Source organism: Helianthus annuus, chromosome 15 (assembly GCF_002127325.2).
Source record: "Helianthus annuus cultivar XRQ/B chromosome 15, HanXRQr2.0-SUNRISE, whole genome shotgun sequence".
Taxonomy (NCBI): domain Eukaryota; kingdom Viridiplantae; phylum Streptophyta; class Magnoliopsida; order Asterales; family Asteraceae; genus Helianthus; species Helianthus annuus.
The window spans coordinates 2,047,872-2,119,960 of NC_035447.2; the positions used below are offsets into that span (position 1 = coordinate 2,047,872).

The following is a 72,089-nucleotide window of genomic DNA, read 5'->3' on the forward strand; positions in this document are numbered from 1 at the left end:
TTGACAGGACCAAAACGCAGCCAAAACTCGGCGTTTTGGTCCGGTCAACAGATCCGTCAGACACCCGTCAGTGTTTGTCTGATTGACCGGACCAAAACGCCACGCTTTGGCCACAGCTCAACACTGCAGGGTGTGCACATAGAAAAAAAAACACTTTTTTGGGTGATTATCTACACATCAAGTGTCTAGATAGTTTGAGCCTTTATTTATTAAACTATTGACGGAGCGGTGTGTATAAAAGATGCAGTGAAAGTTGCAAACCACATGCTTTCACGTTTGCAAAACTTTGATGCACTCACATATTTCTACTGTTCTACATTTAGAACTTTCTATTACGTGTTGTACATTGTACACTTATAGCAATCGTGTACCGATGATGTTTAAAATAAAAAAAGTTCTATATGTATGCAAAAACTACTTTCCTCCGACAAATATTTTTTAAAATACGCCCTATTAAATTTATTCGTGCACATTATCAATGGAAACAACACGTACATTCAATAACCGTTTCATCAAACAACAATTTGTCACTTGCCATTTTCCGCATATCCCTTTATCACTCTTGGCGAAATTTCGATCGTGACGTCCAATTCCTGGCCGTAAATGGTTCTGAGTGCAGAATATTGCGATGTTTGACGTTACAGGAGATCCGGCGTTTTCAATCATGTCGCAAGTTTGACGATTATTTTATTGAGAACAAGAGTCTTTTACTGTCTATATTGTTTATGTTTTTTATGTGAGTGATTTTGGTGTTAATTTGCTTGCACAATCCAATTTCATGGTTGTTTGTTATCTTATGTGCTATTGTGTGCTTACTTGCTAAATACCTACATACGCACGTACATTCATTAACTGTATAAGCCGAGCCATAGTACATGATAGATCTATTGGCCTAACACTCCATTCCCAATCCTTGGCCTTTTTAGGGGGAGTTCTTCTGGCAATGATAGAAACTGATTTTTATACAAGCCAACAAAGGTTTGAATGTACAAACTTATTTGCTTGTTTGAGTTATACAATTGCATCATTACGATACTTACTATACCATGAATTGTGATTTTCTTACCTACTATATGTATTTACCCTATGTGCTCACCAACTTTTCATAGTTGACTTTTATTTTACGCGTGTGACAGGTAATAATGCTTAGGGATGCTTTACAAGATTGATGATCACTTAGGATGCTTCTGGACTTAGATAACTTTTGATATGGATTAGTTGTTTTGTTAGAATTATTTGTTTTATTTCAAAGTAATGGATAATAACTTTAAAATTAATAATATTTGAATTTTTGTTTCCGTGTGCTTTAAAACAATCTAGCAAAGTGATGCCCCGATGTTTCTGCCATCGGTTGGGATGTTACATGATAAACCAGAAGGAATGCCGACATTTTCATCACCGTCTCCAAGGAAGAGAAAACTCTCATTCTTTATAAACCGTAGTAACCGGCGAGTGAAATATAGGGGTGTAGATTTCCATCACGTTTCAGATCTTGTACGTGTCGTGCAGAGCGATTTTAACGACAAACGTGGAAAAAATCTCACATACGATGGAGAACTACGAGAAGTCGAGGAAGACTACAACGCCACTTTGTTGGTTGCAACACATGAAGATTGTGTTTAGGTTGATGATGAAATGAATAGTGAAACCGAGAACGGTTTTATGAATGTTAATCTTGAAAGTTCTTTGTTTAAGTGGTTTAATTAGTATAGGAAGTTACGAATAAGGTTAAAAAATAGATTTCTACATTAATTAAGTAGTCATTTATGTATATATATTCTGTGAAAACTATTTATGATATTATGAAATACAAGTTACAAATAAAAGTGTACAAACACCCATTAGTTCAACATACTTAACATACTTGATGATACGGTCCATAATTTTTATAATGTATAATATAATACTACTCATACATTTGAATTTATTTCATCACTACATGTGTTTTAAGCCGTTGGATATACAGGGGAAGGTTATGGTGATGTCCACGATTGTTGGTGATAAGGTCCACATGGCGATTTGGTCAGAAAATTTCTCTTGATCTAATGAGTCTGATTTGGAGTGGATCCTCTCCGCATCGGTGTGGTAAAGTGGCTACGATGCATGAGAGAGTTGTGTGATCACCTACCGCAACGGTGTATCATCATGACTAAGCTTTACCGGGGACGGTTCTTTCGTCTTTTTGGCCGCCAGAACTTTTAAACATCAACACTTAGCACTAGCATACAGCAAAGAGAAAGATCAAAGCAAGAAGAGTTCCTTTGGAGATGATGATTGAGTACAGAATTCGTGTTGCACAAGAGATGAACCAAAGGTGAAGTTGTTTATAATGTCATTTTCTCATTTACATGCATCAGCATATACAATCTTTAACTCAAAGTTAAGAAGTTAATTACTAAACTGTAAGTTTTAGTAGTTAAAGAGAGTACCAGACGTTGGTTCCGTTGACACCAACCAAGCCTTTGACTTAACAGAGTCATAGCACATAAGAATGTTGACTTGAAACACAAAACTAAATCTCAATTGCTGAGCTGAGACGTGGATTTTTTCCCTTAAGTTTTGTTAAAAAAGTTATGTATTTATTTGTTATCATAAAACAGTACGATAATCAACTAAACCGTTTTAATGGTTTGGTTTTCTAAACAACATACTTTATTTTCAAATCACGTTTGTTTTACATTTTCACTTGTTCAGTTTCGCCGCAACGCGCGACGCCGAAAAAAACTAGTTATATACAACTACAAAAAGCAACTTGCAACTTGAGGTTCGTACCTTTTCACTAAAAGTCAGGCCGGTTTTTAACTTGAGGTTCAATTACTTTAAAATACCACTTTAAAAATTATTATATACGAACCGGTACATCTTTCCCAAAGGGATGCATCATTTCTTCTTAATAAACTGAAATGTTAAAATTAGTAATGTCATGTCGGTGCGTAAATTGATGCGTCTATTTATTATGGGTGTACCTATGGGCACACCAATGTGTCTATATGCACGCTAAAAAGTGTTTTTTTTTGTCCTATATGCACACCTTGTAGTGTCGAGCTGTGGCCAAATCACGGCGTGTTGGTCCGGTCAACCAGACAAAGACTGACGGGTCTGTTGACCAGACCAAAACGCCGAGCTTTGGTCGCGTTTTCGTCCTGTCAACCAGACAAAAGACTGACTGTGGCCAAAGCGCGCCGTGTTGGTCCAGTCAACCAGACAAAGACTGACGGGTGTCTGACGGGTCCGTTGACCAGACCAAAACGCCGAGCTTTGGTCGCGTTTTGGTCCTGTCAACCAGACAAAAGACTGACACCCGGTCAGTCTTTTGTCTGGTTGACAGGACCAAAACGCAGCCAAAGCTTGGCGTTTTGGTTCGGTCAACGGACTCTCAGACACCCGTTAGTCTTTGTCTGGTTGATCGGACCAAAACGTCACGCTTTGGCCATAACTCGACACTGCAGGATATGCATATAGGACAAAAAAAACACTTTTTGGGGTGGCTATCTACACACCAAGTGTCTAGATAGTTTGAGCCTTTATTTATTAAACTATTCACGGAGCGGTGTGTATAAAAGATGCAGTCAAAGTTGCAAACCACATGCTTTCACATTTGTAAAAGTTGGATGCACTCACATATTTCTACTGTTCTACATTTAGAACTTTCTATTACGTGTTGTACATTGTACACTTATAGCAATCGTGTATCGATGATGTTTAAAATAAATAAAGTTCTATATGTATGCAAAAACTACTTTCCTCCCACAAATATTTTTTAAAATATACCCTATTAAATTTATTCGTGCACATTATCAATGGAAACAACACGTACATTCAATAACCGTTTCATCAAACACCAAATTGTCACTTGCCATTTTTCACATATCCCTTTATCACCCCTGGCGAAATTTCGATCGTGACGTCCATTCATGGCCGTAAACGGTTGTCTGAGTGCAGAATATTGCGATGTTTGACGTTACAGGAGATCCGGCGTTTTCAATCATGTCGCAGATTTGATGATTATTTTATTGAGAACAAGAGTCTTTTACTGTCTATATTGTTTATGTTTTTTATGCGAGTGATTTTGGTGTTAATTTGGTTGCACAATCCAATTTCATGGTTGTTTGTTATCTTATGTGCTATTGTGTGCTTACTTTCTAAATACCTACATACAAACGTACATTCATTAACTGTATAAGCCGAACTGTAGTACATGATAGATCTATTGGCCTGACACCTCATTCCCAATCCTTGGCCTTTTTAGGGGGAGTTCCTCTGGGAATGATAGAAACCGATTTTTATACAAGTCAACAAAGGTTTTAATGTACAAACTTATTTGCTTGTTTGAATTGTACACTTGCATTATGATACTTACTATACCATGAATTGTGTTTTTCTTACCTACTATATGTATTTACCTTATGTGCTCACCAACTTTTCATAGTTGACCTTTATTTTGCGCGTGTGACAGGTAATAATGCTTAGAGATGCTTTACATGATTGCTGATAACTTAGGATGCTTCTGGACTTAGATAACTTTTGATATGGATTAGTTGTTTTGTTTGAATTATTTGTTTTATTTCAATGTAATGGATAATAACTTTAAAATTAATAATATTTGAATTTTAGTTTCCATGTGCTTTTAAACAATCTACCAGAGTGATGCCTCGATGTTTCCGTCATCGGTTGGGGTGTTACATAATGAACCAGAAGAAATGTCGACATTTTCATCACCGTCTCCAAGCAAGAGAAAACTCTCATTCTTTATAAACCATAGTAACCGGCGAGTGAAATGGGGCGTAGATTTCCATCACGTTTCAGATCTTGTACGTGTCGTGCGGAGCGATTACCGACAAACGTGGAAAAAATCTCACATACGACGGAGAACTGCGAGAAGTCGAGGAAGACGACAGCGCCACTTTGTTGGTTGCAACACATGAAAATTGTGTTTGGGTTGATGATGAAATGAATAGTGAAACGGAGAACGGTTTTATGAATGTTAATCGTGAAAGTTCTTTGTTTAAGCGGTTTAATTAGTATAGGAAGTTACGAATAAGGTTAAAAAATGGATTTCTACATTAATTAAGTAGTCATTTGTGTATATATATTCTATGAAAACTATTTATGATATTATGAAATACAAGTTACAAATAAAAGTGTACAAACACCCTTTAGAACATACTTAACATACTTGATGACACGATCCATAATTTTTATAGTGTATAATATAATACTACTCATACATTTGAATTTATTTCATCACTACATGGGTTTTAAGCCGTTAGACATACGGGGGAAGGTTATGGTGATGTCCACGAGTGTTGGTGATAAGGTCCACATGGCGATTTGGTCAGAAAATTTCTCTTGATCTGACGAGTCTGATTTGGAGTGGATCCTCTCCGCATCGATGTGATAAAGTGGCTACGATGCATGAGAGAGTTGTGTGATCACCTACCGCAACGGTGTATCATCATGACTAAGCTTTACCGGGGACGGTTCTTTCGTCTTTTTGGCCGCTAGAACTTTGTCGCGGTTATTTTGACAAAGTATTATAGGTTTAGACATATTGATGTTTAAACTGTAACATGTTGGCATATAATTAACATCCTGCTGCAACGCGCGGATAAGCGTCAACTCATTACTACACAAATAGGAAAACCAAATCAAGAAAACAGGGTGAAAAGATCGAATAACGTGAAACAATCCAACCAAGAAGCAACAACAGCAATCGAAAGAAAGAATTAGAAGCCTACTACCTTTAATATTCCATGAAGCAGGCTCGGTCCGCCATCGTCGTCTTCTCCCACAACAGCATCCTCCGAGTTCTTTCGTCTGGCCCTGACAGACCTGATCATGTTAATTTAATTTGTTGTCTTGACTGCGTCCCATCGGTAATTGTTTCAGCCCAGGTCCATTACTGAGGAATCACACATAGATGAAGGTGTTTTTCATGTAGAAGTTGTCTCTTGTGAACTGAATATGACTGATATGTCACAAGATTGGGAATTTAGAGAACAACAGACATCAAGGCAATTTAGCATGTATGATATGAGCATTATCAAATGTTTTTGTCTTTCTAGTTTATAATAGACATGAAACTAAATGCATTATTTAACACCTTAAAAACCATGGTTGGAGGCATATGATTAAGCAGGAAGAGAATTACAGCATATTTATATTTTTATGCATGCATAAACAGTAAGGGATCCACAATATACTAGACATATTAATATTAGTAGTGGCAATAAATGGCATAACACTTTGTAACAAGATACAAACATGCCAACCAAATTTTATAACAATTTCAAATTGCTTTAATATTTGTAACCATTGCACTTGATTCTAACTTTCAGAAGAAAACCATGACGCTTGCAAATTAAAACAAAAAAACTTCAGTTTTCCGACAACTTTCAAGATTGCTACAAGTAAATAGTTAACTTAATCTGTATATTATTGTACAAGAAACTGAAGAGAACTTGAACCCGAGTTACTAGCAAACAAGAAAGATGAATTTGTAGGGTTAATCCTAACGGATCAAAAGGATTGCAGAGTTTTAGTTAATTAGTCACATGTTTTATGTTTGTTATTTGCTGAAAGTAGTAGAGGATGTGGCTCGCCTAAATTAGTCACCTGCAAGATCACCGGAGTTGACATCCACCGTATTGGGGAGAATTAACCCTAGATTCCATTAGCCTATCTGATCTCATCCTCCACGATGCACCCAACTATAAAACCCCCAAATCATCTCTTAGTGAAATTGTCAGTAAGCTAAGTTCGTCAAACCGCCATGGCGCCGGAGAATTTCAACCGTGGTTTCTGATTGGTATATAATTAATTTTATCAGTTTATGTCAATTGACTACGTATCTTTCTTTCGATTTCAGTTGATTTTTACTTTGGTCATGTGCCAACAGTTTACAGAATCAAGCTGAACAAAAGAAAGAAAGTCAGTGAGTCAGCTCATAATAGTTCCATAACCCTCAACAATCTCTATTCAAGTAGGTATCCCTAACTAATTTATTCAATTAATTGGAAAAATCAAATCTAGGATTAAAGAGTTTTGCTTTAATCCGCATCAAAACAATAGAAATTATCCAACAAACCTTTTGAAAGGATGTAAAGAAAGTAGTGTAAAGTGCAATTATGAAAAGTAACCCTAATTATAATGTGTTCAATTACTACATCAATAGGATAATAAAATGAAGAAAAGAGGGGGAAACGATCGTATAACACGAAACAAACCAACCACGAAGCAATTGAAAGAAAGGATTAGAAACATACCTCTGATAATATCTTAGGTGTGACATAATTCTGATATCTGACCTAGGATCAAATCCATTAAGCATTTTCGGTTCGGTTCTCGGTCTTAATTTTGGGGCGAATCAGGTTTGGTTCAGTCCAACTATAAATGAAATATGAAACGTCATAGTATAAAAAAATTTACATATGGTCCCACCGGCCCAACAAGAGACTGACCCAACCAGAAAAGACCGAGAATGACACAACCTATGTCGGCTTTGATTTTCCAGAAATTTTGGGTTCGGGTTCGGGTTCGGTCTGGTTTCAACCCGACATACACCCTAAAAATAAGTATATTAAATATTTTGAGATAAATGAATTGTTATAAACCATTTTTTGTTCAATTTAAAATGTTGTATGTACTATTTTTGCATTCCTCGAGTTAAGCCCCATGTTGCGCGTGTGTCTAGGTCGCTCCTTTGCGTGTTTGATGTGGAAATTTATTTCAACAACTCTAATACCAGTTGATATGGATACAAAGAATATTGGGAAAAAGGATGAAAGATATGAAGATTTTTATAGGCTTACGATTCAAATTAAAATAACACCGAAAAATACACAACAACACCTACTAATGACCCATTAGTAACAACTAACAATTGAAAATAAATACAACAACATACATATTACCGTCTTATTCCAGTGCCTTATATGACTCCAAACATTTCATTGTGAAAAAAGGTTCACCTTCTGGATCTTTGAGAAAACCACTTGTAATACTTTGTGCTTAGATAATCCCCACAAACGAGTCCAATCACTAGCCCAGTCACAGCACCGATAAGTATCACGACCCAATCAATTCCATTTGGAAAGTCAGACTCGGTATCTTCTTCGGAGGAAGCTTTTGGAGGCTTTGATGCTTCTAAATCACCACATTTCTTTGATAAAGGGAATCCACACAATGCATTTCCCATGTAAGAATCGTTCGAAAAGGTATTGAATTGTTTACCTTATGGTATGGGTCCGGTGAGATTGTTGTTGGAAACGTTTAAGAATGCAAGGAAATTCAGTTGTACCAAGTCTTGAGGTATCATTCCAGAGAGCTTGTTACTAGAAAGATCCAGTGCTTCAAGGCGTATAAGATTTCCCATGGATGGTGGGATGACGCCGGAAAGTTCATTATTCGAAAGGTTGAGCAATTGAAGACCAGTGAGAGTTTTAACAGACTCTGGAATCTTCCCACTAAACATGTTACTTGAGAAATCAACTGCAAAAAATGCGTTTAGAATTTTCACATATTCCAACTTTACACCTTTGCTAGTCATTTGAAGCGAGAACGAAATAGGTCTGTATATTTCAGCCACATCAACATATGTTTCCATATAGTTTGCATTCGCCTTGGTCTCCGTCATTGCTAACCACTCGAGGAAATACTGATGTGGCAAATCACCATAAAATGAATTGTATGAGAGGTCAATGATTCCCAATGCTGGGAAGTTGACTTTGATTTTACTTGGTATTCTTATAATACCATGAAATTTGTTGAACCTGAGAATGAATACTTGTAACTCTAATAGTACTCCCAACCAGGAGGGGAACAAGTCTTCTATAAAGTTATATCCAAGATCTAGGAACCGGAGTGATTTACAATCCTCCAATGATCTTGGTACCTGCCCCTCGAGTATGTTTTCACTTAAATCAATAAACTGAAGCATACTTCCATTGGCGAATATGTTGGGAATGGTTCCGTGCAAAGTGTTGCCTCTTAGATTCAACACTGTCAAACTTGAATTGCTTAATTTCTCCAAGCATGGAGGAATGGAGCCAATAATGTTGTTGAATGACAAATCAAGCAACTGGAGAGACAACAAGTCGCATATGGATGGTGGAATTCCTCCGGTCAGATTATTGTTTGAGACAGAAAAGTACTCGGTTGTTGGTGGTGGCATCAGAATCTCTCCATGCAGCATGTTGTGACTCAATTCCAGTGTTTGTAACCTAACCCAAGGAGCAACCAGTGAATGTTGCTCAAAACCCATTAGGAGATTATGAGAAAGCGTAAGTTCAGTCTGTGTTTCCGTGCTAATGTTCCACATCCATCCGGGTATCAGGCCCTCAATATTATTGTAATCAAGGATCAACTTCTCCAGTTGATGTTGAAACCGTAGAAATTCGGGAAAGACTTTCAAGTTACAGGATTCCAACCGTATAAATATGAATTGTGGCTGAGTTCCATTTTTGTGGCTATCTATGACTATGACTGAAAGTGTGATATTGTTTCCACTTAAATCCAGAGTTTTAAGCTTCTTAAGAGAAAGAAATAGGTAAAGGTTTGCTGTGACATTGTTATCATCCAAATAAAATGATTCTAAGTTTTGGAAATTCAGCCATGAGCTTGAAAGTTCTCCTTTTAATTGATTTATGGAAAGATCTAAACTTTCAACTTGGGTTAGATTGAAAAAAGATGATGGAATTTCTCCATACAGGTTGACATCATAGAGATCCAATTGAGTGATCTTGTTTAGCTTACCAAACCAATCAGGCAGCTTCCATCTATCAAAATTATTTCCCCCAAGGGACAAATGTGTGAGTTGTGTCAGGTTGCTTGCTTACTGATGCAGGTAGAGTCCCTGTGAAACCGCAGCCATCTAAATCCAAGATGTTCAAGTGTGTGAGATTCCCGATTGAAGCTGGTAGCTCAGAATTAATGTTGACGCTTGAGAGAAAGAGTTCTCTTAGAGTCTCATATGAATTTTGAACTAGATTTTGAATGTCAGAACGTTGCATCTTTAGCCTGTACGTGCTTGAGAGATCCAAGGAAACCAAATTTCTGAGCTGTGAGATTTGTTTTGGGACCTCCCCACTTAAGCCAGAATATGACAAATCCAGATTCGCTAACTGCGAGAGGCGTCCTATTTCAGATGGAATTTGAGAGGAATCGAAATCGTTATCGGCAAGGTTTAGTGTACGAAGATGAATGAGGTTAAACAGACTATTGTTGGAGTAGATGGGGCCGTAGAGAAAGCTGCTGCTCAAGTCAAGCCCAATCACATGACCGAACCTGCACTCAACCCCATCCCATAAGCAACAACTTTTCTCACCATCTGAGTTGTTGAGGTTCCATGAAGAAACCTTTGGATAAGCACGAGAATCACCGGATGCAGACTTGTTAATAGACATGCTCTCTTTGAACTGGAATAACAGAGAGCACTCATCAGCATGGCTGAACAAAGAAAACTTATTGGCTAAGGCAGATTCAAGAACATGAAGTACGAGTATTAGAAAGAAGACATGAATAGATCTGGGCATGATGTTTAAAAACAAACTTAAGTTTATGTAGATGAAGAATATACGTTCATCATATATATAAATAACTTCTATGAATACTCAGGATATATAGCAATTGAATTGGTAGGATTTAATTAAGGCTGGTTTTGATATTCCAACCTCTATGATTACATCTTGTTGATGTTACATGAAAAAAAGTACGTAATGGTCTTGGTCAACATGAAACTGCAACATTACTTTACTCGCCACATGCAAAGATGCTGCCAAGAGCATTGGAGGTAGTTAGTGTTGGTCAACATGGAAAATATAACTAATGATGTCGAATTTCGTATTTTTTATGCCTTTTAGTACATGGAGTCGTTTTTTACTCAAATTTCTTGAAAGGCTTTTGATAAATTTGTTGTTTATCCAAAATATTATTTTTATTCTATGTAAACGGAGTTATTCTATAAAAAGACATGAAGAAGCTAATAGTCTTGGTCACTCTTAAGTTTAATTATAAGTCTAATAGGCATCCACCGTATTCCTTCCTGCGTGTGGGGAGAATTAGTCCAAGATTCTACTAGTCGACCGTATCTCATCATCCGACACGATGCTTCCATCTATAAAACCCCCCAAATCATCCCTCAATGGAATTATCTATAATAAGCTGAGCTCATCAAATAGCCATAGAGCCGGAGAATTTCGACCCTTTGTTTTCTGACTGGTATATAGTTAATTTCAACAAGGGTTTATCGGTTTAAGTCTTTTGACTATCTATCAGTTGATTTTAATTTGGTCATGTATTAACAGTTTACTCATTCGAGCTGAACAAATTATGAAGATTGCTTTATTTTTAGAATTTGTGAAATACAGAGCTAAAGACAAATACAAGTTTGACTACATGTAATCCTACTATAGTACTATTCCGATTGCGCAGTGCTTCATTACCTGAACGATTTTATGCAAAAATCTGCTGCTAGTTCATTGTTTTTGCCATTCTAGTTTTAACTTTTGCTTAGTTATAACTTGGGATGTTAATTAAGTGCTAACAATTTAAATCATATTATTTAAAATGTGTTTACTGACAGTCGTATTTATATCATTTCAAAGTTAAAATGTAGGATAACCAGACACACATATACATATATATTGTACTTGGTTTATAGCTAGTCAGGCATAAAGGAAAAAAAGGAGGTGTTCAGTTAAGCCGGTTTGCGTTTTTATCAACCCTAAGGTACCTGACTCTCTTTAGTAATCATGTTTTGACTTCAGGCCTTTATATTTCCATGTGATTGATTTGTAAGCTTAAGAACGCTTTTAGGCAGAAAAGTTATACTCTTGTCATGTATGTTGTTTTTATCAAGATTTTAGAAAGAACGATGTCAAGAAAACTGAGAACAAAACCACCAGTAGATCATCAATCTTGGAATTTGTCCTTTTTATGCTTTTAAATCAATTTAGTTTTCTTGGACTTTGACCCAGTCGTTAAATCAAGATAAGAAATGGATTGCGGGGTTTAATATGGGACACCGTGCTCTGGATCGACCAATAGCGGTGAGATATGGCTTGTCTCCGTTGTTAGTGTTGCCGCTATTACCCGTTATTCTTGTGGTGGTAATTAAAGAATATAAACCACAAATTTAGTAAACCCAGAAGCCAAACGAACCATTTTCATACACAATCAGAATGGTAAAACGACTCACGAAGTGGCTTAAACTCATTATCAAATAACAAACCGTCATCGATCTTGTCATCTGCATTGTGCAACCAACTCGTGTTCTTTGATCTTTGAATAGGTTCACCTCGGTTTCAAAGATATTTGTTATTGGTCAAGTCATCAATGGACCCTAGTGCACTTGAGATTCTTATATCTAGTCGAGAAAAATAATGCAACTGAGTATTTAAAATAAAGTAGGGCTGAGCAAAATTTGGTCGGACCAAGTAATCCTGATATCTGACCTACGATCAAATCCATTAAGCATTTTCGGTTCGATTCTCGGTCTTAATTTTGGGGCAAATCAGGTTTGGTTCAGTCCAACTAAAATTGAAATATGAAACATCATAGTATAAAAATTTACATATGGTCCCACCGGCTCAACAAGAGACCAACCCAACGAGAAAAGATCGTGACCGACACACCCTATGTCGGTTTTGATTCTCCAGAAATAAATTTTGGGTTCGGGTTCGGTCTAGTTTCAACCCGACATACACCCTAAAATTAAGTATATTAAAGATTTTGAGATAAATGAATTGTTATAAACCACTTTTTGTTCAATTTAATATGTTGTACGTACTATTTTTGCATTTCCTCGAGTTAAGCCTCATGTTGCGCTTGTGTCTAGGTCGCTCCTTTGCGCGTTCGGCGTGGAAATTTATTTCGACAAGTCTAATACTAGTTGATATGGATACAAAGAATATTGGGAAAAAGGATGAAAGATATGAAGATTTTTATAGGCTTACGATTCAAATTAAAATAACAATGAAAAATACACACCAACTCCTACTAATTGATGACCCATTAGTAACAACTAACAACTGAAAATAAATAGAGCAACATACATATTACCTTCTCATCACCACTTCCAATGCCCTATATGACTCCAAACATTTCATTGTGAAAAGAGTTCACCTTCTGGATCTTTGAGAAAACCACCTGTAATACTTTGTGCTTAGATAATCCCCACAAACGAGTCCAATCACTAGCCCAGTCACAGCACCAATAAGTATCACAACCCAATCACTTCCATTTGGAAAGTAAGACTCGGTATCTTCTTCGAATGAAACTTTTGGAGGCTTTGATGCTTCTGAATCCCCACATTTCATGGATAAAGGGAATCCACACAATGCATTTCCCATGTAAGAATCGTTCGAAAAGGTATTGAATTGTTTACCTTGTGGTATGGGTCCAGTGAGATTGTTGTTGGAAACATTTAAGAATGCAAGGAAATTCAGTTGTACCAGGTCTTGAGGTATCATTCCAGAGAGCTTGTTACCAGAAATATCCAGTGCTTCAAGGCGTATGAGATTTCCCATGGATGGTGGGATGGCGCCGGAAAGTTCATTATTAGAAAGGTTGAGCAACAGAATACCACTGAGGGTTTTAATTGACTCTGGAATCTTTCCTCTAAACATGTTACTTGAGAGATCAACTGCAGAAAAGGTGTTCATAATTTTTTTGTAGTCCATCTTTTCACCTTTGTTAGTCATGTGAATTGAGAACCAATAAGTCTTAAAGATACTATCATCCTCAATATATGTTTCCATATATGTTGTGTTTGCCTTGGTCTCCTTCATTGTTGACCACTCTTGGAAATACTGATGTGGCAGATCACCAGAAAATGAATTATATGAGAGGTCAATAATGTGCAATTTTGGGAAGTTAACTTTGATACGAGCTGGCATTCTTATAATGCCATGAAAATTGTTAAACTTTAGAATAAGAACCTGTAGCTCTGAAAGTGCTCCCAACCAGACAGGAAACATGTCTTCTAGAAAGTTATATCCAAGATCTAGCAACCGGAGTGAGTCACAGTTCTCCAATGATCTAGGAACCTGACCCTCCAATTTATTTTCACTCAAATCAATCATCTCAAGCTTGCTTTCAGTACTAAATATATTGGGAATTGTTCCTTGCAAAATGTTGCTTCTAAGATTCAACACTGTCAAACTTGAATTGCTTAATTTCTCCAAGCATGGTGGAATCGAGCCAGTAATGTTGTTGAATGACAAATCAAGCAAATGGAGAGACGTCAAGTCACATATCGATGGTGGAATTTCTCCCGTCAGGTTATTGTTTGACACAGAAAAGAACTCGATGGTTGGTGGTGGCACTGGGATTGATTCATGCAGCATATTGTTACTCAGGTCTAGTAATTGTAAACTAACCCAAGAATCAAGTGGTGAATGCTGCTCAAAACCCATTAGGAGATTATTAATAAGTGTAAGTTCAAGCAGTGTATCCTTGCTAATGTTCCACATCCATCCAGGTACCAGGCCCTCCATATTATTGTTATCAAGGTACAAATGCTCCAATTGATTTTGAAACCGTAGAAATTCAGGAAAGACTTTCAAGTTACAGGATGCCAACGATATATATTTGAACTTGGGTTGAGTTTCATTTCTGTGGCTATCTATGACTGAAAGTGTGATATTGTTTCCACTTAGATCCAAATATTTAAGTTTCCTAAGAGAAAAAATAAGATTAAAGTCCACTGTGAGGTTGTTTCCATACAGGTATAACTCTTCAACTTGAGTCAGATTGAAAAAAGACGATGGAATTTCACCATACAGGTTGGCATCAGAAATACCAAAATAAGTGATCTTGTTTAGCTTACCAAACCAATCAGGCAGCTTCCATCTATCAAAATTATTGTAGGAGAGGGACAAAGATGTGAGGTTTGAAAAGCTTTCTAAAGAGGGAAGACTACTTGTTAACATATTCTCAGAAAGATCCAGGGCAGTAAGGTGTGTTAGATTCGTAAATGATGACGGTATTTGACCAATCATGCCAATACTCCTGAGGTAAAGTTCTCTAAGTTGTGTCTGGTTTCCAATAGATGATGGAATCTCACAATTTAGACTAGTGTACGAAAGGTCTAAATAAAAGAGGTTTGGAAACTTACCAAGCCAGTCACAACTATTATTTCTATCAAATATAGCATCTCCGAGTTTTAAATATTTGAGTTTTGATAGGCTGGCCAAATGTGGAATAGGTATTAGCAACTCTTGATTAACAGAAAGATCCAGAAATGTAAGTTGTGTCAGGTTGCTTACAGATGCAGGTAAAGTCCCCGTGAAACCGCACCAACTTAAATCCAAGATGTTCAAGTGTGTGAGATTTCCGATTGAAGCTGGTAGCTCGGAATCAATGTTGACCCTTGAGAGAAAGAGTTCTCTTAGAGTCTCACTTGAATTTTGAACTAGATTTTGGAAGTCGGAACTTTGCAGTTCTAACTGATACAGGTTATATACAATGTACAAGTTTCCTGTTAGATCCAAGGAAACCAAATTCCTGAGGTGTGAGATTTGTTTTGGGACTTTCCCACTGAAAAAAGAAGATGACAGATTAAGATTTGCTAACTGCGAGAGTCTACCTATTCCAGAAGGAATCTGAGAGGAATGGAAATTGTTATCAGCAAGGTTTAGTGTACGAAGGTGAATGAGGTCGAAGAGACTGTTGTTGGAAGAGATGGTGCCATAGAGAAAGCTGCTGCTCAAGTCGAGCCCGATCACATGACCGAACCTGCACTCAACCCCATCCCACAAGCAGCAATTTCCCGCACCATCTGATCCGTTAAGGTTCCATGAAGCAACCTTTGGATAAGCACGAGGATCATAGGATCCAGACTTGTTAATAGTCATGCTCTGTTTTAATTGGAATAACAGAGAGCACTCATCAGCAAGGCTCAATGAAGAAAGTTTATTGGCCAAGGCTGATTCAAGAACATGTAGCAGCAATATCAGAAAGAAGACATGAATAGATCTGGCCATGATGTTTAAAAACGAACTTAAGTTAATGTAGATGAAGAATATACGATCATCATATAAATAACTTCTATGAATAGCAATTGGTAGGATATTCCAACCTCTATGATTGCATCTTGTTGATGTTACATGAAAAAAGTAATGATCTTGGTCAACAAGAAAAAATGTACAAAAAAACAAGGAAGAATTAATGGAGTGGAAAATATTACCAATAATGCAGAGAAACGTAATCAATTAAAAGACATAAGGATGTAAGGAGTGGTTAAACATTTTGGAGTGGCAAACCAAAAAACTGACCAATCAGAATGCGCCATGTCAATCAGTCAAAAGTGTTTAAACTTTGGTGAAAAGTGTTGGCAATGGTTTAGACACTTGGTGAAGTGGTAAACTATTTAAAAAAATGAAAAAGTTGTGATTGGTTGAGATAGGAATGGACCCCACCCACAATACCCCCTCTCTCTCTCAATCACCTTCCCCGCATCGGCAAGCCATCCCCGCACCATATGCTTCACCGCGTCGGCAAAACCTCGGCGGCGGTGTTTGCCGCTCGGCAAAGAGGTTTGCCGACGTTTGCCGCATCCCGCTCCGCACACCCTAATGAGTAAAGAAACGTAATTTGATTTAGTCATTTTTGACCATTAAGTTTAAAATTGTACTCTTCTAACCCTTTCTATTACCATGGTTTCATTTTTAACTATTACTATGACCAAATAACTTTGCTTATTAAAAAATATTAAATAAATGAATTCATAAATTATTTACTAAAAGTAATAAAAAAATAATAAATCATATCAAATACATAACCAAGGTATCCAAATTAAACTTAAGATTGTAAGAAACCAAGAAATCAAATCCTCAATAGACATGCTGATGAACATGACTCCCAAATAGATGCTTACAAATTAATTCATAAATTATTTGCAATGGACACAAGTTTGTGGTTATGGGTTAGTTTGGTCCCATACATCAACCACATAAAATACTGGGTAAAAGAGCATAATGATTTAAATCGAGACTTATGCTAATTGAAAGATGGGTTTAAATCGCAAAAATAGTTAAAATACATAAAATCAGGGGCCGCCCATGGGCCAATGAACTAAAGCTAGAGCTTTAGGCCCCAATTTGATAGGACCTCCAGAAAAAATATATATAAAGGGTATATCGTTTTTGGGCTTAAATAATAAATTGGGTTTAGAATTCGTGTTCATTGTATAATCAACTTCTATGGTTAAAAAAAATAAAGCAAAACAAAAACGTACTTCCAGTCAAAAAGTAGAAAAAATAAATCAAGGATAAACGTTAAACATATGTTGCACGGCACTCGGTAAAAATTGAAAAAATACACAAAAACTTAGTGTTGATGGGAAAACGATCGCATAAAGCTGAAAAATAAAATTAAAGCCAAAAACTGTGTAAGTTGCATTATTTTTTAGAAAATTCACGGAAACTTGGTAGAAATGAATGTGTGGACATGAATATTCTGATCAAATGGTAAGAGGACAAGAAATAATGAATTATTCACTTTTTGAGTCATGAAACAAATAATTCAAAAAAAACTGTTTATAAAAGATGCCTAAGTACGACCATAAATTCAATAAACGACCAAAACAATCTATAGAAATAATAATATAACATTTAGTTATAAACTAACAAAAAAGCACTCTTATTAGACCATCTGTAGTGGTTAAGAAAAATAATGCCCCCATCATGGGGCATTATTCGACACGTGACAGTCCAGTCAGCATGGGACGTTATTGCAAAAGTGGCGTAGTGAGAATAATGCCCCTTCCAATCATTAAAAAGGATTAAAAAAAACAAACAAACAAACAATTTATCATTGGCCAGACAAACCTTTGTCCACTCCCATTGGCCACATACATTTCTCAATTGGATGTATTCAGCGTTATGAAAAAAAACGCCACTTGCAATTTTTTGAATTTTTTTGTTAAAAAACGCCCCATGTAATGAAGGGGGGGGGGGGGGGGTTAGCGTTTTTTTCAAAATTTTTTTAAAAATAACGCCCCACTACGGGTGGTCTTAAACAGCTGAGTTATGTTTATATAATTCCCAACTTATCATTTGATGTTTTATATTAACTTGAATAGGGAATAAAATAGCGTTCATTAACTCTGTCATAGTAAAAAAGGACGATTTGGATGAATATATGCATTCTTAAAAAACAATGTTTTATAAAATAATATTCTATAAATAATTTTAGGGTCTACATATTCGCACACACAAAGGCCTATTTTCACACCCTTTAAGACGCCTCGTATAGGTCTAGACGGGGCGTCTAGGGCTTTTGTCTCTGACCAGATACAGAACCTCGTACCAGGTCAAATCAATCACATCGGACGGGGGTCTAGGTCTAGACTATAGAGGAATACAATAGAGGAAGACGAATCGTCTAAGCCTAGACGGGGCATCTTGAAGGCTGATTTGAGACTGATTTGACTACTTTTCTGGCATGTGATTAAAGTAATACGATGCGTATAGATCTGTACGAGGCATACATATTGGAATTAGACGGAGACATGCAGAGCATTTTTCAACCATTGATGTCTCTGCTTCTTCTTGGCTTCTTCTTTACCTTCTATTTTATATCCTTCAAATGTGCTGCAATGTCGTCATATCGGGACGGCAACTATTTCTTTGGGTCGTATTCTGGCGAGTCATGGGTGCCCGAAGTCGTTCCGGTAACAGTTATTAGCTTAAATTAATTGTTGTTTTAATTATTTACTAATGATGATACCGTTTTTAGAAGAAGACTGGTGTTCTCGATTCTAACGAGTAAGAGGAGGTTCTATCTAGTGTACAAAGAAATCAAAACAGACCATTTATAGATTTGAACACGCATCCCCCTGTTGATAAAACATCCCCTGTAGATGACTCATACCATACTGATGAACCATGTTATCTGGCGCACCAAGTGTATCCAGATTATGGATACGGGTGTGAATCTTACATGCAACAACACTATCCGGATGTATACGGAAGAGACTCGTCATCAGCAATTCATTTCCCCAAGCAATCCTTACGAAAGTTACAATGCATCACAGTCTGTGTACGTTCAACAAAACTATCCGGATGGTGGAGGATATGGAGGTGAGGCAACCCCCATCCTTGGTAATTCGTACTTCACAAAGCAGGTATCAAGTTTATTTAGTTACGTTAGACAGATTAATAAATATAAAATCTAACCTAACCCTATCGATGTTACATGTTTTCAACTCTCTAGATGAACTAAAGAAATGAGCACAAGAAATGGCAAACGTGGATGGTTTCGTTTTTGTGACCCCTTGATCAAATAAAATTAGTGGAAGGACCGAGAGGGTATGGCTTGAATGTGACCGTGGTGGTGCGCACCATACTACAACAACGGTTAGAAAAGTCGGAAGCATAAAAAAAACCGGTTGTCCGTTTTACCTGTTGGCGATGCAAGACCATCCGTATGAAATCTGGTGGATAAAATGGGGGAAAGACTGAACATAACCACGAACTTTGTGAAGACCTTTCTGGTGTTTGACATTAATTCTATTAGAATTTTTATGTTACTTTTTTTAAGTGACTAAAATAACTTTGTATATTAAAACCCGACCCGTACCATCAAATTACAATATTTATAGTAAAACTTTTGGATCTTCATCATAAAGTACACAGAATAAATCAATGTTTTAAATACCGGTTCGAATCAGCCGATAATACCAGTTCAACCGGCTACCGTTTATTGTCTCGGTACGGTTAGTCCGGTATAAATAAGGTTCTGTTATAGTCTGTGTACCGGTATGTTCATACAGACCAACCGGTTTAATCCCATGTTAAAATTTGGAGTTTGAAATAGTGATAACAGAACTCATTAGTAGGCTTTTGTTGGAAAAAATGATTTTTGAGTATGGAATCATGTAGTTTTAGATTATTTTTTTAGTTGAAATTTTTATTTTTATGAAATTATATAGTTAACTAGTCAGTCTAGTTACGGGTATAATCGTTTGAACCGTTTTTAACCCAACTCGGTACAATTAAAAAATTGGAATAAAGTTCTAGGAGTGTAATTTCCTCTGATTAGATTACCAAAATCACAAAATCTCTCCGAAATTTCATCTTCCCCCAAGTCATCCTAAAACCCCTCCAAAATCGCTAACCAGAATCACCCTTTCTCACAAAATTTCCCAGAATTCTTGATGCAGCTAGCGAATCTATGCTTTGGTGCTTCAAATATGACGCCGTTTATAATGCAATTGGTAACTCAGTTTTGTTAGAATCAACAGTTAGACACAAAAATAAATTCCCTTTTTGTTTTGCTAGTGAATCACCATCATGGTATGATATTCTGGAGTTTATAAATCACAAGTGGCCATGCAGTTTTACTTACATTCAAACACTTGCGGAAATGAATAGTTTGTAATTATCCTTGATATACTGTTATGTTGCTTGAAGATGCACACCACATGCTCGATGAAATGCTTCAACCAAAACTGACTTTTATTTCATATGCTTCTTCAGCACCTTTGTTGTTGAATGATACCTGTGATTTGAAGATTTTGATATGCAAACCTTAGAGGGAGAAGTCATGAATCTTTGGTAATTTATTTTGCAATGATGTATGTATAATGAGTATGTGGTCTGATATATACGAATGTGTAAACATAGTTATGGGGTTTGAAGGCGTTAAAAGTAGTTATTATCTCAATCTTTGTTAATATTTATATTTTGTTCATTTTTAGATAAGTTGCACGGGCATTGATTAAAGCGTTGATGGCCGGTACAGTTTCGGAAGGTGATTATCCATGTTTGAAGGGTATCACATACTTTGGTTTAAAGGGAAATTAAGTAGTAATGTTTACGGAGTCTCATCCAAGTTAGTCAATGGGGGGGGGGGGGGGGGGGGGGGGATATTCCACGGTTCTCCCAACCGCCGAGGTGATCCCACCTCGCAGACCGCCACCCAGCAAGCCTGAGTCTGGGGGTAAATCCGCTACCGTAGGGGCATTGGGAACGAGCAAGACTCGAACCCGCCACCTCCGGGTTAGAATGCGGGCTGGTGGCCATTGGGCTGACACCCAATGGTTTTTACTGATATATATAATGTTACAGTATATAAAGTTTTTTTTCAAAATTCTTTTAATTAAAAACTTAAAATATGTATTTAGAGTTTTAGACTAAGTTCTATTATTTATTTAATATTATAATTTAAATTACCTAAACCACCCTTTCAATTGTGATGTCCTTCATGATGCTAGTGTATCAGATTCATGATATTCTCGAGTTTTTATAAATTACAAGTGGACATGTAGTTTTACTCTGATGATGTAGATGTGATTAGAGGTGTGCATGGGTCGGTTTGGTTCGCTTTTTACTATTAACCATAACCATAACCGCTAGTTCGGTTATGGAGTTTTGGTAACCATAACCAAACTTCGGTTACGGTTAATCGGTTATGAAGTCGGTTATGGTTCGGTTTTGGTTAATTTCGGTTATGTAACCAAGCAAGGTTTGAAATAAATAGGGTTGTGCGATTTGAACTTAGCTTTAGCCTATTTTATAAGATAACGGAGACTAAACTTTTTGGTTAAACTACCGATTTAGGGTTCTTTTTAATAAGGTAATTCTCAAACAAAAATAATTATGGCCATAACACCTTAGTTCTTTATCAAAATAAATAACATATACATCAAGATCATTTTGTTACTAACATATTTTTATCTTACTAAAAACCCTCTATATGGTTTTGTAAAACACAAATCCATTATGTAAAGTTAACATCACAAGTTCGGTTCGGTTTCGGTTATATCGGTTAACCAAAGCTTCATAACCATAACCATTGGTTATAATGGTTATCGGTTATTAGTGGTTCGGTTATGGTTCGGTTATCGGTTATGGTGGTTAATTTGCTCACCCCTAGATGTGATATTGGTGTTCAAAAGTGTTACTTGACCAATTAAACTGATTGTTATTAGGGTACGTTGGGTTTTTTTAGACCTTAAAAAAACTGATTAAACCGATTTTAACTGTTATTTGGGTTGGGTATCAAAAACAATATCATGCATAAAAAAACCTACACCTGAATGCAGTTATGTGACTGTTCATCTAGCTGAGTAGCATAGTTTGAAATTGCCCTATTGATTACTGCCTGATAAGGTCATTCGTGTGTTGCAGTGGGTGTTAAACAACTATAGTTACTTGTCACGTTGTATTTTTTAATACCAGTTAATAAATACTACTGTAGAATAAGGAGTTCGTATTATCATCAATCATCATCATCAAAATGTTACCTCTATTTAGATATCAAACAGTGTATGCATGCATGTTAATGTGGGTTTGAAAGCAGAGGTATTTGATTAGGTGTTATTTTTCTACAAGAATTAACTAATAATTATTCATTTCTTTGATATTAACAAGCTGTTGAAGGCATGTAGCTTTATGGATCCAAACTACTACAAATACGGGTTTGACATACTTTTTCAGTTTTGTCCCTACTTTGATTCTTTCGTAATATTTTTTTATGTAGTTATAAACGTTGTTAATAGTAAATTACCCATCTTTGACTCTAAAAAGTCAAATGTGTGATTCAAGGTACTGTGTTTTAATCTATGTATATGCATGTACACATGAAACTGAACGAAGATGAGACGATAAAGTCTGAAAATTCGATTAACTGAAAATGGAAATTACAAGATAGCCAGCCCTATTTCGAGATGGGCGAATTCTCCAAGTTACAAGGTATAAAATCCTATATTGATCCTCTTACTGATTAATTGGATTAATTAAAAACCCACAATTCATTTGGAACTCCTTTTTGACCCAGATGGGCCAGCCCAAGTATTTAGTTTTGCTGGAGTCGTATCATGAGACATCAATTTCAAGCCCAAAAACAGAATAAAACAGAATAACAAAACTTCGAAAATCAAAGAGAGAACATAGAAAATAATATAGAGAATAAGAGAAGTCCAACTACATTTAGTTAAAAATGAACATTTGTATAATTGCCAATATATAGAAGCTTTTGGTTTGATTTGAGTTTGTGCATGTATATAGTTATATGATTTTGGAAATGTTTGTATATTAAAAAAAAAAAAAAACTAGACTTGTATACAAAAACATTTTTGTATGATACCCTTTTACCTCAAGGTATTAAAAGTAAGATAAAAAAAATGGTGGTTCTAGTTGAACAAGTCTATGAAGATTGCATCACTTTTAGGCCATAAATCAGGTATGCATTTGTACAATGCTAAGACCACCCGTAGTGGTTAAGAAAAATAATGCACCCATTATGGGGCATTATCCGACACGTGTCATCCCAGTCAGCATGGGGCGTTATTGCAAAAGTGGCGTAGTGGGAATAATGCCCAATAACGCCCCCTTCCAATTATTATTTTTTTAATTAAATTGGGGGTTAGCTCAAAAGTTGTCAGACCATCCTCCAATATTATATTTAATTTATTGCAAAAGTGGGGGTTCTCAAAAGTTGTCGGACCATGCTCAAAAGTGATTGGTTAAGCAAATATGTACATAGCGTTTTAATTAAAACGCCAAACCTTTTTTTTTTTCAAAAAACACGCCCAATAACGCCCCATGTAATGGGGGTCCGGCGTTTTGGGGCGTTTTTTTAAAAAAAAAATTTAAAAACCACGCCCCACTACGGGTGGTCTAACAACTTTATATCTATAAGTTATATTTTGGCTCTATTGTTATACATGCTTTTCAGTTTGTACAAGTGCCCTATATTTGAGAAATCTTATTATTGCAAGTGGAAGTAAGCATTTATATGTTCTCTCACTTTTGCTTGAAAACTGTGTTGAAGAAAGACATCTTAAAGGAAAAAGTGGAAGACATTTGCTTTGAATTTGGGAAACTTGATGTTCTTAATGTAGACTAGAATTCAGTGACTGGAAAGAAAGAAACAAAACAGGGACACAATGTGCTAAATGTAATCCTTATTGACCCGTTACCAACAACTATAAATAAATATCACAACATATATATTACCTTCTTATCACCAGCTCCAGTGCACTTGTTGACTCGGAACCTTTCATAGTGAAAAAGGTTCACCTTTATTTTCTGAATCTTCGGATAAACCACTTGTAATATCTTCTGGTTAGATGATCCCCACAAATGATTCCAATCACTAGCCCACTTGCAACACCGGTAAGTATAACAACCCAATCAATTCCATCTGGAAAGTCAGACTCAGTATCTTGTTTGAATGAAACATCTGGAGGCTTTAATCCTTCTGAATCCCCACATTTCATGGATAGAGGGTAGCCACACAATGCCTGATTTCCCATGTAAGAAGTGTTCGAAAAGGTATTGAATTGTCTGCCTTGTGGTATGGGTCCAGTGAGGCTGTTGTTGGATACATTTAAGAACTCAAGGAAATTCAGTTGTACCAACTCTTGAGGTATCATTCCGAAAAGCCTGTTATTGGAAAGATCCAGTGACTCAAGATGTGTGAGATTCCCTATGTATTTTGGGATGACACCATAAATTTGGTTATTAGAAAGGTTCAGCGACTGAATACCACTGAGGGTTGTAATAGACTCTGGAATCTTCCCCCTAAACATGTTACTTGATAAATCAACTGCAGAAAAAAAGATTATTATCTTCACGTACTCCATATTTACACCTTTGTTAGTCATCGGAATCGAGAAGCTATCATCTCTCAACCTCTCATTCGCCTCGGTCGTCTTCATTGCTGACCACTCCTGGAAATACTGATGTGGCAATTCACCACAAAATGCATTGTATGAGAGGTCAATGATGTGCAAGTTTGGGAAGTTGAATTTCATTTTACTTGGTATTGTGATAGTGCCATGAAATTTGTTGAACCGGAGAATGAGAACCTGTAGCTTTGAAAGGGCTCCCAACCAGAATGGGAACATGTCTTCTATAAGGTTATATCCAAGATCAAGGATTTGGAGCTTAACGCAGTTTTCCAGTGATCTGGGTACCTTCCCCTCCAATTTATTTTCACTTAAATCAATAATTTGATGCTGACTTTCGTTGGTGAATATGTTGGGTATGGTTCCTTGAAAAGTGTTTCTTCTAAGATTTAACACAGCCAAAGAATTGCTTAATTTCTTCAAACATGGAGGAATCAAACCAGTAATGTTGTTGAATGACAAATCAAGCCACTGAAGAGACAACAAGTCACATATGGATGGTGGAATTTCCACCAGTCAGCCTATTGTTTGAGACCCAAAAAAGCCAGATGGATTTCTTCAAACATGGAGGAATCGAGCCAGTAATGTTGTTGAATGACAAATCAAGCGACTGAAGAGACAACAAGTCACATATGGATGGTGGAATTTCACCAGTCAGCCTATTGTTTGAGACCCAAAAGTACTTAGTGGTTGGTGGTGGCACTGGGATTGATCCATGCAACATATTGTGACTCAGGTCCAGTGACCATAAATTAACCCAAGAAGCAACTGGTGAATGTTGCTCAAAACCCATTAGGAGATTTTGAGAAAGTGAAAGGTCTCTCAGTGTATTCTTGCTAATGTTCCACATCCATCCAGGTATCAGGCCCTCAATATTATTGTTATCAAGGCTCAAATACTCCAGTTGATGTTGAAACCGTAGAAATTCAGGAAAGACTTTCAAGTTACAGGATGCCAGCACTAAAACTTTGAACTTGGATTGAGTTTCCTTTGTGTGGCTATCTATGACTGAAAGTGAGATATTGTTTCCATTTAAATCCAGATTTTCAAGTTTCTTAAGAGAAAGAAAAAGATAAAAGTCCACTGTGATGTTGTTACCATCCAAATAAAATGACTCTAGATTTTGGAAATTCAGCAATGAAATTGGAAGTTCGCCTTTTTAACTGATTGCCATAAAGGTATAACGTTTCAAGTTGGGTCAGATTGAAAAAAGATGATGGAATTTCACCATACAGGTTGACATCATCAAGATCCAAATAAGTGATCTTGTTTAGCTTACCAAACCAATCAGGCAGCTTCCATCTATCAAAATTAGTTCCCCTAAGGGACAAAGATGTGAGGTTTGAAAAGCTTTCTAAAGAGGGAAGGCTACCTGTGATCTTATTATCAGAAAGATCCAGGGCAGCAATTTGTGTTAGATTCGTAAATGAGGATGGTATTTGACCAATCATGCCATTATCATTGAGGTAAAGTTCTCTAAGTTGTGTTAGATTCCCGATAGAAGATGGAAGACTACCTGTGAACTTATTAGAACTTAGAGACATAACTGTAAGCTGGGCCATGTTACCTATAGATGCGGGTAGAGTCCCTGTGAGAGCGCATTCTCTTAAATCCATGATGTTCAAGTGTGTGAGATTTCCAATTGAAGCTGGTAGTTCAGAATCAATGTTGACCTCTGAGAGAAAGAGTTCTCTTAAAGTCTCACTTGAATTTTGAACTAGATTCTGAAAGTCAAAAGTTTGCATCTTTAACCCGTTTCTTGAGAGATCCAAGGAAACCAAATTCCTGAGCTGTGAGAATTGTTTTGGGACCTCCCCACTGAAGACAGAAAATGACAGATTCAGATTTGCTAACTGTGAAAGTTGTCCTATTCCAGATGGAATTTGAGAGGAATCAAAATCGTTATCGGCAAGGTTTAGTGTACGAAGGTGAATGAGGTCGAAGAGACTGTTGTTGGAAGAGATGGTTCCATAGAGAAAGCTACTGCTCAAGTCGAGCCCGATCACATGACCGAACCTGCACTCGACCCCATCCCACAAGCAGCAATTTCCCACACCATCTGATCCGTTAAGGTTCCATGAAGCAACCTTTGGATAAGCACGAGGATCATAGGACGCAGACTTGTTAATAGACATGATCTGTTTGAATTGGAATAACAGAGAGCACTCATCAACAAGGCTCAATGAAGAAAGCTTATTGGCCAAGGCTGATTCAAGAACATGAAGTACCAGTATCAGAATAAACACTTGAACCGTTTTTGCCATGATGTTTAAAAATGAAGTTATGTGTATGTAGATGAAGAATATGTGTACATTATATAACTTTGGGATGGCAATTGGTTGAACGTAAACACTAGTTTTTAAATAGTTTCCCAAGAAAACAGGGAGGAAAGTTAAGAAATAACCAAATCAGTTTAAGTCTTTAAGATTAAAAGATTATTAACCTTCATGGAATCAATATTAACCCGATTAAGTGAGATTTTGGTGATAAAAGGAAAACACAAGATTGACAAAAAGAAATAAAACCCAAAGAAATAAGTTGGATAAAACACCCAACTCTGTAGAAAAGAAATAGAATCGTTGATTTGAAAAAAAAAACTAATCAATTAATTTTCTGTTGTTGAATCAAATGAGGGATGCTTTATAAAAAGGGATGAACAAAAGTGGGCAATTAAGAAGGTTCCTAATTCATTGAAAATCGCGAGTGGTAAGAAATTGGATTCTTGACCCCAACAAACGTGTTGTTGACAAATTTGGTTTGGGATTAAAAAAGGTAAAATAAATAAAAATACACCACTTTGGTGAATATTTTTAAAAGAATAGCATTTTGAGAAATAATTTTAAAAAAGAAAAATCCTTCCTGAAAGAGTTTACAAAATTTAGAATACACAAAAGCTAAAAGTAAAACTAAAGACAGAACTTGCGATGACAAATTTTTGGCATTTTAAGTATATTTTATAGTAGGGTTACGTACTTAATAAAAACTTACAGAAAAACTTAAATAATATGTTTTCATGTTTTTATTTAATGTTAAAGGGGATGATATGCGACCCTTTAGTGGCGACATGTCGCCGCTATTAACAATAGTGGCTCAGGTCAGGGCTTTTAGCGGCGACATTTGTAGCGGCTATTGCACCGTTTTCTTGTAGTAATTAGCGATCATTTTTGGTAACAAATACCCAGTCCGCTAGTTATGAACAATAGCCAATGTTTATAACATGTTATTAAGGTTAGATAGTTTATTAAATAGATTGATATTTTGATAATATATAAATAATATTAAAACTTAAGTAGTTTTTATGTTAAAGTTAATTTTTTATTTAATATTTTTTTTCTTTCAAATAAGCAATATTTTATTTATCTTTTTATTTCACCTAGGTTTTGGGGGTCTAAAGTAAAGATGGAATGAGCTTGTGAATTATAATTTTTTTTTTCAAATTCAGGAATATTTACTTAATAACAACTTGATAAATCTAATTAATATTATATTTTTAATGTTAAATCGGGATGAAAATGCATGATGTATTTTTTTATGTTACGTGAAGAAATTTAATGAGCTTGGTCAACATGAAAATAGAAAGAAAACATGGAAAAAAATAATGGTCTTGGTCTACCATTGATGTATAATTTGTGTCTTTTAGCATTATAAGTTGTGTGTCTGATACTATTTAGTGGTTGAGAATCCATATAATAAATGTGTCTAGGTAACCGTCTATAATTTGTTTTTTTGTTGTATATTGCCCAGAATTATTTAGAAATCTTTTAACTAATTTGTTGTCTAACCGAACATTATGGTTATCCTGTATAATATGATATTATGAGTAATGAATGATCTTTTTATTCAGAGGTAGTTATTTAGTCTATTTTATAGTATTATTTTATCATAATATTATCATTGTAAAATCTCCTAGGATATAACAAATGGTGCTATTAATCTCATAGGATATAACAAATGGTGCTATTAATTTTCTGTTGTTCTTCAGATGGCAAAGAAAGGCGGTTCTAACAAACGAGGTTGCATAAGTTTTTTTAAAAAATAGTAGTACATTGTGTTCAAAAATAAACATTTTCCCCTCAAAGTTTGCTATAATTAAGATATTTTTAAATAATTTGTAATTGGAACTAGGGTTGTAAACGAACCGAACGTTCATCGAACAGTTCGTGAACTGTTCGGCGGGAAGTTCATTTATGTTCGTTCGATTAGCTTAACGAACGAACACAGAAAAAGAATTTCGTTCGGTTAGCTTAGCGAACGAACACGAACACAGGTCTCGTTCGTTCGACTGTGTTCGTGAACGTTCGGTAATACGTTCATTTGATTTTATTAAAAAAATAATAAATAATAAACCTTTTATCTAAACATATTGAAAACTTGAAACCCTATTTTTTTCTAAGTTAGCTAAAATTATGTCTAAGTTAGTTAAATTTTATTCATCGTTTGGCGGTGTGATAGACTTATTGTGTTTTGATATATGATCTGATGGTTTTATTTAACTACTTATATCCAATGTTTAAGGATAACAACATTTTCATTTTTTTATTTTCAAGTTAAATGTTCGTTTGCGTTCATTTTTATTTGCTTGCGTTTGAGACAAGTGTTCACGAACTGTTTGTGAACAATTGAATTTCCTTAACGAACGAACACGAACATAAACTTATGTTCGGTATGCGTTCGTAAACAGTTCACGGACGTGTTAATTTCCTTAACGAACGAACACGAACATGGCCTTGTTCGTGTTCGTTCGGTTCGTTTACAACCCTAATTGGAACCACTCTTTAACAATGCGCCATGGTCGCAAAAGGGTCCTCTATCCTGACGACCTGTACCGATGACTGTTTTGACCTTTAGCAATGAGGTTGTGGCCACGAGACTTTTTACCCAGCTATATGTAACGGGGAAAGTTGACGTATCTGATAAGTTTTCTTGTCGTGCAATTTAATTTCATTCGACCATTTCCACGTTTAAAGACTTTTCCAAAGTATCTCACTTTTGACTAGTATTTTATAGAGTAAACTGCCATTTTGATCCCTGAGGTTTGGTCACTTTTGCCACTTTAGTCCAAAATTCAAACCTTTCGCATTTGGGTTCTGTGATTTCAGTTTTATTGCTATTTTAGTGCAAAAATAAAATCAGGTCATATTAGTCTTATAAAATCATGCTATTTTATCATTTTTTAAGTTAATGACAAGTAATTTTTAGGGGTTGACTAATATTTCTGGAAATAGATGTGTGGAAATGAATAGTCTGAGTTAATGACACGTAATTTTTAGTGGTTGACTGGTTGACCAATATTTCTAGAAATGGATGTTCGGAAATGAATACACTTGAGTTAATGGGAAGGGTATATGTAATTTTTAGTGGTTGACTAGTTGACTGGCTGACTAATATTTTTTTTTTTTTGAACGGCCAACAGAAATTTTATTAAACCAACTAGCAAGAAGCTAGACACCAAATGTACACAAACCACCAAAACAACCAAAACGAGCTATCTAAGACTAATTACATTACATAGCCATCGAAAACGTACACCATTCCTCCCAAGTCCAATGTAGAGATCTTGACCGATTCTTTATCCAATGATATGCCATGTTTTTTGCTTCCTCGATTACCTTCGAAATATTTGGAGATCCCCGGCCGTATAACACCTCATTCCGCATCCGCCAAATGCTCCACAACACCACCTGGGCGATAGCATTAAAGACTTTTTTCTTCTTTTTACATCCATGTATCATATTATGATGATCCAAGATATCCCTCAAGCTGAACGCAAACATAGACGGAATCTTGCACCATTGCTCAATCACTAGCCATACCGTTTGGGCAAAGTGGCAGCCAACAAAAAGGTGTTCACTTGTCTCCTCGTATTCGCCACACAGTAGACACATAGTGTCTCCAACATTGACGTTCCTAGCCGCCAAAGCGACCCTAGTTGGATGTATGGAAATGAATCTTGCACCATTGACGTTCCAACATTGACTGGCTGACTAATATTGCTAGAACGGATGTATGGAAATGAATCCTCTGAGTTAATGGGAACGGTACATGTAAATTATAGTGGCTGAGTGCTTGACTCATATGAAAATAAATACTTTATTTATAAAGCATGCCTAGTGATAACCATAAATTCAACAAATGGCCATAAAAATTTATAAAAAAAGAAGTTAATATAACATTTAGTACTTATAACATATGTACTCGAACAGAACAGCAAATGAGCAGGAATCCGGGAAACCAAAAAGGGACGGGTTTCTTGTAAGAACAAGAACAGGGAGAAGAACAAGTTTTTTGTAACCGGAACAGGGAACGGAACATAAACATGTAAGCCGTGACTGAAACAGTAAACATCAGCTTCTGAAAAATTATGTTTATTATAAATGTAATAATGAAATGGTGCTCGGGATGAATAAGTTCCGTAAGCTCGCAAAACATGAACCATCACATTGCCAAAAATTGCCCTAACCCACCACCTTCGTCGTTGCCACTTGATGTTTTTTAAAACGTCCCATTTTGACCCCTACCAAAATTGATGTTTTTAAAAAAGACCCAGTTTGACCGAAACACATTCTAACCCGCCACCCAACCCGACCCATGATTTTTCCAGGCTTAAAAAATAGTATCTGTTAAAAAAATGAAATTAGCAAGCCCCTAAAGCTTACTTTCAGCTGTTAGAAATGGTAATCTTGTTTCATCAACTACTGTTGTACAATCAGCACATCAAATCTGTACAGCAATCAAGGTTTAAAAGAACGGAAACGAGTTTCGAGGCGTTTTCCCTTCGCCTCATGAGGCGTAAGCCTCGAGGCAAAACGAGGCGTAAGGCCGAGGTGGTATTAATAAATAAATATACAAAATTATATATATTATAAAAATAATAATACTAACTAATTTCATCATCAGATTCATCAAAATCATCAAAAATACACTTAAAAAAGACATGAAATGCTTGAAATTGACACAAAAAGTCAAAAACATCAAAAACAGCTATCAAAATCCCCTGAGGCACAACTTTCTTAGCCCCTCAGCCCCTCTGAGGCGCATATGCATTAAAAACACCATGAGGCGCGCCTCAGACTCGTGTTTTGACCGTTTCACCTCTAGGCAATAGGAAAATCAGATAAAGAATTAGAACCGTGCCTTTGATATCAAGTGGAAAAAGTGCATGATCTGTTTTCATCCTCATGTTTCGCATTACCCACCCCCCAATTCAACACATATTCACAAATCAAGATTCAATTTTTATCTAAAAATTTGTGAATTCTATTCCATAACTCTCCTGGGACTTTCATCAAACACCTGGCGGGTGGTCCATTGGTACACTCCACAATCGCAACTGAAGAACGCTTATTACCGGAGCCATGTCAAAATCATATCTATGAATGCAAAGAAGAACAACTGCAGAAGAATCCTCTGCAGAAAAACAATCAGTTCGAGTACAAAGAACAAACTGCATAAGAACAATGGAGAAAATAAAGAACGAATCACTGAAATCGGTGATTTTAGAAGAACCTATTGGAACCAAGGTGTCATCTCTGTTGTCTCTGGAACATATACCCTTTCTGATGAACTTCATTACATACGAAACCACCAATAATTTGAATTGTGATTACTGCTTCAGGAACTCCTGATTCATATGTATTTGCCAGGGTGGCTCCAACGTTTTTGAGGCCCTAAGCAAACTACAAAGTCAGGGCTCTATTGAATTGGTATAAAGGAATTGAGATTGAGATTTGAGACATTGAATAATCATAGCGATGATTTTTCCTAATCTTGGCCCTAATTTCGCTCAATCCGCAATCAGTTTCATATTGGTTACTCAAAAGACGCCGCAAATAACGAGGATTGATGTGTTGTGTGCGTGGACAATGCAGACTCCTAGTGTAAATTCTAAATCCTGGGCCTAGAAACGCTGTTTAAATGCCAAAAAACAAGTCTAATATATGAAAAGAAATAAAATTGGAGGTCCTTGTTTTTTGGTGGCCCTAGGCCTTAGCCTAGGCTGATAAACCTTACGGGTCGGCCCTGGTATTTGCCAATGGTATTGTAATCTTTTCGCATCCCAATATTTATATCTTTTTGGAGTCAGCCATGGCCATGCTAGATCATAAATGGGCCATGTTGAGTCTTAATAGTTAGATAAACTTTATTGGACCAGACTAAGGGGCTGTTTGGTAGCCTTTTAATGACCATTCATATGCTACATCTTAATGGTTTAAAACCTCTAAATGAATAAGAGGTAACCTCAAGTCTGAATGGTTAAAATGTAACCTCTGAATGGTAACTCATCACATGTCACATTCTTCTACCTTCTCATTGGTAAAATTCTTAATGGTTCCATTAAGAGGTAGCCTCTTAATGACCATTCAGAGGCTACCAAACAGCCCCTAAATCTTAAAGGACTAGAATGAGGGTTGTGGCGTGTAATACTAGATCATACTAGACAATAAAGATCATTCACGTCTCAATTGACCATGTTGGCATAATGGCTCTAAATGGACTACGAGTGTTTCATTAGGTAATATGAGTCTTTAAGATTTTGATCAGGTTACAATGAGTGATACTATATTATAATGAGCAATAATGGACCATATTGAGTCTTGATAATCATAATGGCTCTTAAAGGGTGACACTGGGTTATAGCGAGGCATGTTGGATCATATAGGACAGATAATAGTTCATACATATCTTAATAGACCATATTATGACTATTGTCATGATGAATCTTTGATGAACCATGTTTGTTTTCTATCAACGGATTATAGTCAAACATCATCCAAGTCATGGCCATCAATTCAATAAATCACTAAAACAATTTACTAAAAAAAAAAAAAATTCATTTAATATTTAGTTATAAACTAATTAAAACACTCTTATTAAACTGCCGAGTTTCATTATGTTTATATTATTCCCAACTTATCATTTGATGTTTTTTATGGATTTCTTACAATAACTTGAATATGGAATAAAGTAACCTCTATTAGCTGTATCATAGTAAAAAAGGACTTCATGTATTTCATTTGAATGAATTTATTCATTCTAAGGTATTCAATTACAATTGTTTTCTCTTCTTATAACTACAATCAAGTGCAGCAATGATTACAAATATCCGCATCAAAACAACTATCCAACAAATTTTGAAAGGATGTAAACAAAGTAGTGTCAAGTACAATTTTGAAAACGAATCCCGTAAGATATACTAATTTGGCCTAGTAAACTTTTGGGCTTTTGTTATATGATGTTGGACTCTCAAACTGTCATTTAGATATCAACTTCCATTATTGTGCGGATACGATTTGAATGAAATGAATAACCAAGTTCAATGTGGGCCGATTGGATATTTAAGTTGTGATGGGCTTTGAATTCATTAGAAAAATAGCGATCATACACCTAGTTCAGCCGCTTTTGAATTCATTAAAATTAAAATTAAAACAATAGTATAAATTCCAAATGGACATTTGTTGTGAAGATGTTGTAACGCTGTTAAATTATATTGGGCTTATTATAAGTCGTTCACTTCTTATAATTCATTCAGTGTTAGTCTTTAGTTGTTGGGCTCATATAAGTTGGGCCGGTATAAAGTGGTTGATCTGTTACTGTTGGAGATATTTTTGGTTGCAACTGATTGTGTGCCAAAAGTGTATTTCATGAGTTTGATAGGGGCTTTTGGGAACTTTCAAGGGGCTCCGGTTATCATGTTTCATAAGCTGAGGGCTAAAGTGAAACTTTGATATTTTCTTCATATAAAAGGAAGGTTGTTGGTGATCTAGGGTTTCCAGATCATTCTGTTCACTCTCTCACATCTCATTTTCCTGTTCGTTCATTTCTCTGGATTCGTGTTGAAGATCTGGAGCTTGTTGAAGATCTGATGTTGATCTTGTTTTAGTTGTTTGTTGTATTGTTAGATCCTGTGGATCTTCATCTGTTTTGGTTGTATCGTTTCATATGATCAACTGATGATATCTATTGTTCTTGTATTGTTCTTCGATCTTACATTTTGTAAGATCAAGGGTGGTTGGGTGTTTTTCTGGGTTGGTAAATAATAAAAGTTTTATGTCACCGTTTTATCACTATTTCTGGTGTTATTGTTGTTGATTGTTCTTGCATAAACCTGTTTATACCATTTTTACATGGTATCAGAGCTTCATCGCTCCTGATCTGTTATTTCCGTTGTTCGATTCTGATTCTTTTTGTTGTTTGTGTTTAGGTTATTCCCTGGTGTTCTAGGGTTTGGATCGACTTGATCTTGGGCATATTAGTTCAGATCTGTTTACTGAAACCCTATCTTAGGGTTTCTTGGGTTGTGTGAGGGTTCGTTTGCTGCTGGTGTTCATACTGCGTTGGTCTCTAAAACCCTTGAAGGTTTTAGGGCAAACTAACCTGTGTGACACTTGGTCTTCTGGACATCAGGTTTAGTAGTTCTTGAAAACTACGAATCTGATATATATTCAAGGAATTGCACCCTCTGTAAGATCGTTCTATCCTATCCTTTTTCTGTTGTTGGATAGTTGAAGTCGGGGTAGTGAGGACCGGCACATATTTGTATTGTTTGTTTTGTCTTTGGTTGGTTATTGTTAGCTTTTGTTTTACTATTAGGGTTCGGCTCCTGAGTAAAGGCTTGTCCAGGCACCTTGAGTGATGAACCTGGAATCTGGTCCCTGACTCAGTTTCGCCTTTGTCTTTGGTTGTTTGGTTCTTTGTGTGTTTTCTGTTGATAACCTGTTGTTGTCTGTTTGTATATTTGGTGTCTAATTGTTGCTTGTCATTATGCCTGCTGAAACTGCTCCTAGTACTTCTCAGACGTTGATTAGTAAATTGGATATAGGAGATCCGTTGTACTTACATCCTAGTGACTCCAGTAGTTTAACTATTGTTAGTATTAAACTCAAAGGAACTGAGAATTATGCTGTGTGGTCTAGTGCCATGAAATTGGCTTTAGAAGCTAAAAACAAGTATGGATTTATAGATGGTAAGGTTGAAAAATCTAAAGATGATGAAATTTTGGCAGCCCAATGGGATAGATGCAATTCTGTAGTGCTTACTTGGTTATTAAATTCTATTTCAGAAGAATTGTTTCTTGGTCAAGTTTTTTCTAAACTAGCTTCTGAAGTTTGGACTGATTTAAAAGAATCCTTTGATAAGATTGATGGTTCAGTTGTCTATGATTTGTATAAAAAAATAAACTGTATTTCACAAAATGGTAGTACTGTTGCAGAATATTATAACAGGTTGACAACAATGTGGAAGCAGTTTGATGCAATGCTTCAACTGCCTTCATGTTCTTGTCAAGCTGCTAAGGATTACAATGATTTTTCAGCTCTTATAAAGTTAATGCAGTTTCTCATGGGGCTTGATGATGTGTATCAGCCTGTGAGAACTAATATTTTGACAAGAGAATCATTTCCCTCAGTAAAAGTGGCCTTCTCTATTGTATCTAGAGAAGAGTCACACAGACTTTCTAGTTATGGATCTAAAAGCCAGAATGTGTCATTTGTCTCTAAGGCTAGCCAAAGTTTTGAGAATAAGAAAAGATCAACAAGAGGACCTAACAATCTTAAATGTTCTCACTGCAATATGTTAGGTCATACTATAGACAGATGTTTTGAGATTATTGGTTATCCATCAGGGTTTAGAAGAAGAAATAATAATAATAACTCTTCTAATAGAGTTAATTCCACTAGTGTTAATAATAATAATAATAATAATAATAATAATAATAATAATAATAATAATAATAAGTCTAATTCTTCTGTTGGTAAATCTGCTGCTTCATCTGTGTCTGGATTGCCATTTACTTCTGAGCAGATTACCAAGTTGTTAAATCTTGTTGGTGAAAGTTCTCAGTCAGAGTCACAGAATCCTAATATAGGAGGTGAGTGCTTTAATGTGTCTAATTTTGTGAGTTGTTCAAGTTCCAATGTGTTTAACAATAGTCATGAATGGATTGTTGACTCAGGGGCGAGTCAACATATGGTTAAGTCTGATAAATATTTGATAAATGCTGTGGATGTCTCTGAGTTTAATATTACTGTTAGTCATCCAAATGGTACAAAGGTTAAAGTGTTAAAGATTGGTAATCTTGAGCTAACTAAAAATGTTGTGTTACAAGATGTTTTCTATGTTCCAGATTATTGTGTAAATCTGTTGTCTGTACATAAGTTAGCTAAGGATAATTGTGTGTCTGTTGTGTTTAATGAGGAGAGTTGTTTGCTTCAGGATTCCAAGTCAAAGAAAATCCTGATGAGTGGTAGGCAAGATAGTGGGCTGTATGTTGTTGGAATTAATGGTAATTCTGCTCATGCTTGCTTTAATAGTGCTGTGAAATCTGTTACTTGGCATACTAGATTGGGACACCCCTCTGATCAGGTCTTGGCTGTGTTGAAACAGTGCCTTAACTTAAATTCAAATGGTCATAGCCCTTGTGATATTTGTCACAGGGCCAAACAAGTTAGAGTCCCATTTCCTTTAAGTGAACATAAAACCAAGGGTGTAGGTGATCTTGTTCATCTGGACTTGTGGGGTCCATACAAGGTCACAAGTTATGAAGGTTTTAGGTATTTTTTGACAATTGTTGATGACTTTTCAAGGTCTGTTTGGTGTTATTTTATGACAAGTAAAGCTGAAGTGTTTGAAAACTTAAAAGGGTTTTATGAATTGATTCTAACACAGTTTAAGAAAAAGATTAAAGTGTTTCGAAGTGATAATGGGACAGAATTTGTAAACAACAATATGAATATATTTTGTAAAACTAATGGAATTTTACATCAAACAACGTGTTCCTATACACCACAGCAAAATGGTGTGGTGGAAAGGAAACATAGGCACCTTTTAAACACAGCTAGGGCTTTGATGTTCCAAAGTGGTGTTCCTTTGAGGTTTTCGTCAGATTGTATTTTAACTGCTGTATACCTGATTAACAGGTTACCCTCCTCTGTGTTGAATAGTAAGAGTCCTTTTGAGGTTATGTTTGGTTTTAAACCCTCCTTGTCTCATTTAAGGAACTTTGGATGTTTGTGTTTCACTACTGTTTTAAATGAACCTGATAAGTTTGCATTTCATGCTGATAAGTGTGTTTTTCTTGGTTATTCTAACATAAAAAAAGGGTATAAAGTTTGGAGTTTAGACAGTAAAAAAAATTATTTTTCGAGAGATGTAAAATTCTATGAAAATGTGTACCCTTTTAAACTTAAAGGAATAGATAATCAAGAAAGAGGCTTTGAATTAAATCTAAATCATTTAAATTTTTTTGATATAATAACATCTGAAGTTCCTAACACGCCCAATGATGAAGAGGGTACAAGTGGTGCACATGATCCAGTTAGTGATGATCAGCAACCACTGCAGCCCTCTACATCAGCCCCTGTATCCGGGTTTGAGTCTAGTCAACTGGTGGAACAGGTTGGCAGTAGTAGATTAGGTAACAGTGGTAGGGCAGAGGACGCTTCTGGGTCAAATGATGACACCAACCAGTCTGAGGGCACTCAGTCTGTTAGACGTTCTTCTAGAAATGTTTCTATGCCAAAAAAGTTTGATGAATATGTTGTTGAAGGGAGGGTTAAGTATGGCATAGAAAAATGTGTTAATTACGCTAATTTGTCTGTTGAAAACATGTGCTTTGTGTCAAATTTAAATAAAACAATTGAGCCAACTTGTTTTAGTGAGGCTGTTAAGGATCCTAGGTGGGTAGAGGCCATGAATAAAGAGATGGAAGCATTATACAAAAATGGTACTTGGATTCTTGTTAATTTGCCTAAAGACAGAAAAGCTATAGGTTGTAAATGGATTTATAAGGTAAAATATAAATCTAATGGTGAAATAGAAAGGTTTAAGGCCAGATTAGTTGCTAAAGGTTTTAGCCAACGTGAAGGTCTAGACTTTGGGGAAACTTTTTCTCCTGTTGTAAAAATGGTAACCATTAGATGTGTGTTAAGCTTAGCTGTTAAAAATAACTGGCAAATTTATCAGTTAGATGTTAACAATGCATTTTTGTATGGGTCCATTTCAGAAGATGTCTATATGAAACTTCCACCTGGTTACTTTCCTGAGAATGAAACTCGTGTGTGTAAGTTGGTTAAGTCTTTATACGGGCTTAAGCAAGCCCCAAGGAAGTGGAATGAGAAGTTGAATGATGTGTTGATTAAAATGGGTTTTGTTTAGAGTTTATGTGATCATTCTATGTATGTTATGTCTGCTGGTTCTGTATTTGTTGTTTTACTGGTCTATGTTGACGATATCATTGTTACTGGTAATTCAGAAGCTGATATTGTTAGAATTAAATCTGTTTTAAGTGAAAATTTTCAGATAAAAGACTTGGGTGTCTTGAAGTATTTTCTGGGAATTGAAGTATTATATGTTGATAGTGGCATTTGTTTGAATCAGCGTAAGTATTGTTTAGAGTTGCTTAGTGAGTTTGGGTATTTGGGTGTTAAACCGGTTAGTACGCCTATAGAGCAAAGTCATGTTATTAGTAATAAACTGAGTCAAAATCAAACTGCTGTGAAAGATGTTACGAGTTTCCAGAAACTGATAGGCAAACTAATATATCTGTCTATTACTAGACCGGATATAAGTTATGCCGTTCAGTTTCTAAGCCAGTTTATGCATTCGCCTAAAGAATGCCATTTGCAAATTGCATTACGGTTGCTTAAGTATTTGAAACAATCTCCTGGGAAAGGGATTTTGTTTAAAAGAGAAAATGATTTTGTGTTGAAAGGTTTTGTTGATTCTGATTGGGCGAAATGTTTAACATCTAGAAAATCTGTAACTGGATTTAGTATATTTCTCGGTAGTTCTGTTGTGTCTTGGAAGTCTAAAAAACAGAGTGTTGTTGCTAGGTCTACCGCTGAAGCGGAATATAGGGCTATGTGCTCTGCTTGTTGTGAAGTTATGTGGATCTTAAACTTGTTAAAAGAGCTATGTGTTGAAAGTACTTTACCAGTGAAATTGTTCTGTGACAGTCAGTCTGCTATATCCATTGCGTTTAATCCGGTCTTTCATGAACGGACTAAACACTTTGAGCTGGATTTGCATTTTTTAAGAGAGAAAATTTCAGCTGGTATTGTTATTCCAGAAAAGGTAAGTTCTGATGAACAGTTAGCTGATCTGTTCACCAAAGGATTGAATGGGTTACAACATGACACTTTGTGTCATATGTTGGGTATGTTAGATGCTTTCACTGTATGAATTATGGGGGGATGTTAAATTATATTGGGCTTATTATAAGTCGTTCACTTCTTATAATTCATTCAGTGTTAGTCTTTAGTTGTTGGGCTCATATAAGTTGGGCCGGTATAAAGTGGTTGATCTGTTACTGTTGGAGATATTTTTGGTTGCAACTGATTGTGTGCCAAAAGTGTATTTCATGAGTTTGATAGGGGCTTTTGGGAACTTTCAAGGAGCTCCGGTTATCATGTTTCATAAGCTGAGGGCTAAAGTGAAACTTTGATATTTTCTTCATATAAAAGGAAGGTTGTTGGTGATCTAGGGTTTCCAGATCATTCTGTTCACTCTCTCACATCTCATTTTCCTGTTCGTTCATTTCTCTGGATTCGTGTTGAAGATCTGGAGCTTGTTGAAGATCTGCTGTTGATCTTGTTTTAGTTGTTTGTTGTATTGTTAGATCCTGTGGATCTTCATCTGTTTTGGTTGTATCGTTTCATATGATCAACTGATTTATCATCAGTTGATCTATTGTTCTTGTATTGTTCTTCGATCTTACATTTTGTAAGATCAAGGGTGGTTGGGTGTTTTTCTGGGTTGGTAAATAATAAAAGTTTTATGTCACCGTTTTATCACTATTTCTGGTGTTATTGTTGTTGATTGTTCTTGCATAAACCTGTTTATACCATTTTTACAAACGCCCAAATAATAATGAGAACAAGTTCGGCCCAATCAATATTGTTGTTGGCCCAAATGTTGAACGAATGGAATTCACAATTGTAATTCTCAAAAGGACTTATGTTTGAAAATGAAATCACTAATTTTTTTTAAATATGGTTTACATTATAAGAATTCAAATTTGAACACAATAAAACAACCTACCTGTTGTCACTCTCTTGGTCAATCTGGGCCACAAAAAAAACTTACCGGTTAAAATGGTCACATCGAAATAGATATAATGTTATTTGTTATAGGGTGATCGAAATAGGTGAGTGGTTTGAAATAAAAGGTAGCCTATTTCTATTTCTATTTCGTTGAGTATATATGGATCGAAATAAAGATGTGTTTTAATGAAAATTGTATTTCGAATGAGGTACGTCTATTTCGAATAAGAGGACTCGGGGCGGGCACGTTATAGCCAACTTCCACGCGTGATCAACATGTTGCACACCGCCGCCGCCCCTTGTTCCACGCGTGATAAAAACAACGCGTGCTACACACAACGCGTTAAACTTTTTGAGTTTTATAGGGTATGACTTGTACATTGTGCATTAATACTTGTATATTGGAATCCCCATCACTAGTGATTCCACCCCTCCTACATTTCTATCACTAGTGATGGAAATTGGATTGATGACATGGCATTAGTTGATTGGATAGTGGGAGTGATGGAATCCATCACTAGTGATTCCACCCCTAGTCCCCTAAGGAAGGAGGATTTTTGTTTCGAAATAAAAACAAACAGACAAAGCAGCGCTGGGATATGCAGAAAAAACAGGTTGTACAGTTCTGCTCTACGAAGGCCTTTTGCAGGTCAACCAATCAGATTTTAGGGACAAAAGTACTATTCTGGTGAGCTTGATGCCGGAAAAATGGAGTTTATGATTTTTCACTTTGACACTCAATAAAATATGTACTTTTGATTATCTCCACCAGTTTTTAACATGTTTTCATCAAAAATATCATCAAATAACAACGATTTTCGAGTTTACATTCATATTTTTAGCCAACAAAAAAACTGGGTTTTTGATTTTTGTCCAAGAAAGGCTCAAAACCCACTCGAAAATCGCACCGGAAACTCAGTTTTCAACAAGAAATCAAGCCAAGGCTCTGATACCACTTGTAGGTCCCAATACGGATCGTCGGAATACGATGATTTCTTGTTTTGGATGCCTTAGCGAGTGCGGAATCCTCGTGACGACACAAACCGAGCGAGAGAATGTATAACACGATAAAGATTCAATGTTTAACGGTTCCGTGTATTCGATTTGACAGAGTTTCGGTACAATATTCGACAATACAAGCACTCAGACAACTCTCTCTCTCTCTACACTCTCTCTAGGCTCATTCAAGCTCTCGTTGAAACAGAAACTATCTCTGGTATTTATAGCACATACCAGAGACATTACATCGTAATACATCGACACAAAAAGTGACCCATCGATACACATCGAAACACATGGTACACATCGAAATAGGCTTATATAAATCGAAATGGACATTGGCTATTTCGATACTACATGTTCAAAAAGAAACTTCCTATTTCGATTTGCATGCACAGAAACATAAACTTCCTATTTCTATATGCTATTCTTTTAGATATCATGCATTGATGATGTCATGATGACATCATGATGATGTCATCAATATTCAACCGGATCGCTCTCGTGTCTTCGTCATTCGTGTCTCCTACTCCGGGTCGCACGAAGGAGGAATGTCGTTGCGCCGCTCTTGAACCGATACGAACCGAACCGTGACACATCCACACAAAAGTGTATCGTTTTTATGCAAAGAGGGTTGACCTTGAAAGTGGGCGTGTACTTCTGGTTCCTATATTGAAAAAAATAATGCAACTGAGTATAGAAAATAAAGTAAGGCTGAGCAAAATTCGGTTGGACCAAGTAATCCTGATGTCTGACCCAGGACCAAACCCATTAAGCATATTAGGTTCAGTTCTCGGTCTTAATTTTGGAGAGAATTTGAGTTCGGTTCAGTCCTGGTAAAAATGAAATATGAAACATCATAGTATAAAAATTCACATACGGGCCCAGCCCAACAAGAGACCAACCCAACCAGAATCGAAGGACCGAGATAGACCCACCCTAAGTCGATTCCATGTTGTGTCTTGGTTTTCCAAAAATTTTGGGTTCGGTTCGATCTGGTTTCAACCTCACATACACCCTAAAAATAAGTATATTAAAGATATTTGAGATAAATGAATTATTATAAACCACTTTTAGTTCAATTTAAAATGGGGTACATACTATGTTTGCATTCCTTCTATTGATCGAGTTGAGCCCCATGTTGCGGGAGTGTCTAGGTTGCTCCTCTGTACGTTCGGCGTGGGATTTGTTTCAACAACTCTAATACCAGTTGATAGGGTTGTAAACGAACCGAACGAACACGAACAAGACCTTGTTCGTGTTCGTTGGTTAAGGAAATAAATGTGTTCATGAACGGTTCATGAACACTTACAAACAAGATTTTATGTTCGTGTTCGTTCATTAAGGAAATGAGAGTGTTCACGAACGGTTAACGAACACAAATAAATTTGGCCAACGCAATGAAGGATAAAGGTGGATGACCCATAGAGTAGCATTGCAACTTGAATCCCTTATTGTGGAACGGAGGTCAATCGTATCATCGATGTAAATAACGAGAAAGGAAAAGGAAATGATACATAAACAAAGTGAAATAAGGTTTCCTAGTTTAATTGTTATGATAATAAAAGAAATAAAAGTTTAATAATATAAAAAGTATATATAAAATATATGAAAGTACAAAAGTCTTTAATTAAACACAAACATACGAACATAATCGAACGCATATAAAATGAACGAAAATTCACGAATACCTTACCGAACGTTCACGAACACAATTGAACGAACGTGACCTCTGTTCATATTCGTTCATTTAACTAATCGAACGAAATTTCTTGTTCATGTTCGTTCGTTTATTAAATGAACAAACATAAACGAACCTCCCGCCGAACGGTTCACGAACTGTTCGCTGAACGTTCGGTTCGTTTACAGCCCTACCAGTTGATATGGATACAGAGAATATTGGGAAAAAGGAAGAAAGATATGAAGATTTTTATAGGCTTACGATTCAAATTGAAATAACAATGAAAAATACACACCAACTCCTACTAATGACCCATTAGTAACAACTAACAACTGAAAATAAATACAACAACATACATATTACCTTCTTATCACCACTTCCAATGCCCTATATGACTCCAAACATTTCATTGTGAAAAAGGTTCACCTTCTGGATCTTTGAGAAAACCACTTGTAATACTTTGTGCTTAGATAATCCCCACAAACGAGTCCAATCACTAGCCCAGACACAACACCAATAAGTATCACAACCCAATCAATTCTATTTGGAAAGTCAGACTCTGTATCTTCTTCGGATAAAAGTTTTGGAGGTTTTGATGTTTCTGAATCCCCACAATTCATAGATAAAGGGAATCCACACAATGCTTGATTCCCCATGTAAGAGTTGTTCAAAAATGTATCGAACTGTTTACCATGTGGTATGGGACCAGTGAGGTTGTTGTTGGATACATTAAAGACGGCAAGGAAATTCAGTTGTACCAAGTCTTGTGGTATCATTCCAGAGAGCTTGTTACTAGAAAGATCTAGTGATTCAAGACTTATGAGATTCCCCATGGATGATGGAATGGCGCCAGAAAGCTCATTATTAGAAAGGTTGAGCAATTTAAGACCAGTGAGAGTTTTAATAGACTCTGGAATCTTCCCACTAAACATGTTACTTGAGAGATCAACTGCACAAAATGCGTTTGGCATTCTCACATATTCCATCTTTATACCTTTGCTAGTCATTTGAACCGAGAACGAAATAATTCTGTACATTACAGCCAGAGCAACATATGTTTCCATATAGTTTGCATTCGCCTTGCAGGTCTCCTTCATTGCCGACCACTCTTGGAAATATTGATGTGGCAGATCACCAGAAAATGAATTGTATGAGAGGTCAATGATGTGCAATTTTGGGAAGTTAACTTTGATTTTACTTGGTATTGTTATAGTGCCATGAAATTTGTTGAAGCTGAGAATGAGAATCTGTAGCTCTAAAAGTGACCCCAACCAGAATGGGAACATGTCCTCTATAAGGTTATGTCCAAGATCTAGGAACCGGAGTGATTTACAATTCTCCAATGATCTAGGTACCTGCCCCTCGAGTATATTTTCACTTAAATCAATAACCTGAAGCTTACTTCCATTGGCAAATATGTTGGGAATGGTTCCGTGCAAAGTGTTGCTTGTTAGATTCAACACTCTCAAATTTGAATTGCTTAATTTCTTCAAACATGGAGGAATCAAACCAGTGATGTTGTTGAATGACAAATCAAGCCACTGAAGAGACAGCAAGTCACATATGGATGGTGGAATTTCACCAGTCAGCCTATTGTTTGAGACCAAAAAGAACTCGATGGATTTCTTCCAACATGGAGGAATCGAGCCAGTAATGTTGTTGAATGACAAATCAAGTGACTGAAGAGATAGCAAGTCACATATGGACGGTGGAATTTCACCAGTCACCCTATTGTTTGAGACGGAGAAGATCTCAATGGATTTCTTCAAACATGGAGGAATCGAGCCAGTAATGTTGTTGGATGACAAATCAAGAAACCAAAGAGACAGCAAGTCACAAATGGATGGTGGAATTTCACCAGTCAGCCGATTGTTTGAGACAGAAAAGTACTCGGTGGTTGGTGGTGGCATCAGAATCTCTCCATGCAACATATTGTGACTCAGGTCCAGTGACCGTAAATTAACCCAAGAATCAACTGGTGAATGTTGCTCAAAACCCATTAGGAGATTTTGAGAAAGTGAAAGTTCTCCTTTTAACTGATTTCTGGAAAGATCTAACCTTTCAACTTGGGTTAGATTGAAAAAAGATGATGGAATTTCACCATACAGGCTGACATTAGAGAGATACAGATAAGTGATCTTGTTTAGCTTACCAAACCAATCAGGCAGCTTCCATCTATCAAAATGATTGTTGGAGAGGGACAAAGATGTGAGGTTTGAAAAGCTTTCTAAAGAGGGAAGCCTACCTGTGAACTCATTACCAGAAAGATCCAGGGCTGTAAGGTGCGTTAGATTCGTAAGTGAGGATGGTATCTGACCAGTCAGCCTATTGTTTGAGACAGAAAAGAACTCGATGGATTTCTTCAAACATGGAGGAATCCAGCCAGTAATGTTGTTGAATGACAAATCAAGCAACTGAAGAGACATCAAGTCACATATGGATGGTGGAATTTCACCAGTCAGCCGATTGTTTGAGACGGAAAAGATCTCGATGGATTTCTTCAAACATGGAGGAATCGAGCCAGTAATGTTGTTGAATGAAAAATCAAGCCACTGAAGAGACAACAAGTCACATATGGATGGTGGAATTTCTCCGTTCAACATATTTTGACTCAGGTCCAGTGACCGTAAATTAACCCAAGAAGCAACTGGTGAATGTTGCTCAAAACCCATTAGGTGATTTTGAGAAAGTGAAAGTTCACTCAGTGTATTCTTGCTAATGTTCCACATCCATCCAGGTATCAGGCCCTCAATATTATTGTTATCAAGGTATAACTTCTCCAGTTGATGTTGAAACCGTAGAAATTCAGGAAAGACTTTCAAGTTACAGGATGCCAGCCTTAAAAGTTTGAACTTGGGTTGAGTTTCATTTGTGTGGCTATCTATGACTGAAAGTGAGTTATTGTTTCCATTTAAATTCAGATTTTCAAGTTTCTTAAGCGAAAGAAACAATGAAATTGGAAGTTCTCCTTCTAACTGATTTCCGTTAAGGTATAACTCTTCAACTTGGGTCAGATTAAAAAATGATGATGGAATCTCACCATACAGGTTGACATCACCAAGATCCAAATAAGTGATCTTGTTTAGCTTACCAAACCAATCAGGCAGCTTCCATCTATCAAAATTATTTCTCCAAAGGGACAAATATGTGAGGTTTGAAAAGCTTTCTAAAGAGGGAAGACTACCTGTGAACTTATTATCAGAAAGAGTCAGGGCAGTAAGGTGTGTTAGATTCGTAAGTGAGGATGGTATTTGACCAATCATGCCATTATAATCGAGGTAAAGTTCTCTAAGTTGTGTCAGATTCCCGATAGAAGATGGAAGACTACCTGTGAACTTATTATAACGTAGAGACAGAACTATAAGCTGGGCCATGTTACCTATAGATGCAGGTAGAGCCCCCGTGAAAGCGCATTCTCTTAAAGCCAAGATGTTCAAGTGTGTGAGATTTCCAATTGAAGCTGGTAGTTCAGAATCAATGTTGACCTCTGAGAGAAAGAGTTCTCTTAAAGTCTCACTTGAATTTTGAACTAGATTCTGAAAGTCAGAACTTTGCATCTTTAACCTGTTTCTTGAGAGATCCAAGGAAACCAAATTCTTGAGCTGTGAGAATTGTTTTGGGACCTCCCCACTGAAGGCAGAAAATGACAGATTCAGATTTGCTAACTGCGAAAGTTGTCCTATTCCGGATGGAATTTGAGAGGAATCAAAATCGTTATCGGCAAGGTTTAGTGTACGAAGGTGAATGAGGTCGAAGAGACTGTTGTTGGAAGAGATGGTTCCATAGAGAAAGCTGCTGCTCAAGTCGAGCCCGATCACATGACCGAACCTGCACCCGACCCCATCCCACAAGCAGCAATTCCCCGCATCATCTGATCCGTTAAGGTTCCATGAAGCAACCTTTGGATAAGCACGAGGATCAAAGGATGCATCCTTGTTAATAGACATGTTTTGTTTGAATTGGAATAACAGAGAGCACTCATCAGCAAGGCTCAATGAAGAAAGCTTATTGGCCAAGGCTGCTTCAAAAACATGAAGTACCAGTATCAGAATAAACACTTGAACAGTTTTTGCCATGATGTTTAAAAAGTGAAGTTATGTGTATGTAGATGAAGAATATGTGTACATTATATAAAAACTTCTTTGATTAGTTAGGATGGCCCAGTTACATCTTATCCGGTAATCGTATGGATGGAAATCGATATCCAGTTAGTCAGTAAGTATATACAAGGACCACAATAAACTATTGACACAAAAGCCAGAATTTGAATGTTCAAACACTAGTAGAAAGAAAACTGCATATTTTTTGTCGCAAAAGTTGCGACTGATTCGCGGTTTTTAGTGACCAATTTTGTGACAGCTTTTTGAAAATCTTTTTGTAGAAACAGTTTTGCGACAGCTTTTTAATGACAGTTTTGGGACCAATAACCGACTGTTTTAAAACAGTTTTTCGAAAAAAAACGCAAGGAAACTTAAGAAATAACCAAATCAGTTTAAGATTAAAAGATTACTAACCTTCATGGAATTAGTATTAACCCGAATAGGTGTGATTTTGGTGATAAAAGAAAAAAACAAGATTGGCAAAAAGAAGAAAAGAAATACAACCCAAAGAAATAAGTTGGATAAAACACCACTTTGGTGAATATTTTTAAAAAAATCCTTCATGAAAGAGTTCACAAAATTTAGAACACACAAAAGCTAAAAGTAAAACTAAAGAGAGAATGAACTTGCGATGACAAATTTATGGCATTTTAAGTATAGAGTTCAATTCGTTTTGTTTCATGTGGTTTGGTCGTTTTAACGGTTTTGCCCTAATAGTTTAACAGTGTCAGTTTCCTCCCGGATCTTTCTAACTTATCACTATTTTGCTCCCCGCCTCTCAGGGCCGGCCCTGGGGGTGGGCGGGGAGGACCACCGGCTAGGGCCCGATATTTCTCAGGGCACTATATTTTTAGAAAAAAACCCGATATGTATAAGTAAAAAATTATTTTTTAATAGGATATACATATACAAACACCAACACAGGCTCACTTAGAAAACTATTCTTATGCTTTAGATTAGTTATTAGCCATTGACATTAGGTTTAGACCTTTATTAAGCCCAATACCCAATTTCGTTAAGGCCTAAGGGCACGTTTTTTGGAGTTCGAACAGGGCGCACGAATTCTCAGGGCCGGCCCTGCCACCTCTAATTGCATTCAAAATGTTTGTTAGTATTGTGGGTATTTTGGTAATTTAATATAGGCAAATTGGATTTAAATAATCCCAACTCACTGTTATTGGCCAATAATAATCACAACTCATTTAATCACCAATAATAATCCGAACTATTCACTTTTGTTTGTAAAATACTCCCAGTTAAAAAACACTAACTAGGTTAAAAACTTGCTGATGTGGCTTGCCACGTCACCTGCCACATTAGCTGCCACGTCATCAAAATATGCCACGTAGGCTGCCACATCATCAAAATATGCCACGTAGACTGCACATCAGCTGCCACGTCATCAAAATATGCCACGTGGCCAGCCACATCAGCAATTTTTTAACCTAGTTAGTGTTTTTTAACTGAAAGTATTTTACAATCAAATGTGAATAGTTCGGATTATTATTGGTGATTAAATGAGTTGGGATTATTATTGGCCAATAACAGTGAGTTGGGATTATTTAAATCCAATTTGCCTTTACTATATATATATATATATATATATATATATATATATATATATATATTGAAATTGTAAAATACAATATCCCTTAACGTACAATACGTACGATATGAAATTATAACATGTGTGATTAGGTTTTTACCCCATGCGTGATTTCTAATTTTCTACATATGTGATTATGTTCATGCGTGATTATGGCTTGTCAACATGCGTGATTAGGGTTTTTTGAGTTTTATAACGTGCGTAATTTTATCTCGTACGCATCATACGTTGGGACATTGTACGTTAACCAACCCCTATATATTTATATATGAGAATTTTTTATATTATAAAGGTTAATAGTCACTCTCTTTTATCTCACCCTCTCCCCTTTCTCCCCTTCATCTCTCTCCTCACTTCTAATCAAAAACTCATTCAACCTACACACATTCATACACTCACAACCCATTAACCACTATGAAACCACCACCATCACACACAACCCGTCACCATGATAGGAGCGATGGCTAGGTGAACCGTTGTTGGTAGCGGCGGCTAGGGTTACAAAGGGGATGTTGACAACAAATTCTAGATCTAGGGTTTCGAACTAGAAGGTATAGAGGTAGAGAGATGGTGGTGATTCTGCTATTGGTAGTGGCGGCGGCTAGGTGAATCGTTGTTATCGTGGGGGTATGTATGTGATGTGGTGATAGGTAGAAGGTAGAGAGATGGTGGTGATTCCGGTGGTATTTTGGGCTGGGGTAGTGATTCCTGGTAGTGGTGGTGCAGGTGTCTGCCGGCGGCGGCACTTATAGAAGAGGATAGCGAAACAAATCTGTGACAAATATGAGGTTTGGGGTTAAAGATCCGGTTCACAAATCTAATGGTTGAAAAGGTTGATATGTATGTGGTTTGGTGGCTTCGGTGACTTGGAAGGGTAAATGGTGGTGGTCGTTGTTTTCGGCAGGTGGTTGAAGGGGTATGGTCCCAAAACGACCATTACCCGCATCAAACAAACCCCTACCAGTAAGCAAACCGCACCCATGCGGTCACATCCTTCGAACCCATTCGGTTCGAAGATGAATAGCTTGACCCAAGTACGAAAGAAGATGAGCATATCGATGCGGCTGGCACCGCATCATATGGCCATTTTCGTCACGACAAGGGAAGCCAACAAATAGTCTCCACATACGATGATGCGGCCAACACCGCATCTCGCGTATTTCTTGATCACAAGTAGGAGACGCGGTAACTTCAGGCGTTACCGCATGCAGCGATGCCGCTCGCACCGCACCCTGCATATCCAACAAGTGGACTGACACGCCAGGCAAGTGGCTGACACCACGAGGCAAGTGGCGCCGGCGACAGTCCCCTGTCAGAGCTATTAAAGCAATGGGCTGACGTGGCGTAACCCCCACGGCCGGCGAGACTGACACACCTGCAACGGTGCAGCTCGTCGTCAGCCCATCCATCAATCTCCTCCTTCACTCCTCGGCTATAAATACCGACCCCAAACCAGGTTTGAGGTAGATCTCTTCACAACTCTCTAACTACTACTATTATCTTGCTTTGCTTCCCAAGCAAACTACTGATTCTCACGCCGGAGAGTGGTAACAAGGAGCACCCCCCACCTCATCCTCCTTGTTACGAGTCACGGCTTGTTTCCTTGTGCAGGAGATCATCCACCGGTGACCCAGCCAGCGATCTCCGAGAGGAAGGGATTAACCCTTCTTGACGAGACCAGTGTGTTAACCCTGCCCGGTTAACCATTGTTTCATCATTGGCGCCCACCGCTACTCTTAGCACTTTTTAATCCATCCCTCTCCCTCTCAAGATCATGACTGATAACCAAAACACCAATGCGGATAACCCAAATCCCCCGGTCCCAACAGGGGTCCACCCTTCGACCCCCCAACCCGGACACATTGGCACGTCCACCCAAAGGATCCCATCCTTTGCGTTCGGACACGACTTATCACAGGCCCCAACTGTGCTCCCACCAGGCGTGGACTTGCACTCCTGGTACCAACAGCAGACTGACCTGCTGATAGCGGCTTACAACCGCGCTTGTACGGAAGCAAACGTACAAGCTGGGCCTACCCCAATACAACACACACCTGCCAACCGTATACTCCAATACGATGGCAGGTTACACTCACGTCCGGCTTCCAGAAGCCGACATGACGACCGTGGATCATCTTACTGGTCGGTCCATACACTCAATGAGGATACTTCCTCATATGAGTCCCGCTCCAGAGGGCCAGTGCATACCCGCCTGGGCCCCTATGGGGAAGATAGGAGGCGGTCAGCCTCCAGGCGCGGCCCAGGCATCCAGAGCCGACTGGGCCCGCAACCTTACACGGAAGGGTACGGTCATACCGACCCTGACGATCAAACCTACCGCGGGGAGTCTCACGACACCAACAGCAGACCGGGGGGACGCAACTATGTTCCTCCCAGTCACCCCCGCACTACATACCTCAGGGCGGCAAAGCGCCCTGTGCACGAACCATACAGGCCAAGGGCCGCGGCCGAAAATTCAAAATTCGTCCCGCACATCGCCAACGCCGATATCACAACGACAAAATTCCCAGTCAACATTGGGAAATACAGTGGCTCGACCGACCCGGACGACCACATGAACATCTTCACAGGCGCAGGCGTCAATGGCAGGTGGGACGAACCCACCTGGTGCAATTTTTTCCCCCAGACCCTTATCGGTCTGGCGAGGGCATGGTTTGATTCTTTGCCAGTGGGATCCCTGGATTCTTTCGAGGACTTGCGCACCAAGTTCCTCGCCCATTTCAGCCAGCAGCGACGCCACGAACGCGATTCGCTGGACGTCATGAACATCTGGCGAAGGGATGACGAATCGCTCGAGGCATTCGTCATCCGTTACAATAAAGAATGCCTAGAGATAGGCGACGTGGCGGACCAAATGGCGCGAAACCATTTTATTCGGGCCGTCAAAGACAGAGAGATGATCATGACCATCTCTGGCAAGGAGGGTTTGCCTAAAAAATGGGAGGATGTCATGACCGCAGTCAAGACATATGCCCAGACACAGCGGTCGCTCGAACCGCACGTCAAAAAGGCAAAACCCCAAGCCGAAACATCCCACCAAGGGTCCAAACGTAACAACAAACGAAACCGGGATGCAGGAAATCGGGATATTACTAAACCGTATTTCCCGCAACCCAACACGTTTGACCCACAATGCTACAACCCTGCCCGAGACTCTCGGGCACCAAGAAAAGAATCTCGGGACCGCAAATGGACCGAGATCAACCAGTCGCCAAGAGAGGTCCTCCTCGCGGACCCACAATTCTTGCGACCAGCCCAACCAATGAAGTCCAAGAAAAGTCAGGACCTCACACTATACTGTGAGTACCACAAGGACTCGGGCCACACCACCAACAACTGCATCAGTCTCCGGCTGGAGATTGAGCGGGCGTTGAAAGAGGGGAAACTGCAACACCTTTTACCAGGTGGACAAAAGCCCACCAAGCATATCACCCCTCACAACGAAGGTACCTCCTCCGGAAAGAAAGCCATGTACGTGGCTTCCACCCACATGATTTACGGAGGCAAGGGTCGGCCGCGCAAAGCGGCACGAAGACCGGACAATGATTGGAAAGACGAGCAAGTCGTCTTCCCAAAAGTCCGAGGCGGACCGCGTGATAGACGCGCCGTCGTCATTTCAGGGCAGCTGGCCCATTACTGCACCGAGCGTCTGTTCATCGACCCGGGCAGTACATCCGATATAATCTACGAGCAATGCTTCAATCAATTTGACCAAGAGGACAAAGATCGGTTGCAAGCCGTAGATTACCCGCTGGCCGGATTCGCAGGGGAAACAGTCTTTCCCCTAGGTCAAATTACATTTCCCGTGCGTCTTACCAATGGTAAACACACGCGGACGGAGGAGGTAAACTTCATGGTTTTACCCCACACCTCCAATTATGACGTCCTCCTTGGGAGAGAATCCCAAGGAGATTTCAATATGATCACATCCGTCCCCCACTCCGCGGTTGGTTTCCCAACCGCATCGGGGGTTGCAATCATCTACGCCCGCAAGGACGTCATGATGACGGACGAAGCACGTCCGACAAAGGTCGCAAGGCCCACCCCCGTCGACCAACCGGAAAAATGGGTTCTCAACCCAACGCATCCGGAACAGAAGGTCACATTGGGTCACGCCTTATCCTCGACCACCAGAGCGCACCTGAAGGAGCTCCTCTTCAGGAACTAAGACATCTTCGCGTGGACTCCCGCAGACATGACAGGGGTCCCACGTGAAATAGCGCAGCACTATTTGAATACCAAACCAGGTATCAAACCAGTGATCCAAGGCCAACGCCACCTTGGGTCAGCTAAAAATCAGGCGATGCAAGAGCAGATCGAAGAACTGCTCTCCGCAGGTATACTGCGGGAAGTCAAGTACCAGACTTGGTTATCCAACCCTGTCATGGTAGAAAAACCATCCGGGGGCTGGCGCATGTGCGTCGATTACAAGGACCTTAACAAGGCCTGCCCCAAGGATTGTTACGCACTTCCAGAAATCGACGAAAAGGTCGATAACCTCGCGCCATTTCGGTGGAAGTGTTTCCTCGATTGCTACAAAGGGTACCACCAGGTACAAATGGCACTTGAGGATGAAGACAAAACGGCATTCCGGACCCCAACCGGAAATTACTGCTATACAAAAATGCCGTTTGGGTTGCGCAACGCGGGCTCAACCTACCAGAAACTGATGAACGACACTTTCCGCGGTCAAATAAGCAAAAGTGTCGAAATCTATATGGACGACCTGGTCGTCATGAGCATGGAGGAAGATACCATGCTCACCGATATAGAAAGAACATTCCAAACTCTGCGAAGCGTCAACATGAAGCTCAATCCAGGGAAATGCTCGTTTGGAATGGAAGAAGGCAAATTCCTTGGGTTCATCGTCACCAAAGATGGATTCAAGGTAAACCCGGAAAAGGTGCAGGCGATCGAGCGCATGCCATCGCCTGCATCGATGAAAGATATGCAACGCCTGGCCGGAACGCTGGCGTCACTCAACAGGTTCTTGGCTAACCACGCAGCCAAGTCATACCCTTTCATCAAGACCCTGCGAAGCTGTTCAAAGAAAGAACAATTCCAGTGGACCACAGAGGCTGAAAAGGCCTTCCGGGAAATGAAGGAGTGTTTGATACAACTCCCAACACTAACCGCACCATGCAAAGATGAGCCACTCATCTTATACCTATCCGCTGCAGATAACGCAGTGGGCGCGGTATTAATAGTTGAACGAGCGGGGGTTCAAACACCCATCTATTATATCAGCAAAATGCTCAACGACCCGGAGACGAGATACTCAATAATGGAAAAATTGGTACTAGCACTGGTACATGCTTCAAGACGGTTACGACGCTACTTCGTAAACCACATCATCACAGTGCTAACCAATTACAGGATCGGCCCGATCCTGTCCAAACCCGACATCTCTGGGAGATTAGCAAAATGGGCAATTGAGCTGGGCGCACATACGATACATTACAAACCGCGCCCTGCCATCAAAGGCCAAATCTTAGCTGATTTCGCCGCTGAAGTACCAGCGGATCGCATCCAAGAATGCGAAGAATCCCAAAATCCTGCGCCCCCACCACCACCCTCAGAAGTATGGGCACTATTTACCGATGGTGCATCCAACGAGGATGGCGCGGGCGCAGGTCTGCGACTCGTCAGCCCTGACGGCCAAGAGCTTACATATGCCATCCGCCTCGATTTTAAAAGCACCAACAACGAGGCAGAATATGAAGCACTATTAGCCGGGCTACGATTAGCAGTTAAAATCGGCGTGCAGCATCTGGAAGCGCACGTCGATTCCTTGTTAGTTGCGGGCCAGGTACGCGGCGACTATGCCGCCAAAGGGGATATCATGATCCTCTACCTCGAGCAAGCCCTGCAGCTAAAATCCAAATTCGCTTCATTCAATATTCGACACATTAATCGAAGCGAAAACAAATCTGCGGATGCACTATCAAAACTTGCATCCACCAGCTTCCAACACTTGGCAAAGGAGGTACGTATCGAGATTTTGCAAAATCCTTCGGTTCCTCTACGCCAGGTCAGTGTCATCCAATACGGGACAACGTCATGGATGACACCAATTATCGCATACCTTCAGTCAGGTGTGACTCCCGAGAGCAAAACAGAGGCACGTAAGTTGCAATACAAAGCGTGCCACTATCAAATGGGAGACGGTATCTTATACCGAAAGTCATACCTCGGACCGCTCCTCCGATGCGTTAATCCACAAGATGCCACATACCTTATCCGAGAGATACATGAGGGCATATGCGGCATACATGCCGGACCACGCATGGTCGTGGCAAAAATCATGAATGCCGGGTATTACTGGCCCGGCATGCACCTGGACGCCGTCAAAGAATTACGCAAATGCATGGACTACCAGCGCCATGCACCAAAAACTTTGCGGCCAAAAAACAATCTGGTCCCCGTCACTACTGCATGGCCTTTTCAAAAATGGGCGATCGACGTAGTGGGACCATTCCCGGACGCACCAGGTGCAGTTAAATTTATCATAGTGGCGGTTAATTACTTCACAAAATGGGTAGAGGCGAAACCACTCGCTTCAACCACTGCTATGATAACAAGAAAGTTCATTTGGGAGCACATCATCTGCCGTTTCGGTTTACCAATGTACATTGTTACTGACAACGGCACCAACTTCGCTGCCGACGAATTCCAAAAATGGCTAGAAGAGCTGAACATCAAACACATATTCTCGTCAGTCGCACACCCGCAAGGGAACGGCCAAGTCGAGAGTATAAATAAAGGCCTAGTCGACGGAATCAAAGCACGATTGGGAACAGCCAGGCGTGGCTGGGTCGATGAACTCCCAAGCATCTTATGGGCTCACCGCACTAGCCCAAAAACAAGCAACGGAGAAACACCTTTCAGCCTCGTCTACGGGTCGGAAGCAGTGATACCCGCGGAAATGAGCCTCCCATCTCCTAGAATGTTGGCTATCGAAAAGTTAGACAACAACAGAGAACGTAGGATCGATTTGGACCTCCTAGAAGAAAGGCGCGAGAACGCCGCCATCAACGAGGCCAAATACAAATCCAAACTGGAAAAGTATTACAACGCGCGAGTCCGCGTTTGTACTTTCAATCCAAGGGACTACGTCCTACGTGACAACGAGGCATCTAACGCCGAGCGCCCAGGAAAACTTGCCCCCAAGTGGGAAGGACCCTACCTCATCAGCGAGGTCTTAGGGAAGGGCGCATACAGGTTACAAACACTAGAGGGCGAGCCTATCGCCAGAACATGGAACGCACAACAGCTTAGACGCTGCTATATGTAAGCTATGTTCTTACACTCTCTATGTAACCTATTGGGCCGCAGGCCATTTGCAAATAAATAAATAAGCAATTTTCTACATTTTTGTTTGTTATTACTATTACAAATACGTGTTCCACTTTGCGGTATCCCAAAAACAGATTGGCAAAATCTTCATTCATGATACCCATACAAAGTGGTAACCACACACAAATATTGTAATAGGCCAGCAAAAGACAAACAGACTTGCATGTTTTATCCGGCCGGATACACAAGTTTTTGTTAAACACAATTCCTGAGCCCCAAAAAGGCAAACAATGGAATTGACGCGGACTCATACGACAAAGGTATGGAGTACACTCGACCCCATTCACAAATGGGTAGAGTTCCGGTAATATAAGCTTTTACAAAGCTTAAAGCAATTCTAAAACCCTCACACGGTAATTAACAGAATTGATGCATACACATACAACAAAAGTATGGAGTATACTTGACCCCGTTCATAAATGGGTAAAGATTACGCATACACGCGTTCAGACAGGCAAGAATTAAAGACACTTGTACAAACTGACCAAAGGAACTTTATATTCAAAAAATTCAAGTATCCACATGATGCTTACAGAATTTACATAAAGTTCCTATTCTATACAAGAGGAATACAAAAAAGGAGGCACACTAGCCAACCTAAACCCTATTTTGTACCGCTGGTCCCCGCGTCTCCTCCGACACCACCAGCGGGTTCTTCCTCTTCCACATCAGGGTAAAGCATCCGCAAGCGGTCAACATAGTCCGCAACCTCCAAACACTCGTCCAGCTCCCCTACACAGGCAAGGGGCGTGTCATAAAAGGAGGCTACGGCCGCTTTCAGACGACCCTCGGTATCCACATCACGGAACCCGGATGCCTCATCAGTATAACCGCCTGCGGACAATACATTGATATGCCCAATGCAGCGGTTATAACCAGCCTTGAAGCCAGCATCACGCGCACGTTCCTTAACCAGGTCCAAACCTGATGAGGTCTCAGGGGCGTTCATGATAGCCTCGACAATCTGCAATAAACGAATCATAAGTCTTGCAATACTAATCCGCGCCAATATAAAGGCAAGGGATACTTACACGCGCGATGCCGTGAGTCCGCAACCACTCACGGTCAGCTTCCAGTTGGTTAAAAGAGGACACCAAGGCATCCTTGGCCTCAACAGCAGCGTCAGCCCGGTTCTCCGCAACAGATACGCGGGCAGTAAGGTCCGTAACCGCGACCTCCCGGGCCTGAACCTCAGCCTGTTACAAGAACAGCAAACGGTTCACCCGATAAATATTTTCAAAACAACAAAGGAAATATACAACAGAGGTAAAGAAACATACCTGCAGGCTTTCAACAACTTTGCCTAAACGAATGCGCTCCGCATTCGCCTCTTCAAGAGCCTTAGAAGCACGGCTCTCCTTCTCTGCGGCCTCTTCATGGGCCTTTGAGGCACGAGCCCCGGCTTCTTTGGCCTCTTCAAGGGCCTTCAAGGCGTCGGCCTTCGCCTGCAGCGCCTTCACAGAAATGGCCTCAGCCGCAGCCTTCTCTTGGCTCAAGGTAGCATTCGCTGCCTTGGCATTTGTCAGCTCCTGCCGAGCATGAAACAGAATGTCATTCTGCTTAGCCCATGATGCATTCCACTTCTTGCGCTCATTGGACATTTTTTCATTCCAACTTTTGCGCTCATCAGCAAGAAGTTTAGCAAGGGTACGCACCTGTTTCAGTTGCACCGTGGCAGCCCACTCCGAAGTCTGCCTCTGCTTCTCAAAAGCAGCTTTATCCTTCTCGAGCTGCTCCGCACCCGCACGAGCAGCCTCGACCAACTTCTCGGCTTCCGCCCGCATTCGAGCAGCCTCCTCCTCGCGGCAGCCCAGCACCTTATAATCTTCCAAAATGGCATTAGCCACAATGGAAGACCCTACCAACATGGTCGAGAGCTGGTTTATACGCAGCTCCCGCGGTGCGGCACGAGCCCGATCAACTTCAAACGGGGTCCCCAGACCACCCAAGATCTCCCTGCAGGCCGCAGGGTCGTTAGCAATATCATCCCCCTGTAATACAGTCCAGGGGGGTCGATGGTACAGCGTACTGCGATCCTGGGAGTAGGTGCGGTAGTAATACTCCAATTCAGACTCCCCAGGCTGAATTGGAGGCCCGTCATACCCCGCACCACCGGCCGACGAACTAGTACCCTTATCAACCGCAGACTTCTGCGGCCCAGCATCATGCTGCCGCGCTTCAGCGCCAGTCTTTTGCGGTTCAGCATCAGAATGTTGCTTCCCAGTAGCAGTGAACCGCAAACTCAAATCGTCTCCCTCATTGGGAGAGATCAGGTTGTTGGACGAGTCGACAGTATCAAATATCCGGGCCGCAGCATTCTCTGCGGTACCCTCCTTCTGCACGGTTGACTCGGGTACCACCTCGACGGGAGGTGTCGATGGCACCTCCGTTCCACCCGCACCCATGGCACGCGGAGGGGACTCCGGAGCATCGAAGATAGAAAAATCTTCATCTTGACGCTCTGCAAAAAAGTGAAATAGCTATCAGAACTAGTTACACAACAGTTAACACTAGATAGCCTACACTTACCAACGACAACCGCAGGTTTTTTCTGCGCCGGAGCAGACCTTTTGGTTACTAGTCTCCGACGTTTGGTTTCAACACCACCAGCAGCTTTCTGCTCTGGCCTCCTCTTCTCACCAATCACAGGGGGACCCGCAGCTGTCCCTCCCGCAGCCGCCTCTTCTGCCTGCTTCTTCGCAGCACCAGAACGTGACTCCGCGGCTGTACTCAAACCCTCAAGGGTATCAGATACTATCACATAATCCTTGTGTCGACGAAAAGAGGAATGAGAGATACCTGCTGCCTGCGGCACCAGATGAGGCACAGTAGTGACCTCCTTTATCTTCTTTTGGCGAAAGCGCACGCCCTTCACAGTTTGCCTCTTAGGCACACCTTTCGCTTCAGGGTCCCCCAAGGCCCCAAGATCACCTGCATGGAATCAATACGTCAATAACACAACATGATCAACACAAGTAGCAAAGCTTCGATAGTATACCTTTGCCTACTGGCAACTCAACTGCCAGTGCAGCCGCAGTAGGCACCCGGAAGTTACTACGGATGATAGTGTTGTGATCCTGTTCACCATCCGCACAAACTACGGTCTCAACCGTACCCTCGAAATCCGGAGCAAACATCCTCCATGCGGGAGCATCTTCTGATAGTAGACACAAAGGTCAGTAACACATGTAAGGGTAAAGAACGTAAAAAACAAAAAGTACGTACCACCGCTCTTTTCCCGCACCACGGGTTTCGAGTTCTTGCCCCTCCTCAACATCATACGCAACAGCCATAGTTGCGTGTTGGTCAACTTCACAGACTCAATAGTCTGCAGTTGCGGGAACCATTGCACTGATTTCAAACTGGGCATCGCAATGGTCTCTGCTATGATCGTCTCGGTCACATTCCGAAACGTCATATTCACAGCAAGGGCAGCAGACTTGATATAGAAGAACTTCTTCTTCCACATCGTCATCCCCTTGGGGGGAGTCATCAACTTTGGGGTACCGTCTCGTAGACGGAAAGAAAAGAACCCCATGGACACTGTCATCTGATAAAACCGTCGGAAATCTCCAACGGTAGGCTCTATGCCAAGAGCACGGAAGGTAAACTCAAAATTACGAATCCGAATCATCCCAAGCGGACTCACTTGAGAAATGTGGACCTTGTACCACTCCAAGATATCCACAACAAACACCGTCAACGGTAATCGGAGGTTACAATCTCCGAAGAAATCGGACCACATGGTCACATAACCGGCCGGAGCATCGGCACCAGTATCACCCTCTGATGGGTACCGAGCCCCATATTCCGAGGGCATTTGGACCTCAAGCATAAGGCGATCAAAGCTTTTTCTGGTCCACTTCAACGCTGGTAATCCACCACCGGCAGCCCCTTCGTCTTCTTCCTCAGCCACTATCGGCTGTTCAGGGTTCTCACCCTCCACATTGTGTGGATTCAATGGCTCAGCCATCCAAAATATTCAAGAAACAGAAGATGGTGAACAGAAACACTAGAAACCTCACCGGAATTTCAGAAAAAATCGTCGGAGAAGACAGATGACAACTTTCTCTCAAACGGCAAATTTTTTGAATTTTCGACCAAGTGAGAGGAAACCACAAACGGTTTTCCCCTTATATACCCATCGCAATTAATGCGGAGGGAGAAAGCAAATCATCACGTTCAAAAAGAGCGTATCTGGCAACAACACGTGTCGAGCGCCGTTTTAGCTGACGGTTATCACGCGCGCGTGGCCGCCCACGCGCCTGACAAAGAAGACGTTTACACTCCCTGCTACAGTGCATTTAATGCCTCGGGCAGTGCAAATGTCCTTTCATTTCAGCACATGCAGAAACGTCTCACCAACTTCTACCAACTTACACGTGCGATCAAGCCACGTAGGCAAGAAAAAGCGACAACATTATCCAAAAAACATAAGCGGCATGCGGTTTTTCTGGTTTACCGCACCATAACCCATACCGCATGTCGTTTTTTTATATACCCTAAAAAATAGGTAGAAATATATCTATCTATACTATAAAGGGATATATTACCTTTTCCGCATCACTCACGAGCACACGTGAAATATGCAGAAGTGACACACATGAACCCATTCAGATGTGTCAGATACTCAGAACCAGTGTTGTTCTTTGGACTGAACCGCATCTCAGGAACAGGCAAAGCGCATTGCCTTCATTCTCTTCAAGCTTCAAATCCCTCCTGTCCGGTTCACAACCACAGAGGGTGCATGAACAACTTCTTCAGAAAAAAGAAGGAACGGAATCTACGCGCCCGCACATCAGCAGCCCTGACTCCTGAGCCTTCAAGAGTTACATCCGTGCAACAAGCACACTTTGAGCAAAAATGGGACTGCACCATCGCAGACACCCATGAAGAGCTACAGACATAACCATAGCTTCCGCAGAGTGGTTGCTACGGAAGAGCAAAGCTCACTCCACATCACCGAACGAGGCTACCTCGTTATAAACTCGGTATTGGAGCGTGAAGGAAAGTGGCTCCAGAAAGAACGCAGGTACGTGCTCTAAACAAGCACTTATCAAGCAGCAAGTGTCCGAACAGCGGTAACAAGTCTGCCTATGACTTTGTTTACCTGCCAACGGACCGCGGTAACAAGTCTGCTTAGGACTTTGTTTACCTACCAATGGATCGCATGGAATAAACAACGATGGGCACCCCCTTGCCTATGACCATGTTTATTTACCCATAGTTTAGATCCACATTGTTCGACCAAACACGGCCAACAATGACGCAACGAAGTAACCGCAAAGAACGTACGGTTACTTGAGAGCTATCAAGATGAACACAAACACCCCACCAAAAAGGGATGGTCATCTCGTCATAGGATGCTGAACATAGAACTTGAGCAAAGTTCTAACACAACATCCAAAACCTTCAAACCCGACCGCAAAGGTTGGTTTAAAAGCTTTTCTTTTCTTCTTCGTGCACCATTCTGGCAAATGGTTCGAAGAAGAAACCACCTCCAAGAGGTTCGAAACATGTGCAAACCTTCGAACCACCATCCAAGAGGTTGGTTCGAAGTTTGTGCAGCATTACTATGAAGGTCCCTAACAGGCCTTCAACACAACAACAGGTGGCAACCCACCTGATGACATGCAACGGCTGAGAATTTCGCATCAAGCGAAATCCCTTCACCGGTACGGAAGAGGCATAGCCGGATTTTCTACCAGATCACCAGTTTGATCTGGCCTAGAATTTTCTCCAGACTGCCACACTACCTTCCTACACCATAAGTCCAGTACTCCTCCCACGTGCAACTTGCACAAGGTAGCAACACTAGACTGGGGGGACTTGAAGGGGTATGGTCCCAAAACGACCATTACCCGCATCAAACAAACCCCTACCAGTAAGCAAACCGCACCCATGCGGTCACATCCTTCGAACCCATTCGGTTCGAAGATGAATAGCTTGACCCAAGTACGAAAGAAGATGAGCATATCGATGCGGCTGGCACCGCATCATATGGCCATTTTCGTCACGACAAGGGAAGCCAACAAATAGTCTCCACATACGATGATGCGGCCAACACCGCATCTCGCGTATTTCTTGATCACAAGTAGGAGACGCGGTAACTTCAGGCGTTACCGCATGCAGCGATGCCGCTCGCACCGCACCCTGCATATCCAACAAGTGGACTGACACGCCAGGCAAGTGGCTGACACCACGAGGCAAGTGGCGCCGGCGACAGTCCCCTGTCAGAGCTATTAAAGCAATGGGCTGACGTGGCGTAACCCCCACGGCCGGCGAGACTGACACACCTGCAACGGTGCAGCTCGTCGTCAGCCCATCCATCAATCTCCTCCTTCACTCCTCGGCTATAAATACCGACCCCAAACCAGGTTTGAGGTAGATCTCTTCACAACTCTCTAACTACTACTATTATCTTGCTTTGCTTCCCAAGCAAACTACTGATTCTCACGCCGGAGAGTGGTAACAAGGAGCACCCCCCACCTCATCCTCCTTGTTACGAGTCACGGCTTGTTTCCTTGTGCAGGAGATCATCCACCGGTGACCCAGCCAGCGATCTCCGAGAGGAAGGGATTAACCCTTCTTGACGAGACCAGTGTGTTAACCCTGCCCGGTTAACCATTGTTTCATCAGTGGTGGTAGCTGGTGATGGTGAGTGTGGGTGTTTCTGTTTGAGAGAGAGAGAGTGTGTGTGTGTGTGTGCGTGTGTAAAATAAAGAATGATATTTATTTTATGTTTATGTAAAATAGGCAAGTTTAATGTTTATTTATGTGAAAAGACTCAAATGCCCATATTGTTATTTATTTATTAAAATACCAAAATGCCCACAAAACTAACAAACATTTTGAATGGAGTTAGAGGCGGGGAGCAAAATGGTGATAAGTTAGAAAGATGAGGGAGAAAACTGACACTTTTTAAACGATTGGGACAAAACCGTTAAAACAACCAAACCATAAGGAGCAAAACGAAAGTTAACTCTTAAGTATATTTTATAGTACTTAATAAAAACTTACAAAAACCTTAACTAATATTTTTTCTTATTTTTATTTAATGTTAAATGGGAGACAATGCATGATAATTTCTTTTTGATGTTACATGAAGAAAATTGATGGTCTTCGTCAATATGGAAAAAAAATTACAAAAAAACATGGAAAATGTAATGGTCTTGGCCTACTGATGCAAAATTTATGTCTTTTAGCATATCCACTTGTGTGTGTTGCGTAATAAATCACGCTACCCAAGGTCTTCCATGGTATACTATTCATTACAGATAGCATCATATATTGTAACCGTGTAACTTGTTTCCTGCTAGTATATTGCCTGAATTACTTAGGGGTTGTTTGTTTAGTTTTGAATGGGGCTCTTAATGGTTCGGCACTTAACGGTTCAAACTATTTGTTTCACGAGCAGATGTCTGAATGGTTCAGACATTTGCCTCTGATTGGTTAAGCATTATACAAAGTCTGAATGGTTAGACCCCTAATCTGAATTGATCAGACATTTGCCAGACATTTGCCTCTAAACGTTTAAGCATTACACTGGCTCTTAATGGTTCAAACCTCTTATTGGTTTAGCACTTAATGATTCAGACCTCTTACTAGTTCAGCACTTAATGATTCAAAAGTTATCAAACAACCCATTAGAATGCATTCAACTAATTTGTTGTTTATCCTAAGTAATAGAAGTTGTTAATGAACTTTATAATCATCCACGTTCAAAAGGTAGTTATTTAGCCTATTTTATAGCATTATTTTTTTACATAATATTGTCATTGTAAAATATGGAACGGGTTAAAGAAAGTCTCTTGATGGGTTGTTATATACATCCATGTTTGATTATGAATCACTCAGTGGCGGATCCAAGATTTTTTTCACCGGGTTCCTTTTGCTAGAATTTCACTAATTCTCACTATTTTTTTTAAATCATATAAAATTTCCACTATTTTTTTCATTTTTTTCCAAACTGAGGAGGTTCCCGGGAACCCCCAAAACACCCCTGGATCCGCCACTGGAATCACTATATTCCACTGATGAGAATCCTAGATAGAGACTTACTTTCTACAAATTAAAATACTCAGCTACATAAGTTTTGCAATTGTTTTGAGTTTGATTTTAAATAACAGTAAATTATGCGACTGTCTTGTGACCGAATGGGTGCATGTCTCTAATTTTGCAACTATTCTACTTTATGTTGCATGTAAGGTGCTAAAGTTAGTGATCATTTTCGGTCGCAAATACCCCATCCTCTAGTCATGAACAATAGCCAATGTTTATAACCTTTTATTAAGGTTATAGAGTATTAATAGATAAAAAATTTAATGGTTTTCTTTTTTCCAATAAGTAATATTTTATTTTCCTTCTATTTCACCTACGTTTTGGTGATCTAAGAATAAAAGTAGAATGAACTTGTGATTACAGAATTTTTGACATTTTAGGTAAATTTGATAGTACTTAATAAAAACTTATAAAAAACTTGATTAATCTATTTTATTTTTTATTTTAATGTTAAATGGGGATGAAAATGCATGATAATTTCTTTTTGATATTACATAAAGAAATGTTGGGATTCTGTCAACATGGAAAAATTTACAAAAAGACATCGAAAAAGTAATGGTCTTGGTCTACTGATGTAGAATTTATGGCTTTTAGCATATTAAGTTGTGTCTATCACTTATAAACCACGCTACCCAGCGTCTTCCATGGTTCATTGGTTGAGAAATTATCACATATAAGTATGTAATTGTGTATGAGACAAGTATGGTATTCAATGATAAACCCCTTTACCCAATCTAATTATTAGATAACAAATGTTCGTTTACTGGATAATGTACCTGAAATTATTATTATTTGTTTTTATTTTTATACATGTAGTACTAACATGTTAATCCAAATATGAACTCGAAATGAACATATATTTTATTGATGAGCATATATTTATGAAATTAATATTAGTTATTGGTGTGCATAGGTATACAATTGATTAATGGATGATTATAATAAAAATAGAATGGTAAGAATTTAAAAGAAGAAAAAAACTTCCAAACAATATAACCCGATATGCAACAAATCGAGTATAAGATTGTGATTGGCAAACTCCGTTTCAAACCTGCCCCATTATCATTCCATTAGGAGCAAGCTCACTATCTCCTACGATAGTGATTAGGTTTACCCTCATCTTACACCCTACATACCATACCACACTCTAAGAGTGCAATTATTATATATGTTTGTTTACATTAAGAATGTAAGGGGTGATCATCTCATAGGGAGTATAGGGAGTGATAAACTCTCTACCCAGCTAATCACCTCATGCCATGTCAACCTCCCTTGTGCACTCAAACATAAGGGTGGTCCTCTCGTGAGGAGTCCATTTTTTTCTATCTTTTTTATTTCTACAAATTATGCAATAATAATTAAAACATATTTGAAACAAAATAAAAAATATATTAATTAAAAAAAACATTACATTAAATTAAACTAAATAAAATTACTACTCTTCGGCTTGCTCGATGAGAGGATTTTTTTAACTAAAGCTACTATCGATTGAGATAAATCATCGTCACTAATGTCGAATGGAATAAACAACGGTATGTCATCCGGCATTTTGAAAAAATAGGGGTATTAGATAAGTTTTGGATTATGATAGATTGTTTGATTGAGATTAGTTTTGGATTGTGAGAGAAATGGTGTGTTTAAATAAAGAAAATTGCAATTTTATCTTTTATAAAATACAACGGCTAGCCGTTTGAACTCCAACGGTCATAACCCAAACATCAAATTCAAGCGGTGAAGTCACCGAAATCTTACACTCACTACGATGAAATGGGGGGTCAGCGGCAGTGTGCCCGAACGGCAACCACAATCACAGATCCTACTTACCGCACCCACCCCGTTCACCCTGATATTTAGAAAAGTTACTTAGGCTGGAGGGTGTGGAGGGCGCTAGGGCTGGCAATTCTGACACGAACACGATAACACGACACGAACCTACACGAAGTTAACAGGTTTCGTGTTTGACCATAACAGGTTTCGTGTCTAAACAGGTCGACACGATAAGACCTGTTTAAATTTCGTGTCTAAACAGGTTAAACCCGTTAACCTGTTAAGACCCGTTAATGACCTGTTAATAATTTTAAATTAAAAAATATATGAAATATATGGGGTGTGTTACTGTGTCATGTGTGGACCCGGAGTGGAGGCGGTATACAATTAACTCACCCAAAATTTTGAAATCGATTTTCATACGTCTGTCTAACTTCTTCACAGGTCAGTCGCTCACCAAAGAAACCCTAAACTTCCTTCATCGCCGACAGCCGCTACTCAACCCTTAATCGCCGTCAGCCGCCGTCAACCCTTCATCACGGCCGCTGCTCAACCCTTCATCGTCGTCAGTCGCCGTCAACCCTTGATCACGGCTGCTGCTCAACCCTTCATCGCCGCTCACAGTTTATTGATATATAGTTTCGCCGGAATCTCATAAGGTAAATTCCGGTACGTTATGTTAGACCAAAATTGTGATTTCTGTTACGATTTATTTCATTATGTGTATACTTTTGAGATTTGAGAGTCTTCATTGTTATTGATTGTTCGTATAGCTGTTGTAGTGCGATTTGATGAACCTGATGATTTGTTAGTGATTTTAGAACGTTTTAGAACTCAATGCTTCATGATATTTATCATTTAATTCTAATAATGTCAGTACATTATTATATTTGTTTGACTAGAACAGTAGAAGTATAGCTAGAACTCAATGCTTCATGATATTTGTTTGATTAGAACAGTAGAAGTATAGTAGGCATTATTAGCAGTTGTCATTAGAAATAGATAATTGATGATCTAGCAGGCATTATTAGCATTGATTTAATGTTGCTTTCTGTAGGATCGTCTAACTGACCCGAACGATTCGTTCAGAGGAGTTTTACTCTGTTTCAGGTGCGGAAAACAAGAAACAAAGGTAGATACAGCTAGCAATTCACTTTAAACACTGATTATATTGATTTAACAGCAAATACAATCAGTCTTCACACCGGCAGCACTTCGGTATGGAATTCACGAACTTGTTCTAACTACTTGATTTCGCTCGAGACACAACTATATATAGTATGTGTGATTCCGCTCGAAAGACACCAGAACCAGTTGGAGCGGAATCAGGAAGATGGTGATTCCGCTTGAAAGTGTCCACTGACATTTCAAGCGGAATTAACAGTTGGAGCGAAATCAGCTTCTAAAACTCACAAACTTTCCTATTTTCTCGATCTACGAGCCCTGATCTATACAATCTAATCTAAGACTCGATACAAGAGGAAGTCGACAGATGTATGCACTAACAGACTCCCCCTCAGATGTTGACAAGTCGTACGTGTCGAGTCTTCGCATCTTTAGTCTTGATCAGTCTCTGGACTTCACTCTCTCTTTCTTCTCTTGCATGACTTCAGACTCCCCTTTGCGATATGTTGGCATTCCTTAAGTTCATCAGCATCATCAGTTTCAGGATCGTTGTCTGGCTTTCACAGGTCCATGATCGTTGCCTCGCTTACTTCAATCAGAGTCCGCAGGTATCGTAACCTGGCTCTCTAAAATATAAGCTTCTCAGGATAGATCAACCTGGCTTACTATCACACAGCTTCGATTTCAAGATTGTCACCTGGCTCTCTTTCTGCTTAGGATCTTTAAACTCAGTTCATACTTAAACCTGCATAAACTCTACCTCAAAATAAATTTCACACATTTACACATTCCAAAAATAGAGGCATGTACTAACTCAGACTCTACCTCAAAAACAACCAGAATGATTTTTCGCATATAATTCTGATGAACCATTTGAAGATTTGGTTAAAATACTTATCAATTAAGAACAAACTCCCCCTCAAATTATGCTCATCATGTTTAGCACTCGGAATTTTGAAAATCAGCTTTTCAATACCAGTTGTCGAAAATCTTTTTGGATTTTTCAAAATTTATTCTAAAACACACTAAAATCTTTTTGGATTTTGAAAAAAAATGTAATGCAGTAAAGAAATATTTACATACAATATTTTTGTGAGTTTATGTAAGAGGATCATATCAGTTTTTGAGACAAGTCACCAACACCGTTAAGCTTCATTTCATATTAAGTTCTAAACAATTCACCTAGATTGTCAGTATATTGATCCACTTAAATTTTCACACAAAGTTCAACTGATACGAGATACGATATTAATGTCTTTAAGCACTTAAACTTATCCGTGTGTCCCACTACTTGAATATACTCCCGTATCCAGATCCCAATATTCAGTCTTACAGGTGAGTATACCTAGATGATATCTGTAAGGGGTTAGATACGAAACCGTGAGAGCTCAGGTCAGAACTTCCGTTCAGCAGAGAGATGACGGCTCGACTTTTGGTTTGTCCCCTTTAGAGGATCTTTTTTACAACAACAATGACTATCAATTTTATTGTTTCATCAAATTGCTGAGGGCTGCGCTATATTTCAAGCTTTTTGTAGAAAGTATTATGCGGGGACTAGGTCAGTATTTCCATACAGCAGAAGTCCCGGAATAATACCCCAAATATCACTAAGCATAAAGACCTAGTATCTCAGAAAGAGGGACCTTTCAAACAAGATTTCGGGGGTTACCCATATATCCAAGAAGTTGTTACCCACGAATTAAGCAAGTTTCAATTTTAGGTTTATATCTCGTCACAATCTACTAAATGTGTAAAAACCTAATGGCATATTCGCAGTGAGATTGTTTATCACATTTTAACTTTCCAATTCTTTAGCATGTTGTGACAGCCCACTGATGTACTATCATTTCCTCTTTTTTTCAACAAAAACTCTTTTTACATTTTATCATGTTTTTGTTGTTTTATCAATATTTTTCAAATCAAAAATGAGTTTTGTTTTTGTGTTTTTTCAAATTTTCTAATGTTTTTGGATTTTTTTTTGAAATTTTCACTCCCCCTAAAATGCAAACACATTGAAAGAAATTTGAAAACAAACTGTACAGAAACTTGACAACCGACATCGAATCGCCTCAGGTTGCCATTCACTTGGCATAAACAATCAGAACTCCCTTTTTCAACAAACCATTTTCTCATTTAGATTTCAAAACACTTAAGTTTGTTTTAATCAAAATGATTTTTCCGGAAAATGAGTTTGTTTTACTACTTATAGGTTTGATAGAAACCCACTTGTAGGGATTGGTTCATCATCTTGTTCATTCAATCTCTTGTATAAGGATTACATCAAGTTCACACTAATGACCTTGAGTAATCACTTTTTCAGAATCAATCTCTTACCACTTGTAAGTATATCCAAAACATTTAATCACATGTAGGAAAAACGTCTACACAAACCATTTTACCAATCAAGGATGCCGATTCCTGCTTCTCACTTACCAACCTGGAAGCTCCGGCGTAGTCCTTCAACCTATAAAAAAAAACAATCATTAACATCCTTCTCAACATCTATCATAACTAGAATGATGCCGATTCCTGATCCACGATTACAAACTTGGGATCTCCGGCAAAGTCCTGATGTTCAGGGAAAGAGAATTTCCACCCAAGTCTTTTCAGACTTAAGTGTTTTCAATTCTTGCTCAGTAGGGTTGTAAGTTGCCTTTTTAGTTGCATAGAAATATTTAACCCCTTTTACTTTCCCATCAATCATTTTCCCAAAAATTTTCTTAACATTTCCATTGAAAACTTTCTCGACATCAAACTCATTCTTCTCGGAGTAAAATTGATCCGAGATTTCAACTTTACCAATTTTCTGTTTAACTTTCTCAAACTCCAGTGATGGAAATTCATCATCATTCACTGAGTCTTTTACCTCAACCTGTGGCTCTTCTGGCTTTGTGGAACCAGATTCATCGCCGACTTTCTCAACAATTTTCTTAACAACCCACACTTGGTTGTCTTTTGCTTTCTTTTTATAAAGATTCTTCTTCGAACATTCACCAACTTCATAAGTAGAATTTTCAAAAATTTTGAAGTTTTCGATTGGTGGTTCATCATTAACAACTTTTTCTTTCAGTTTTTCAGAAACTCCCTGTTTTGTCTTGATATTCTTCGGACAATTCGGTGCAATGTGACCAACTTCGTTGCACTTGAAACAGGTTCGAGTTTCTTTTAGGTGAAAAACTCCAGTTCCATTTCTCTTCTTTTCAGCAAGAAACTCCTGGTTTGATTGTCTCCAGAAAGGTTTCTTCTGTTCATCCTCAGCACTTCCACCTGAAACAAATTCTGTTTTTGTTTTGTAATTTTTCTCATTTTTATAGTTTTCTGGTGGAATAAAACCAAGTCCTTTCTTTTTGAAGCTACCATTATGGTTTGGTTTCTTTTGAAAACCAGAACCAAAACTGTAACCCTTTTTCTTGTTTAAACGTTGTTGAACTCTTGAAGTGTATTTTTTAGGTTTTCCAGTAAGATTTAAGTCTTTTATTTCAGAAATATTAATTTCTGTCATTTTGAAAACTTTTTTAATCATTTCAAATCTAACACTTCTTATATTGATTTAACAGCAAATACAATCAGTCTTCACACCGACAGCACTTCGGTATGGAATTCACGAACTTGTTCTAAGTTCGTGAATTCCATACCGAAGTGCTGCCGGTGTGAAGACTGATTGTATTTGCTGTTAAATCAATATAATCAGTGTTTAAAGTGAATTGCTAGCTGTATCTACCTCTGTTTCTTGTTTTCCGCACCTGAAACAGAGTAAAACTCCTCTGAACGACTCGTTCGGGTCAGTTACACGATCCTACAAGTGGTATCAGAGTCCTGATCTATCCTATCTAGACTAAGACTCGATACAAGACGAAGTCGACAGATGTATGCACTAACATTTTCTTTCCCTAAAACCGGCGTTATTTTTTGTTTGTTTTCGTATATAGTTGCTATTTAATCAAAATCTCGTTTTGTTTGTTGATATAGTTGTTGTTCAATCAGATTAAGAACTGATTTTTTTGTTTCTTGATATAGTAGCTTTTATTTAGATTTGTTTCTTAAATTGTGTTTTGTTTTGGATATAGTTTCTGATTTATTCAACATTAAAGTCATGAGCGATTCACAAAATAAAGAGGGGAAAAAGAAGGGCAAAACACCGGTATGTTGTTGGTTCAACTTTTATAGTTTTTGGTTAAATTTCCTTATAAACTTTTTGTGTAACTTATTTATTTTTTTATCTATTGTAGGTGGATATGGATTCCGATTCTATCTAGGGGTGAGCAAAAGGAAAAACCCGACCCTACCCGACCCGACCCGAGAACCGATCAAACATAAAATATAGAACCGATTCACTACCCTAAATATAGGGTCGGTTCCGGTCCATAGGTCAAAGTCGGGTTTCACCATGAAAAGAACCGAGAACCGACCCGACCCGACCCGATTTTATATGAAAATTGGAACCGATCTAAATACCTAGGTACTTGGGTTCGGGTCGGGTTGGGTAATTTTCGGTTCGGTTCTCGGTTATTTTCGGTCCGGACCTAAACTTGCTCACCCCTAATTCTATCAAAGTCGATCTAGAAAATGATAGCTCTATGAATTCAGTGCAAGTGGAAGAGTCCTTAATGAACATTGAAGTTCACTTAGCAAAGATACCGTTGAGGCTCTCATATGCACAAAAGACTGGTTATTTGGAGATTATTGTAATGTCTTTACT

General features: G+C 38.9%; 5 protein-coding genes and 1 long non-coding RNA gene across 6 annotated transcripts; 1 reads left to right on the forward strand and 5 right to left on the reverse strand.

Annotated features, from left to right (window-relative positions):
- Nucleotides 1-5,147: 5,147 nt before the first annotated feature.
- LOC118487334 lies at nucleotides 5,148-7,008 on the reverse strand. Its single transcript, XR_004881407.1, has 3 exons — nucleotides 6,616-7,008; nucleotides 5,742-5,968; nucleotides 5,148-5,626 (listed from the first exon to the last, which is right to left on the reverse strand). It is a non-coding gene; the product is annotated as an uncharacterized LOC118487334 (long non-coding RNA).
- Nucleotides 7,009-8,233: 1,225 nt separating this feature from the next.
- On the reverse strand, nucleotides 8,234-9,262 carry LOC110911348 (receptor-like protein 7). Its single transcript, XM_022155956.1, has one exon. The coding sequence runs from the start codon at nucleotides 9,260-9,262 to the stop codon at nucleotides 8,234-8,236; it is 1,029 nt and encodes a 342-aa protein (XP_022011648.1).
- A 3,856-nt stretch (nucleotides 9,263-13,118) lies between these two features.
- LOC110911343 (receptor-like protein 7) lies at nucleotides 13,119-15,983 on the reverse strand. Its single transcript, XM_022155952.2, has one exon. The coding sequence runs from the start codon at nucleotides 15,981-15,983 to the stop codon at nucleotides 13,119-13,121; it is 2,865 nt and encodes a 954-aa protein (XP_022011644.2).
- An 8,045-nt stretch (nucleotides 15,984-24,028) lies between these two features.
- On the reverse strand, nucleotides 24,029-26,901 carry LOC110911340 (receptor-like protein 6). Its single transcript, XM_035983921.1, has 3 exons — nucleotides 25,809-26,901; nucleotides 25,173-25,720; nucleotides 24,029-25,108 (listed from the first exon to the last, which is right to left on the reverse strand). Exons 1-3 carry the CDS (start codon nucleotides 26,899-26,901, stop codon nucleotides 24,029-24,031), a joined length of 2,721 nt encoding a protein of 906 aa, XP_035839814.1.
- Nucleotides 26,902-38,806: 11,905 nt separating this feature from the next.
- Nucleotides 38,807-39,814, forward strand: LOC110911336 (uncharacterized mitochondrial protein AtMg00810-like). Its single transcript, XM_022155941.1, has one exon. The coding sequence runs from the start codon at nucleotides 38,807-38,809 to the stop codon at nucleotides 39,812-39,814; it is 1,008 nt and encodes a 335-aa protein (XP_022011633.1).
- A 1,918-nt stretch (nucleotides 39,815-41,732) lies between these two features.
- LOC110911333 (receptor-like protein 35) lies at nucleotides 41,733-47,467 on the reverse strand. The gene is made up of 2 exons (XM_022155938.2): nucleotides 43,718-47,467; nucleotides 41,733-42,340 (listed from the first exon to the last, which is right to left on the reverse strand). The coding sequence occupies exon 1, from the start codon at nucleotides 47,428-47,430 to the stop codon at nucleotides 43,777-43,779; it is 3,654 nt and encodes a 1,217-aa protein (XP_022011630.1). The 5' UTR covers nucleotides 47,431-47,467; the 3' UTR covers nucleotides 41,733-42,340; nucleotides 43,718-43,776.
- Between the last annotated feature and the right edge of the window lie 24,622 nt (nucleotides 47,468-72,089).

Coding starts and splice junctions, on each gene's coding strand:
- LOC110911348 (XM_022155956.1), bottom strand. CDS start 9,262: ATGGGTTTTGAGCAACATTCACTGGTTGCTCCTTGGGTTAGGTTACAA.
- LOC110911343 (XM_022155952.2), bottom strand. CDS start 15,983: ATGGCCAGATCTATTCATGTCTTCTTTCTGATATTGCTGCTACATGTT.
- LOC110911340 (XM_035983921.1), bottom strand. CDS start 26,901: ATGGCAAAAACGGTTCAAGTGTTTATTCTGATACTGGTACTTCATGTT. Junction 25,721..25,808: donor TGAAACGTTATACCTTTATG/GCAATCAGTTAA, acceptor ACAACATCACAG/TGGACTTTTATCTTTTTCTT. Junction 25,109..25,172: donor AATCCATCTGGCTTTTTTGG/GTCTCAAACAAT, acceptor TTGTCTCTTCAG/TGGCTTGATTTGTCATTCAA.
- LOC110911336 (XM_022155941.1), top strand. CDS start 38,807: ATGTATGTTATGTCTGCTGGTTCTGTATTTGTTGTTTTACTGGTCTAT.
- LOC110911333 (XM_022155938.2), bottom strand. CDS start 47,430: ATGGCAAAAACTGTTCAAGTGTTTATTCTGATACTGGTACTTCATGTT.